The sequence below is a fragment of the Myxine glutinosa genome, chromosome 11 (assembly GCF_964187855.1).
Source record: "Myxine glutinosa chromosome 11, kmMyxGlut1.1, whole genome shotgun sequence".
Taxonomy (NCBI): domain Eukaryota; kingdom Metazoa; phylum Chordata; class Myxini; order Myxiniformes; family Myxinidae; genus Myxine; species Myxine glutinosa.
This window is the reverse complement of record NC_136271.1, coordinates 99895499-99967587: the sequence shown is the minus strand read 5'-3', so window position 1 is coordinate 99967587 and position 72089 is coordinate 99895499.

Here is a 72089-nt window from a genome sequence, read left to right as displayed (position 1 = left end):
TTCCGGCGTCTCCGAGGTTTCTCGTTGGTTTCTTTGGGTCTCTGTTTTGACAGAAGATGCAGAGGGTCCAGTCAGTACTTGTGTCAGAACTCCGCTTTTGGCTCTGGCATTTTACCTTGGATTCCATGTTGAAGCTCAACTCAGTTCACCACATCCTGCAAACATCATAAATTGCATAATATGATAGCCAGTTTCTGCCGGCATTTTTACGTGGCGTCCCGACCGTGCCGTCCCATTACTGCCGTAATGTCGAATCCTATAAAAAATTGAAATTTGTGCAGCCCGACTTCACGATAGCCGGACTGCGGGCTGTAGGTATCAAACTTTTCAATCAGCGTTTTCCCGTCGCAAAGATGTCCGTGTTCAAGCCAAAAAAGATCAATGCTGCACCTGTATAGCTGGTGAAAAGCTGAAGTTCATCTCAAACATCGGTCATCGGTCTGAACATCAGGCAACACTGACGCTGAACGGAAGCGGAAACACCGGAAGTGAAGCTGACCTGATAACGAGGCACTTCCGGCCGCGCCCAACATGGTGGATACGAACAGAAAATACGTGAATCTTTCCATAATGAGTTTCAAGTTTGTGAGAGGTTTAACGCCTAATGATTTGGTGAAATTATGTTTTAAACACATATGCTAAAATCACATTATGCTAAAATAATTTATTATATAATAAATGATTTTAACATGTGATTAAAACATAATATCTTTGCATCAATATATTTAGGACAATTCATATATTTAGAACAATTCATAGGTATCAATGAGATACAAATGCAACATTTCAGAACCATATTTTTGGTAAAGGTTAACATATTTTTCTTAATAGTCAAATCTGACTATTGTATATAAATATGCACATAACTTTATCAAATATGTATAGTTTGGCATGATATTTGCAGGACATCTTACTGGTATCACTGGAGTAAAATATACCAAACTACACAAACATACCCACAGTAAAAGTCAAGATAAGTCGCGTGATTTGAAAATTAACAGAGTTCAGCTTTGAGATTTTTTGTACATTTTTGTGACTGATCTGTATATAACTTTATCAATTCGTTATGGAATGGCCTAATACTTCTTGGACACTTTACTGGTATTGCTGCGATGATATATGTCAAATTTCAGAACCACAGCTTCAGTACAACTGAAGTTATCAGACATTTTCTAAGTTATACATTTTCTATTTGTCCGGCCATTTTGTTTTTGGTATAAAAAAATTAAAAAGGCCCAAATCAATGGGCATCCACCTGAAATATGTTCAGTATGGGTCATATTAACTAGCTGACATGGATGCCTGCTCCTAACATTCCGTACCCCCTGAAGTGGAATTTGAACATTTTTCCACCAGTCTAAATAGGGACAGTCACTAATACAAAAAAATAATAATCAAGAACTAGGGACAGTTTGGAGAAACTTTTTATCCCATGTTTTTTTTCATTGGCACCGTGGTTTATATTATGGGTGCATATTATGTGCATCCATCTGAGCTATCAATTTAGCAATAAGTTGGAAACTCAGGATTGTTTCTTGATTATTATTTTTTTGTATTAGTGACTGTCCCTGAATGAATGATCGTTTTAAGGCCATTTTCCCCGCTAGAGCGGGGGTTAGCCTTGCGGGCCCCATGACAATCATGGTTCCCTGTTTGCGGCAATGTTTTTATGGCCGGATGCCCTTCCTGACGCCAACCCTTGGTCGCCTCTTACGATGCGCAGGGATACGGTGTACCTATTCTAAATCGGGGTACACACCGTGATCATTCATCCCAGCAAGCTGGTACTCAATTTGCTGACCTCGGAAGGATGACAGCCTGAGTCAACCCCCCTGGCGTTAATTCAGCAATCGACCAGGATTCGAACCCAGGATCCTAGGATCCCAAGCCTGCACCCTAACCGCTAAGCCAACACCAGGCTCTCGTAAAACGGGGTGAATAGGGACAGCCATAAAAATCCTATTTATTCCTATTTAACCCATATATGGGGTTAATAGGGAGTATAAGTTGCTTTTTAAAAAAAAACAAGAGAACACTTTCAACCCAAATATCAACAAATATGTATGGTTACCAATTTTCAGTGAAAAAAGTTTCCGAACTTTTTTTCAGTTTGTGTCCCTATTCACCTTACTGTCCCTATTCCCCCCATTTTTACGGTATATATTGTAACGATTTTGAGAAGTGTGTAACGAATTTGAGAAGTGTAACGGTTTTTGAGAAGTGTAGCAATTTTGGAGGAAGTGTAACGAATGTGGAAACGTTACAATGTGAACGTTACAAAAGTATGGTAACATCCTCGTAATGTAAATAATGGTCGCAGCCGTCCTCCTAGTTAATTCCATGAAACTTACACGCAGGTCACGATATATCTTTTAAATAGTGTATTTCCTTATTCCATGTAGGCTAAATATGTGTTTCCCACTAGATTGACTTTGCATTGTATCAAACAAAATAAGTGTAGGCCCTTCCAATTTCCCCAAACATCTCCGCTCTCCAAAGTTCCTTTCAAAAGGGGAGTTGTTTTCAATCCCGCAGGCCGCCATTGCCCATGTGCTTTGAGTCGGAGAAGAAAGGCGTGTCTCCACCTCGTCATAAGGGGGGAGGAGTGAGCCAGCCCTAACAGCCAATCAGCACCGCGGTGAGCGACCCGGTAGGCGTGCCCTCGGAGCCGGCGGCTTGATTTCGCCCGAGGTGATAAAAGCGACTGTAAGGGACTGCTTTACCAGATGACTTGAGAGAGGCCTTGGGAGATGACCCTGGGAGATGAGCAAAGAGGCTGCAGAAGAGGAGCGGTGAGATGCGAAACGCTCCAAGCCAAAGAGGAGAGGTACTCGGCAAGGAAACCAGCTTTGGAGAGACGCGCTGAAAGGAGGGAGACGGCTCCACCCCAAGAAGAGGAGCAGGTGTGCCGAACCAGCGCGTGACGTCTACCGCAGCGGATACACGACGGAGGGTTTCCCACCAAAACCGCGAGGAATTGCGAGCGGCCTCCCGACTTTGCCTCCCTCTCAAGCAATCCACCTCAAGCCCTACCTGCCTGCATTATCCCCTGTGTAAGTGTGAACGTCCTGTCCTGCTCGTTGTCTTGGGGTTAAGTAAAAATGAATAGTGTAAGTTAACGATTCGCTGTGTTACTGCTTCTTCCATCCATTGCTGTGTGTGTATAATAAATCTGTTCTTCCTCCGTATTCTTCTTCTTCTTCTTTTTCATTCTCTTTCGGTCGCTTTAGAGATTTCCCGATTGAATATCTGTGGGGCGATCTGGTCAACGTCGGGTGGAATCGGGTTCTAATCGGGGAGTAACTGTTCGGACGCGGTTAAATACACCACCGCTCGGTCAATATAACATCTAAAGCCGCGTCTGTAACAATATATATATATATATATATATATATATATATATATATATATATATATATATATATATATATATATATATATATATATATATAAAACGCCTACTTGAGGTTGTTTTTGCCAAAGGGGGCAATACCACCTATTAGAGCCAGGGGTGTACTTACTTTTTCCACATGCGAAATTTGCATTTATGTTTATTTAAATTATACAATGGACTACAAAATGTAAATGTTTCATGATATTTGTTGCATTATATCACCTTTATTCATCAATATTGTTGAAATGAAGATCAAATAGCTGTGTTGAAATATGTTGAAAAAGTCAAAACTTTACATGGGGTGTAATTACTTTTTCACATGACTGTATATATATATTATATATATATATATATATATAACATATGTATACACAGACCCACCAATACATTACCCTACTTCCCTACGCATCTTACTCATCCATATCGTTTTCCTGATTCAAATTGCTTGTCTAATTACATTAACACCCATTCACGGTACTTACATATCTGATGTTTTGTGATCCTAGATGTCAGAATTTAAACTTAACTGTTGAAAATCCATAACTGGTATATTATATCTATCGTAACAAAATAAACTTTTGAAAAAAAATTGCATAATTATTATGATAAATCAACTATGATGCATTGCATTATCTTGGTAGCCTCTATGCTCTATATTTGAATGTAACGACTATCGTCTACATGAATATTTATTCGTCATGCAAATATATTTTGTTGACACTGAAATAATAAGAGCATACAACAATGTAGTTAGACGTGTGGGGTTATGGACATGGAGGGGTGGTGCAGGGGACACGAGATATACACTACTCACAATAAGTTAGGGATATTGGCAGGTTCTTCGGTGTGGTTGATTTTGTGTATTAATTATGTTGAAAAAAGTTGTTGGTCCTAATTCTATGGTTATTAATGAGTGTGAAAAAACACAGCATTCTTGATTTCAATGCCCGAACCCTAACCCCGATAAAAAAAATAAACTCACTCCCACAATATCCCTAACTTATTGTGAGTAGTGTACATGGGCTGCCATTTTGAAGGCCTGCAGGGAAGTGTGGTATTAGATGGACAAAGGGAAACATTTCCAGAGGGAACGCATGAGCAAAGGTGAGCATTTAGCCGTGACTTACTCAAACCAATAACATGAGTTGTTCGAGGAATTTTATGCAATCTCTGGGGGCGAGGGAGGGCAAGGAGTGGAGGTTATGGGAGATGCCAGACCAACTGAGATGAAGTTGAATATTGATAGGTCGACAACTGGAGAGGAATCTCTGTCTCCTGTCAGGATATGCCTTGGGTACTCATTGACATGCATTCCATTGTTTCTCAGACAGCCCAGATGGGATTCTGAAGCCCCAGCATGCCACAATAGGAAGCAGTACTCCATTGCACTGTGAACATTCACCTCGTATGTTGTGAGGAGCTGAGAGGTGCTCATGAAGGAAGTAGCTGGGCTTATGGCACCCCATTAGTCTCTGACTTTTTCGGCCAGGTTTTCCCAAATAAAATATGAGGATTGATTGTGTGGATCAAGTAATTAAGAAATCGCAGTTTCAGGCTTGCACACACACACACACACACACACACACACACACACACACACACACACACACACACACACACACACACACACACACACACACACACACACACACACGAACCTCACTGAGATTTTGAAAATCATCCCCGGGAATATTACCACAAATGAACTGCAACTGGAGGCAATCCGGGGTTCGTTGACGATCCTGAAAAGAACCCTTGGAACAAAACTCTGAAAAAGTTGAACAATTTGGTCCATGAACCGTGATCCCTTATGGAAGAGGAGGTGGATACTTTGGGTCCTCAGAGGACCCTGGTCGACCTCCTGAAACCCGCAAATGGAGATAACAACCAACGACACACACACAAAAAATATAAAAGAGGATAGGCATTGGGCACCCAAATTGAGTGTACAAACTTTATTTGAAACTTGCTTCAAAAGTCATTTTTCCAGATGGAAGAGCTGGTCCTGATGTAATGTGTGTCCATTGGGGAAATCCACTGAGTGAGGTTTGCATTCCAGTGGGATATGGAACCATTTAACTTCGCAAGTGAAATTTGTTTTTAAAATTAATTATTTTTTAAAAATTAATTATATATATATTTTTATCTCTTAAATAAATAAATAAAAATTAAAAAAATTTTTTTTTTTAGTTTGTTTTTAAAATTGCTTTACCAGAAATGAAATGTACTCTTTGTTTAAGTGAGAGTGTACATTGATATAACATGTTGTAATGGCCTCAGCTCACATTCAATTTACGTACAATGTCTCCTTGCCTGCCTTGGCGTGCTGTGTGTCCATTGGGCGAATGCGTTGAGGTTTGTCTTCCAGTGGGCTATGGAACCATTTCACTTTGCAAGTGAAATTTTTTTTTTTAAATAAAAAAGAAAATTTTCAAATTAAAGAATTTTTTTTTTTTATCTCTTAAATAATAATAAAATATATATATATATTGTTGCGGATTTCTCGAGACCGTCGACGTACAGAGGGGGGTTAAACCCTTTTCCCCCTCGAGCTTCAAGTCCACGAGGCCGAGCCGCCACTCCCGTAGCGAGCGTGCGGAAGGGTATCTGGTCGATTCCCTAAGTACCTTCGGTACACACGCCGCCACGAGAACGGGTACTGGACCTCGCACGAGCCACACTAATCAGATACGCCGAGCGGTTTGCGTGTCACGTGACCCGTGCCGTCAATCCTTATTGAACCCAATTGAGCGGTCTTATTCGTACAATGCGAAGCCAATGGTGCGAAAATGACATGAACGACCAAATGGAAGGAAGAACACAGGATTATTTACAATTTATACAGTGATCAGGGTAAAGAGACACAGAGCAGATACTTAATCAGTCTTACTTAATCCCCGGACAAGGGCCCACTCACTCACGCAGGGAAAAGAAGGAAGGAAAAGTACGCCCTCCAAACGCGTCCTTGGCGCCGTTCACCCCGGTCAGCCCGCCGGGCGTGTCTCTCGAGGTGTTCTCGGCACGTGTGCATGGCACTCATTGGCATCTGTGGCCCTGGCAGAGATCGTCCACGCAAGCGCTACCAATAGGCAGCAGAGCGCAGAGCACAGGGATAGTTCATGCTATTTCTCGAGACTCTCGAAACACCTCGCTACGACAGAAGGAGCTTAGTACGGAGGGGATCGTTTGGGGGCAGCGAGCAAGAGAGGCCGTTCACAGAGAGGGCTGGGGGCAGAGAGCGTTCGTTCACAGACCTCTTCGACAGACAACTCTGACTCTCACACTGACTGGGTCATTGGGGCACTCGGAGACTCGCTCACTCTCGTTCTCTCTCAGCTCTCCCTCTGTCCGACTCCGTTCTCTCTCAGCTCTCCAACTCTCAACCACACCTCTCACTCCGCTCAGCTCTCACTGGGGCGGGGGGCCCGGGGCAGGGTTTTATAGCCCCGCCCCAGAGTCTTACCCGAATGTTCCAAGCCCCTCCTCTGGCTGCTGTTGTTAGCCACTCGCCTGTAGCTCCTCCCTTGGGCCTTCCAGACTTGATCCAGGCCTTGCACATGGCATTCCAGCCCAAAAGAACACAGGGCATTCCAGCCCAAAAGAACAACGAAACCTACACTTACTGGCCTGCTCAACGCATACTAACACAGGAAAGGAGACTATGCTTAACATGTAATAAGAAATAACTGAACTAAGCGAGGCTACATGTTGTGGTGCAACTACCTACGAGGGGGGTTATCCTGTATTCTCAAAACTGCAACACTATATATATATATTTTAGTTTTAAAATTGTTTTACCAGAAATGAAATGTACTCTTTGTTTAAGTGAGAGTGTACATTGATATAACACATGTTGTAATGGCCTCGGCTATATTCGATTTACCTACAATGTCTCTTTGCCTGCCTTGGCCTGCTGTACATAGTTTAGAGGTTGAGATGCCCACCCAGCCCCATCAATTCTCTATGATCAAGAAACATTGATGTGCCCAAGCCGATCGCTAATACAAAGGAGAACAATTTCAATAACAGTACCGCACAGTTGCCAGAACACTGAGTTCCGGAGTCAACTTGTGTGTTAATTGCTTTTCAGAATATGCTGCATTAAAATTGCTTTCTTGATTCAAACACGAATGCAAATTAAGCAAGGGCCCTTTTTATCGTGCGAATGTTGTCTTACTACTCTATGTTTCTCTTATGATTATAATGTTTTTTTTTGGTTTGTTTCTTCCACAATTATCTCATGTTTTGCTTGTTCTTCTTCCCTTCTGTGCATACTTCAGCAGTCAAAATGTCATCAAGATGACTACTTGTGCAATTATTTTGTTGAATCGCTCATGAAGTACATGGTGTTTCAAAAGGAACTTTACAGCAGAAACTTAACACCTCTTGTGCAAAAAGAAAAGTACTTATTGTCAAATACAACAAAGACATTTGGAGGTAATAGTACATTTAATTTTTAAAATTTTCAACAGATGCAGCAAGTTTTTGTTGTTTGTTGTAAAGCCCCGGTCAGTTCTCTCAAACAAGCCCGTGGCACCGAGATAGCCGGTCGATCTCGAAGGAGTGACCCAGAGATTCCCCACATCCAAGATGGTGTACCCCTGCCTTCACGAAGTCGTGTACACGACAGAGTTTTAAGAGAGAGGGAGAAAATTATGATCTTCAAAAAGGTATTGTTCGTTTGTAAGCAGCACAAGGCTGCGGGGTAGCATCATTGGCTGATGGCACGGCTGTGCTGCTGACGCTGTGCTATCAGCACCTACAAAAACTGCAGCGACTGCATGCATCGTTGCATGTGCTGTGTGTGCTGCTGCACCATCTTGCTGGAACCATCCATCTCATCTCTCCTCATTTCTCCATTGAAAATCTGTTGGGGAATGTCATTACTGTCCCATTTGGAATTTACGGTATCTTCAAAAACAAAAATTCTCCAATAACACACCTTCTGCAAATGGCACGTCACGCAGCAATTTTTACCTCCGCCACCAAAGGTGGATGGAGGTTATGTTTTCACCCCTGTCTGTCTGTCCGTTTGTCTGCCCGTCTGTCCGTTTGTGAACAAAATATCTCAAAACGTTGTGGACGGATTTGGACGAAATTTGGCAAAGATGTAGCGCTTGCGACACCGACGAAATTACTACATTTTAGTGAAGATTAGGATTCGGATCCGGCTATGAGAATTTTTTAAGTGATTCTTCACCATTGGGAGATAGGGCCAAAAACGATACATAGCAGGATATCTCAAAAAGTGGTGGACGGATTTGGAGGAAATGTGGTGGACACGTTGGGTGTGTGACCAGGACAAATAGATTCGATTTTGGTGAAGCTCTGAATATGGATTCGGATATGAGAATTATTTAATTATTAAATGATTCTTCACCATTGGGAGATCGGGCCAAAAACGATACATAGCAGGATATCTCAAAAAGTTGTGGACGGATTTGGACAAAACTTGGTGGACTGGTTGGGTGTCTGACAAGGAAAAACAGATCCGATTTTGGTGAAGATCTGAATATGGATTCGGATATGAGATTTATTTAATTTTTAAATGATTCTTCACCATTGGGAGATCGGGCCAAAACCAACATATAGCAGGATATCTCAAAATTTATGGATGGATTTGGACGAAAAACTTGTTGGACAGGTTATTTTTGAGACAAGGAAGAATCGATTCAATTTTGGTGAAGATCAGGATCCGGCTAGTATAATTTTTTAAAAGTGATTCTTCACCATTGGGAGATAGGGACAAAAATGATACAAAGCAGGATTTCTCAAAAAGTTGTGGACGGATGATTTTGATGAAATGTGATTCTGTATCGTGATTTTCTAGTCTACTCTGGGATACGAAACGTAAACTGTTCACCTGGCGGGGGTATGCTCTCTGAGTGCCACTCTAGTTTGACCATGCAATTGTTTTCGAAGATTGCATGGCAATTCCTGGTGTTCTGGGCAATAATTTAACCAGACATGTGGGACCCTGCCTCATCCGTAAAGAAGGTGCAGTCTAAATCCAGATCCCCATTTCCTGCTATGAAATTTTGGAGCCATTGGCTGAAGTTTCCATTCTTTTCTGTATGGACCGATTTTGTTTCTGTGTATGTATGGACATTTGGGTGGTCCAGAATAATATGAGAAAAAAATTGTAACACCTTTTTAATGTTCTCACCATCCATGATTGTTCCTTTGGTCATAGAAACACTGAATGTGAAGTTTTCGGGATCTATTTTAATATTTAGAGGTAGCTCAACTAACCTGAAATTTCAGTATATTGTTACAGACGCGGTTGTGGATGTTGGTTTACCGAGCGGTTTGGTATGACCGCGTCTGCACAGTTTACCCGATTATACTCGAACGTTGGCCGAGTCGCGCTACGCTAAATCAATTGAGGAAAGGACACAACGGCTGGGTTAAAATGACACGACACCAAGGGTACAGTTCTCAAGACCTCCGGAGGAGGTTATAATAGTACGGAACGTTAGATTACAAGGACAAGAGAGACAGCATAGAAAGATAGGCACTTAATCACGTCTTATAGTAACCCCGACAGACGACAGATAAACAGGACAAAACTGACTCACACGGGGATTGATGGCAAGGAAGGGCAGGTAGTCGGTGGACAGCACAAGGTGCACTCTTGGCTCAGGGACAGGATCCACACGGTCCGAAAGATGCAGGGAGGTCTCTCAGCGCTCGGAGGTCGCGACTGGTTCTTCTTCAAGCTCGGGGCGCATCTGACGTCACGTCCGGTAAGTGGCTGCGTATATCCGGCGGGGAGTGACACGCCCTCGGCTCGTTAGCTCCGCCCCAGATGGAATCGGCCCGTTGCTTCTTATTGGGTGCGGGGGTTACCGGGCTCCGCACTTGACGAGGAGCTGACAGCCAGCCCCTTCGTGGTAACCCCGTGGGCGCACATGGCAATGGCGGCTAACCAAGCCGGTGTGAGGACGCACACTCCCCGCACCGCGGCCGCGCCGCCCCCGCTGTGGTTGTAGTTGTTGTTGTTGTTATTGTTTCATGAGGAAGATGGGAGGAGGTATGGGGAGGTCCTAAACTCACTACTGGTGCCATACAATCACATTCTGGTGCAACGAAGAGTCAGAATTAATGGAAACGAGTCCTTAACTGACATAGACTAAGAATAACTAGCAAGAGGTCCGAAAGTTGTCTACGTGAGATGCGGTGGACCTGGGCATGACATTTAATGGGGGAAGAAGGGGAAGGTCGGTTCTACAGAGTGTTGTTTACAGACAATGGGACTAGGGAATGGGGGATTGGGGATAGTTGAGGAGTATTGGGGAAATAGGGGAATATTTACAAGCGGATATGGAGGCCAAGTCCCATATCCGCAACAATATATAGTCTATACGCAGGTGAAATTGGTATATAACGCAATACACTCACCATCCATCATTGTTCCTTTGGTCATAAAAACACTGAATGTGAAGTTTTCGGGATCTATTTTAATATTTAGAGGTAGCTCAACTAACCTGAAATTTCATTATATATAGTCTATACACAGGTGAAATTGGTATATAACGCAATACACAAATTACACATACAGTACATACAAATTCTAAACACATCTACCAGCTGGTTATTCAGTCTTTTCCAGTCAGGGTCTTCTTGTTGCTGTCAGGGAATGTTTTCCTGTGTTCCTGCACAACCTGCAGCAGGAACTGAAGTTGATCTTCATCATGTGTCAGCAGTCCACTGAACTCCTGAATTAGTGCAACTCCTCGTTCCGCATGGTCATTTACCACTTTCATGGCCTTCACAGTCTCACACGCTGCTTTAAAATCGTCTCGGTCTTCCCAAGTCTCTGGGTCTGCTTCCAGAAAACTGTCAGGAAGGTCCATCTTTTCAAAAAGCATGCGGGATTTCTGTGTAACAAAGTCTTCCAAACCATTTTCCTGAATATTTCCCAGATCAACTTGGATGCGCTTTGGAGGATCTTCTTGTCCTTTATTCTCCAGTGCGAGTATCATTTGTTGTTTCACTGCTGCAGGCACATTCTTGTCAAAAAATGCAAGACCAATCAGGTCCTCTGATAAGTACCACAGATGACCATCCCAAAAGTGTCAGTGATCTTGATCAGCAACAGACTTGGTCTAACTTGTCCTGGTCAGAGGTAGGTGATTTTATGGAAGGCCGAAATGTTTAAAAAAGTCAAATTTTGAGATACTTGAATGTCAACAAATTTTCAGGATAAATTTGAAACCTTACCTCTACAGGGTACAATGCATACTGCATAGACCCCCCAAAAAATATTTTCCTTCATAAAACATCAACAAGGCATGCAGGGTATTCATAACTCAACTTAAAATTCCTGTAAAAGTATGCGACAATCAGAAACTTTCAGTATCCATGGTATTGTAAGACGTTAGTGTAAGACCATATGGGGAAACCTTTATGACCATGAGCTACCCATAAATAGCATTCAATTTCATTTTTATTTCTCCAGCAGTGTTTCCTTAAGTATTGGAACAGTTCTGGAGGGTGAGAACATGACATTAAAAAAATAATAATTGTGGACCACCCTAATGGACATGCGGACACGTGGACCGATTTTGTTCAAATTTGGCACAAGCACAATACATGATGGCATACCCATGCTCCTCACTTTATTTTGCGATCTCATCAAAGATGGCCGAGTGGTAGACTGGCGGGCGGCCATTTTAGTTATAAAAAACCCCGGTATTGACCACGTCCTCAATCATTTATCGGAGATGCGTTTACCGATCTTGTTCAAACTTGGCACAAAGACAATATATCAGAGTATACATATACAGACAATTGTGGGGTGGGGTGGGAGGGGAGGGGTACATGGTATAAGATTAACAAACACAGGTAACACAAGTATTCTGTTCAGTGCACCATTACTTTTGAAACACCCTGTAGAATGCAAGGGGTGCCCAGTTCACAGAAGGGAACAAAAGGGATGATGTGCCTTAAAAATGGGATGATGTGCCAATTCAAAATCGACAGCACCCTTCATGGACAATACTGAAGAAAACCTAACCAAATGCATTTGTACCTGTTCAAAAAGGGAGCAGAACGAACCAAACACAATGTCTAAGGCCTTAACATCGGTCAATACCTTACAGATGTGACATTATTCATGCACACCTCATTCCACACAATACAGTCCCTACATTGGAAGGATACTTGTAACACCTGGCACATATTTGCAGTCCCTTGGTGGTCGAAATGTCAGACCTGAGCCTTACCCGCTGGACATCTTCGTTCTTGGTGGTTCCTCAACCTCTAAAATCTGGATGATTGTATGCTTACACCTGTTTAGGGCACTACATTGATGTCGGTAACCACAGTGACATGTTCAGGGTCTGTGTGAGTTAAGTAAGGTGTGCGTGCATGTGTCCGTCCCTCTCGAAGAAACATTCCAGCCTCATGTGAGCAGCACAAGATTGACTAGCACGTCAGAGTCATGTGGAACTGTGTATGTCTTGGAAAGTAATTTGCATGGAAAAGCAAAGAATATGGAGGAAAGTTTTGCCCTTGGCAAACCTGCCATTTTTGCCTTCTCCTTTGTTTGTTTTTAACAGCAGGCCATTTTCGGCACAGCTTTGATGGTAGTTTTGATGAAGCTTGTTTTTCTTACACCAGAATGACACATATAATTCCCCACAGAAACTAGAAGGATGTCTCAATAGAAATTCCTGGCAAAATACACAGCATGTAATCTCAGTATGAGACTTCATGTCTCCGTCACTACTGCACGGGATTCTGCGAAGTTTTATTGCTACAATCTTTCAACCTCATGCATTTTAATTAAACCGGAGCTTTACACCAATAACGATAGAGATCAATGAAGGTCGCAACGTTCCCATCTCATTGGTATGATCACACACACACACACACACACACACACACACACACACATATATATATATATATATATATATATATATATATATATATATATATATATATATATATATATATATATATATATATGTATATATATATATATATATATACACACACACACACATACACACATAGACACACATATATATATATATATATATATATATATATATACACACACACACATACACACATAGACACACACACACACACATATATATATATATATATACACACACACACACACACATATATATATATATTGTTGCGGTTTTGATAACCCTCACTTGTGTAAATAAATTTAACATCATTAAAGGTTAAAGGTAGCACCCCTAGTTAGTCCACAAGCAATACGTAGGCCACCATAGAATTCCAGTTATTTCATTAGTATGTGTTTTAGATAAGGCCGTGTTTCCAATAGTTGAATCTGCATTTTGTCTATCAAATAAGAGTAGGTCCCCATTCCGTTCAGTTTGCAACCTCCCTCTCCAAGCGACGCCATTACGCGCCCTCCAGTCTGCCCATGGCCCCTCCCAAATTGTTACGTGCCTCTGCCAGCAGCGTTCGCAGCCTCGCTGGGCTTCCGTCCAAACGCCGCCATAAGCCACACGGTGAGGCCCGAGAAAGGGGGCGGAACGCCAAGAAGAAGGTGTGGCCACGTCATCCAGCCGTCAAAGGCGGAGCCGGTAAGCCCTCACCAGCCAACCAGGGCTGAAGGGACATCGCCGACAGGCGTGGCTTTGGGCTGGCGGAGCGATCGCTTGGTTGGCTTATATAAGCGAGCGCAAAGCCCTTTCACAGGACTACTTGTCGGAGGTGTGCTTTTGAAGGGGACTTGTTGGAGGCGCGCGCGTTGTAACAGGACTCACTCGCTGGTGCTGTTAAGGGACTTACGCGGAGAAGGATTGGTGCGCAGAACCGGGCTGGGTCAGGAGAGTGCGCTGATCAAAGAACTTGCCAGCGAGCGCATTGCATTGGCTTGAAGGAGAGATACGGCAGCGCTTGTTAAGGACTCACTGGGAAATGCGCGTTGCATTGGACAATTGGGAGAGCGCACCTTTATCAAAGGAGGACTTTGGAGAGAGGGCGTTTGGCACAAGTGTGCACATATTACGTACGCAGGACACCAGCTTCCCCCCGCTATATAAAACTGTCCGGTCGCGCTCAACTACACGTGGAGCTGCCTGCCGGGTTTCGCCGCTGGACCGGCGGCCTGGACCCCATCGCCGGACCCTCTACCTGTTCCATCAACCATCTACAATCCCCGTGTGAGTGTTTATGTTTGTCCGGGGTATTAAGAATAATACTGTTTAAGACTGCCCTGTGTTCTGCTTCTTCCTCTTCCTATCCTGTACATTCTTTTGTTTCCTCTGCTTTCTGTATATTTGTAATAAATTGCCTTGTTCTTTCTTGGTTTCCTCTTATCCGATCGCATCCGTCTTTTCTTCCATTGGGTAACCGTGGCATGATCGGAACCGCTATATTCGGGTCTAGTCACATTGTTAATGGCCCGAGTCGCGGCTCGCTTCGCTTGGCGTATCCACTAACGCTGTGGCTCGGGTGGGAGGTTATCTCCTTGCTTCACGGTCGGTGTTGGTAATTAGGTAAGAGGACCAAATTGACCAGCAACCCTACCTAATACCGACCTGAAGGAACGGGGTAACTTCAGGATCATGTCGGTCAGTAACAGACAAGGGGATAAACCCCCTCTTGGTAAGGGGAAAAGGCCAACGTTTGAGATCCGTAACAATTGGTGTCGGGGAGCGGGATTTGGACCCGAACCAAATTTTTTATATATCTGAAAAATGTTGGTCAAAATTACGAGTGGCCGAAATTTTCATTACCATCTAAATTGAATCGTGCCATGGATAACCAAGGCGATCGGATGCCGGTGGGGGAAATAGAAGAGGGGTTGGAATTAACCCAGGACCCCAGGGAAGAACAATTGGGAGAGATGGAGGAGGAAAGGAATGAGGGTGCGGCAGTGGGGGTTGCAGGCGCACAAAATGGCGGCGCCCTGCACATGGCCGCGGCAGCCGAGCCTGAGATGCCAGAGTACATGCGGGTCTTTATGATCCAGATGATGGCAAAGTTGGACGCCCAAAGTGATAAATCCACCCAGGAGCGAAGAGAAATGGGTGGCCAGATGAAAGACGGGTTAAACAATTTGAGGAAAGAGATGGGAGAAATGAGGGCCGATAGTGAGGGAATGGAAAATAGATTGGGGGAGCAATTGGGAAGTCAAATTGGGGGGTTAGGAAGTAAATTAAGGGGACTAGAGAACAAATTAAGGGGGAAATTGAAGGACGTGGGTGACCAGGCCAGAGAAATGAACAAGGGAATAACGGGATTGGAAAACAGGATAGCCACCCGAGAAAATCAAATGAAAAGAATGAAGGACGGGTTAATGGGGTTTGAGGACAGAGTGGGTGGCCAGATAAAAGCATTGGGGAGGGACATTGACCGCAGGTCAAGTGGGAAAAGCACACAGGTATGCGACGAGGTAGCGCGACTAGAGGAGCGCCGGTTGAGTGAAGTTGAGCAAAGGTCAGCCGGGTGGACCGGGATAGAAATCGCGACTCGGGGTATAGGGAAGCCGACGACCGCAGAATTAGAAAATTTTATTTTATTAGCGCCAGCGGTCGTCGAGCTTAATAAAGAAAAAGAATTAATTCAAATTGAAAAAGAAATAACCGAAATTGGGATTGGAGAGACGACAGGCATAGAGGCATTATCGGAGATGGAGATGGAATGCGCGCAAAGTTTGGATTCGCATCATGATGCCGTACTTCTTAACCAAAAGGAAAGTTTGCAGGTGGTGGAGGAGCGAAGAAGAGGAAGCGCCAAGGTGAGTAGGGTGGGGTATGGCGCGAAAAGGTTTGGCGCTAAAGGATTTTCCGCGTGCTTGGGATCCAGACGTCACCCGGGCGCTTGTGGAAGGTCCGTGGAGAGGTGTATGAAAGGGAATGGCGCGCGTGTGCGGACGGCGCCGGAGCGCGAGTGTATTACAGAGTGCGAGGAAGGATGCACGACAGAGTGTGATAGTGAGAGTGAGTGTGATACAGAGAGTGAAATGGATGGAGAGAGTGTGCGAGGATGCACACCGAAGATGGATGAGGAGCGTGTGCGGGGATGCACACCGGAGCGCGTGATTGGGTGTGCGACAGGAGATTGCACACCCGTGGGTAGGTGTGCGCTGAGTGGGTGGATGCAAGAGTGCACACCCGGGGTGGTTATGGAGTACGTAACGGGGGAGAGTGCATGGGAGGAGTGCGTGGAAGAAATGTGTGTAACGGAGTGTGCGAGTAGAATGAGTGCGCAAGAATGTGCGCGAGAGTGTGTAGTAACGGAGTGTATGGGATTTGTGAGTATGGGAAGAGTCGCATGTGGATGTGAGAAGGTGACTCGAGCATCGATCCTGACTGGGGCAGCGCTTAGGCTGACGGATAGCCGACGCGAGCTCTCGGGGTGCGGTGTTCTTTGTGTTCTGCGGGGGCGGCGGGGATCATTGCCGCAGCGCTTCTGCAAGGAGCGCCATGCACGATTCGTGCGGGCTCCGCCCTGTATGGTCGGTGCCGCGCCGTAGCGGCGAACGGCACGATTCCGGGGGAGAAAGGCCAGGTCGGACCTTCGCCCCCTGGCGGGGGCGGTGCTCCGACCGGGGGAGGTTGGGTCATCGGGCCGGAGGCCGCAAGGGTCTGCGCCGGGATGGTGTCTAGAGCCTTGGCCCGAGTATGCCTCCTCCCCAGAATCAAAAATGCCGGACGGACCCAACCTACAGGAGACTGACCATCCGCACGCATTGCCGGTTTTCATATACCATATATATTATATATTGTTGTGGATATGAGAATGTTTTTTTCTTTTATTGTTGTGGTAAAATGTTGTTGTAAAAGGTTGTTGTAAAATATCACCCCTCCTCCCTCCGTTTGTGGTTGTATAAAGGTCAAAGGGCGTTCCCGTAGTTAGTCCATAAAACATACATGCAGGACACGATATATCTCTTTTTTGACAGTTATATCCTTATTATGTGTATTAGTGTAAGGCTGTGTCTTCCATTAATTGAAATACTCCATTGCACCAGTGAAAGAGAATAGATCCCCTTTCCTTCCCATCCCCAAAATCTCCCTTTCCTTCCCATTCCCAAAACCTCCCTTCCAATTGCCTTCCGCATTTTGGGCGGTTTTCTTCAACCACCATTGGCCACGAGGTAGGGTTGGGGAAGAAAGGCGTGTCTCCACCTCGTCATAGAGGGGAGGAGTGAGCCAGCCCCACTCGACCAACCATGAGCCAGGGGTTTGGCTAGAGAGGGCGGAGGAAGAGCGATCGGGGAGGTTCGCAAAGGTTGAGGGGCGGGGGCCTATATAACCCAAGGCAGGGCGTGTCCAGGGAGAGATGCGTTTTTACAGAGGAGAGCAGAAGACAGAAAGCCCTGGAGTTGGTCACAAGGAGTTGGTCTGAGTTGGTCTGAGTCGGTTGCCTGAGGAGGGTCAGTGGTTGCGTTGGTAAGGAGTCGGTGGTCAGTTGGTTGCGGTGAGGAGTCGGTGGTGAGGAGTGAGAGAAACAAGAAAGAGTTGAGGGTTTGGACCAGACGAGTGGGACAAGGCCTGGCAAAGCACGCGACGAAAACAGCAGCCAAAACAGCAGCCAAAACAGCAGCGTGGGGCCTGGCCTGAACGGCGGCTGCTAAACGCGCCGGTTGTGCTGCGGGACCCCCTTGGACCTCCCTCTCCCTCCAGCCATCCACCTTCATTCCATTCCATCCTTCTTGTATACGTGAGTTTGTTTTGTTTGTTCTGTCCTGGGAATAAGTTAAGTCTGTAGGTAAGCTAAAATTTGCACTGTGTCACCTGCGTCTTATGTGTTGTAAATAAAACTTGATTGCTCCTTTTTGCTTGTGTGTGTAAATAATAAACCCCATTACTCGTCTGTACGTCTTCTCGTTTTATTCCTTTTTCCTCTTGCATTGCGTCGCCTTTGTCTTTTCCCTATTGGGCAGCTGTGGTGCGATACGGCCAAGGTTCTGGGTGAATCGGGTGAGTCAGGGATCCTGTTAGGTCGCGGTTAAATACACCACCGCTCGGTCATCATAACATCTAAACCGCGATCTGTAACAATATGTTTATATTTATATCTATATTATAAAACAGGAGTCTGTCTGTCCGTCCACAAACTACCCACTCAGTTTTGGGCCTAGCCCTGCCAAACCTCCTGTGGAACGTTTTGGGGTCCCAGCGGATGTTGTAAGGTAGGTAGGAGGTTTCATAAATTCCTCAGTAATATTATGAATTTGAAATTAACTCGATACAAACCTGCCGTGAATCCGGAAGTGAACTCATGATGATAATGAGCTGGTTTGATAATATCTCATTACAATCATCATTTCACACAGTACGGTATGTTGTTTCGTATCAATTTATGATCGGGATGATGCTATTTGGAATTGAGTGAATACAATAATGATTTAGAATTTCCAATCGTACGGAATTGCTCCATATCCGGATGTAACATCAATACCGGTACGGATTTAAATATTTGTTTATGTCACGAATGTTGGTAAAAGTTTATTTTTTATATCAATAATAGCCGGCGAAGCCGGTGTTGGCAATAAACGAGTACGTATTATGTTGAAAACCTGATTATGCCTTGGCTCGAGAATTCCGAACGCAGTGGATGCAGCCATGTTGCGGATGCGGAAGTATGCATAACAAATTTAAAACGTTCATTAGGAGTTTCTTTCACCCGTCATCATTTGATTCACAATCTTATGCACCTCCAATGTATTAATAAAATAATTTAAGACCAACATCTGCCCGCACGGGCCTGGTTATCTTCAACAAAACGCGTCACCAAACACCGGACCCAATGAGAGTCGAGCATTTGCAAAAATATTTCTAAAATGAAATCGCTCAATGGTGGCCGCCATCGACCGGATGCGGAAGTTTGCATAAAACAATTGCGAAAAAGTTCAATAGGAGGTTGTTTCACCCGTCGTTCTTTGATTCACAATCGAATGAACCTCTAATTAGTAATTAAAATACGTTAAGACCAACCTCGTTATCTTCAACGAAAATCGTCATCAAACACCAGAACCAATGAGATTCGAGCAATTGAAAAAATATTTTTTTACAAGCTTATTACGCATTTCGGACAGTGAAAACGGCGTCAAATATTCTAACATTGACGAAGAATTATTTTTTAGAAATCTCGCGGCGGTATGGGATAGTTTTTCACGGCCAGAAATACGGTATAAGCGGTTTACATATTTAGTTTAGAAATACGGATAGTTTTTCACGGCCGGAAATATCCGAAGTTGAGACGGAATTCACCGAATTAATCACTGCAAGCTAACGTCTTCTGTCGGTACTAGTAGCCATAGTGATGCCGGTAGTGTCGGTAGTGCGAAGACTACACACATACTGTGAAAACGTATGTTAAGCCCAGTTAAAATTTCTTTAAATAGGCCCTAAGCTAGCACATCGTATAGTTACTTCCTTAAGCTTCTTGTGACATTTATTGTATGCAGGTATTGCCATTGGGGAGGACTGTCTGCTCTTCTCTTTTACCAAGTCTTACCAGGTACGGTACCTACTACACCGACGGTACCTACTACACCTACCTACTACCAACTACCTAACCTACTGATGCCATAGTGATGGGTAAAATAGTGGCAAGAGGCTTTGGCTTCGCCGGCTCATTGCGGCTTTGCAGTCGGTACTAGTATTTAATTTGTGATTGGAGGTAGCCTGTTTGGAATGAAATAGAGATATTGAGTTGAAATGAATGAGGAAATGACGTGAAGGTTTCTCCCTTCTAACCGCGACATTCACGGATTCATCATGTGCAGATTCTCTCTCAACTCCCAACATCCTCAGCAATCTAACTTAATATTCATTGAAGAGAGAGAAGGAATTTCAGACTTGGTGACATTGTGAAAGCTTCCAGAGCAAAATTGAAAAAGAAAAGCATCAAGAAATCCTCTCGCTTTTCAGCATGCTCATTAAATACTCCAAAATGCATCCGAGTGACTCCCACTCAAGACACGTGATCAGGTCCATTGTTGACATGACCTTTGCTAAACGACAAAGGCTTCTCTTAATTACGCTCAACTGGACTCCTTTCACAATGAATTCATCTATAATTTCACATCCACTTTCGTTCTTGCAATGGCTTCTTTGCTGTGACCTGCGATATCATACAAGCACCCTCTGCTTGATGGAGGGTGATAGATGAAAGAAGCTATAATTTGCATGTATAATGTATTTTGTGTGACGATATTGGAATTACATTTAACAAGTGAGGTGTGGCGACCTCTATATTTTAGAGCCTTCTGTTCCTGCAAGAAAATGTAGAGTTGGCTGGACTAACAGTTGGCCTTGTAAGAGTAATTTGTTGAAGCCTGTTGTTCAATAAATGAGGTGACTGCCATGATCGCCCATCTGCTCATGCTCATGCAGGCAGCTCTTCACTTGCTATTGGCTACTGTGATGTGACAGTTATAAACCTGGAGTGACCTTAGGGAAGCCTTTTGTAGGTCAGCCCTATGCTTCAACCAAAGTGAGAATTAGCTATGGTACTTCACCCAAGAATATTCTCCAGTGAAAGATACCATGATATCTACAATGAAAATGGGACAGCCAGCTTAAAGGTCTTCGCAAACGACAGCGTGTGCTCAATGGTGCAACAGGTAATGCTTCAATTGGCAATTATGTTCCAGATGAAACGACAACTGGAGGGTTCAAAACCCTGAAATGTCCATGACTTTCATGTTCATGGTTTATGCCTTACTGGTAATACGTCCGTCAAATGTGACGGGGTGGAACAGTTTATTTGACGGTGCAGCCTCGTGAGCGTGCCAAAGAGTGAAGCCTTGGCCTCGTGTCAGGTGTGCTTATATCTTTGTTTATTAGACACCCTGTGGACATAAATGAACACTGGTTTTTCTCGGCATAACATTGCACGCCATGTGCAGTGAATTTCACCTCCCTGTGCCTTGTATTTATTATTTAAAAAAAAAAACTTTTCTGTACACCGCCCTTGAAGCTCGGTTTGCAAGCCACCGTCTACAATTCCAATAGAAGAGATACAATTGGTCTTTTATGAAAAATGTTTTTCCAGTTTGTTTTATTCTCAAAAATAGACTACAGTGAACACTTTGAAGATTGGCCTTGAAAAGATTGGCCTTTAAAACCTACCCTCATGAAGGCGGACAGATATCTGCCCAAACACACAAACTGACATTGTGTTTTAAATTGTAGATTACCTCTACCGCCGAAGGTAGATGGAGGTTATATTTTCACCCCTGTATGTTTGTTACTTGTGAAAATCGAAGATTTTTCAAGTACTGCATATTGGTTCGTCTTGTACATTATTACTTGCCGGAATAGATTCCAGCAAGTATGTTGGTTGGTTGGTTTGTCTGTTTGTGCGCAGTACTATGTCTGCATCGTTGCACATAGCATTGCCATACTTTACACACATATTTGCCTTGCCCTGGAATAGACTGTGCCCAATTTTTAACTCTCTAGGCCCAATGTCAAGCTCAAGGTCACCCAAAACGATGGTCACCCAATCATTTGCGCCTCCCAATTGAAGCCCCACCCTTAGGGCGGGTACCATTGCTAGTAATATATAATGGCGATACAACAATTTTTACCGCTTTGCTTTGAAGAACGGGAATGAAGGGGGAGGAGCATGTTAATATGTCTGGTTGAAGGCTTTGGGTGGTGAGGGGGGTTGAAGCCAGATTTTAATCTTACAGCTGCCATGTTGGTGCTCGCCATCACTGTGATTCGAAGCGAAAGACGCCTCAGAGCTGTCACATTCACAATCGCTATGTCATATGTACTCCTGATACGTGTTTCCTTCATTGTAAAAACTACCAAGTCAACAGGTAAAAGGATTTTGAGCTGATAGGTGTTACGGCCTTGGCAAGATCGATGGAAACAGCGATCTGTTAGCGTATTCACCGCCCAAATAGCTATGTGGAATTCTCTCATGTGGAGATTAAACCCACGCCGTTTGAACTTTGGCAGAGGTCATTATTTACTTTTAATGATCCAAAATGGCCGATAAAAAGTACATTCCAGCAGGTCCTCAGTCTCTGACCGATTTTTCATTCTGTCTGTCTGTCTGTCTGTCTGTTTGTCTGTCTGCATGTCAGTCTCCTACAGGTCACAATTTTCAACCGATCTTCACTAAACTTCACAAAATTGTGGAGTTGGTCATAAGCAAGAAGCCTATTGCTTTGGGGTCAAAAGGTCAATAGGTCAACATAAGCCAAAGGTCACCAACTTTGTCAAATTTCTAAAGTCCTCAGTTTTCATCCGAATGACTTGAAATTTGAAGAGGATTTGCATATCTAGACACTGAATTCAACCAAGTATTTTTGAGGTCAACATAGGCCAAAAGCCAACATAGATCACATATTACACACATATTTGTCTTGCCCTGGAATAGACTGTGCCCAATTTTTAACTCTCTCGGCCCAAGGCCTCCATTATGACGTCATAATTTGATAATTCGACAAGTACAAAACTTCATCCAATCAAGATGCAATTTCTTGAGTGCCATGTCGGCATAAACTGGTGGAGAAAAAAAATAATAATGATGACATCATCGGTCACGTAGTTTGGGCGCCATCTTGGAAAAACGGAAAAACTTTGCACCTCTATATCTCCGAAAATGCTGAATAGAAAAAATTGAGACATGGCTCATTGTAAAGAACTCTCCATGGGGAATAAAATATGTTAATGATGATGTCATAGGTGCCTCCATTAAGACGTCATAATTCGACAAGTACAAAACTTCATCCGATTAAGATGCAATTTCTTGAGTGCCATGTCGGCATAAACTGGTGGAGAAAAAAAAATAATGATGACATCATCGGTCACGTAGTTCGGGCGCCATCTTGGAAAAACGGAAAAACTTTGCACCTCTATATCTCCGAAAGTGCTGAATAGAAAAAATTGAGACATGGCTCATTGTAAAGAACTCTCCATGGGGAATAAAATATGTTAATGATGATGTCATAGGTGCCTCCATTAAGACGTCATAATTCGACAAGTCCAAAACTTCATCCGATTAAGATGAAATTTCTTGAGCATCAGCAAGGAATAAATTAGTTTAGAAAACAAATAATGATGACGTCATCGGTCGCGTGGTTCGGCCACCATATTTGTCCAAAATGGCCGATAAAAAAGTATATTCCGGCAAGTCCTCGGTCTCTGACCGATTTTTCATTTTTTTGTCTGTTTGTTTGTTTGTGAACAAGATATCTCAAAAAGTTGAGGACATATTCAAACGAAACTTGGTGGATCGGTTGGGTGTGTGACGAGGAAGCATTAATTCAATTTTCCTGAAGATTTGAATGGAGATCTGGATATGATAATTTGACATCTGGATCTGATCGACACGTAATCACGTCATTACGAAATATCTGTCCTACAATTATAACCCTTGCAATCCTCCAGCCTATCATGGGCGATCTCCATATTACAGAATGCATAACCTTGTCTGTTTGAAAATTCACAAGACAACGAGATAAGATAAGACATTTACCCATCCAGCAGCCGCGTAATTACTAATGCGGACTTATTTACTGTGCAGAGGTGATTAGTAATTACGAAAGATGTTAAACCGGATGGAAAAAGTTTGTAAACTTGAACATGACACATTGACATGTAGCACAGAGTTTAAAATGTAAAACGTGGTTCTGAAAGTGACACCTCGTGCTGTCATGAGTCCGTTGTATTCTAGTTTATATACAGTACAACCAGATAGAGCATGAAAACGTGTTTTGGGGGGCATCATTTGGCGTCGCATCCACTTCGTACTCGGGGTGGTGGCCCCGTCCCCTTCCCCTCTCCCTCTCATCACTACGCATATGCCACCACCTTCACGCTCCCTCCACTCTCCCCCTACCCCCCCCCCTCCCCCACCCCGCACCAGCCCACCTTACCCCCAATTTTAAGCTATGTCAGCGACGGTGGAAATTCCATGTAATGTAAAATGCGACTTCAAGACCTCAGCAATACCACCTTCCCTCCCCCCTCAACTCCCAGCCCTTGCTCTCCCCCACTCTCGCCTCTCCACCCACTTTCTCTCCCTCCACTCTCCCCCTTCCCAATTTCCAAGGGGTCGTCTTTAGTATTATAAAAAGCTATCAAAGTAATTACCATGAAACTACCCCGTTTCCTCTCCCGTCTCCCTCCTATTCATACCTCCTTTGCCTACGGCCAGGAAGAGCTTTCAAAGAGCTCCTATATCGTAAGCATCTCACGAAACAGCAGCAGGGACCCGTTCATTTCCTCTGAGATTTTTTTAAACGTTCATTTTTCCCCAGGTTTTAAAAAACGTTCTTTTTCCTTAGATTACTCCCAATTCCAATGAGAACACCTTGAGGAACCACTAAAAATGCAAACACATCGAATATACCTTTTGAATAAGCAAACCCGTCAGTCCGAAAGCCACACATCGTTTTATTTATTTATAATGCATGGTTTGTCTCAAACCGTCTAATCTTGTTTGATTTTCTCGGTGTTTTTTTTAGTTGAGTCTTAAACTATGTCAGCGACAGTCAAAATTATATCATAAGATTAAATCGTAGGATAGGTGAGGGCGAGACTACCGGAAGTAAGCTGTAACACGTGCCCTTTTGTGGGTTTTTTCAACGTATCCAATCACATGACTTGTCGCGAAGGGTGCACTAACCGGAAGTTACGTCGTTCCGCGGGCGGTGATACAAACATTTCGTATTATTTTTCATAAAACTTTATATTGTTAGAAAGAGAATTACTTCTAGCTTGTCGGAAAGTTAAAATTTTAAAGATCAGTCGAGAATTAAGCGAGTTATGATCAAATAACCTACACCGTTTCCATAATTTCCGGCTGTAACACGTGCCCTTTTGTGGTTTGTTTTCAACGTATCCAATCACGTGACTGTTGTCGCGAAGGGTGCACTAACCGGAAGTTACGTAGTTCCGCTGAAGCTGAAAGGGTTTATAAGCTTTGTTAGGCCTCAGAGCACGGGGAGTTTTATATATTAATAAAATCAAAACCTGATAACCCACAAAACACGGCATTTAAATTAGTCTTCTTAGGAAACACCTGTCTCCTCAAATGGTCACAGGTACACCCTCTCACTTTATTATTTAATGATAGAATATGCTTCAAATATACACCAGAGGCCTATGGGACGTCAGGGCTATGCCCAGCGAACAAAATGGCGGCGGCACGCTAATGGGCGGTGCTTGTGATGCCAGGGCAAGCGGGAAGGAGGGGGGTGGGGCGTGGCCTGTATAATGGGCGGTGCTATCACAGACAAGAACTGACCTTCATATATCTACATATATATCTGTGCAGTGTCTGTGTTGTCACTGAACTACTCCCTCAAACGTTTGTGAAATCCTACCAAACTTCTGGTACTTTTTAAAACTTGTTTTCAACTTCAATTGTTTATAAAATGTAATATCACGTATATTACAAATACATTTGTGCATTATGATTGTTTGAATTATGATTGGTGTAAACCATGACAAAACAGCAACTCAGGTACAGTCATTTATCTATATAGCTACACATCTGGGCAGTGTCTGTTGTCACTGAACTACTCCCTGAAACTCTGGTTTCCGTGGTTGTGAAGTGTTTTTAACAACGTGGTGGTGGTTTTGAATCACGTGGGGGTGAGGCATTTTGAATTATATGGTGGTGAGGTGTTTTTAAATCATGTGGTGGTGAGGTGTTTTGAATTACTTGGTGGTGAGGTGTTTTGAATTACGTGATGGTGAGGTGTTTTGAATTACTTGGTGGTGAGGTGTTTTTAATTATGTGGTGGTGAGGTGTTTTGAATTACGTGATGGTGAGGTGTTTTGAATTACTTGGTGGTGAGGTGTTTTTAATTATGTGGTGGTGAGGTGTTTTGAATTACTTGGTGGTGAGGTGTTTTTAATTATGTGGTGGTGAGGTGTTTTGAATTATGTGATGGTAAGGTGTTTTGAATTCCTTGGTGGTGAGGTGTTTTTAATTATGTGGTGGTGAGGTGTTTTGAATTAGTTAGTGGTGAGGTGTTTTTAATTATGTGGTGGTGAGGTGTTTTGAATTAGTTGGTGATGAGGTGTTTTGAATTACTTGGTGGTGAGGTGTTTTGAATTACTTGGTGGTGAGGTGTTTTTAATTATGTGGTGGTGAGGTGTTTTGAATCGGTTGGTGATGAGGTGTTTTGAATTACTTGGTGGTGAGGTGTTTTGAATCGGTTGGTGATGAGGTGTTTTGAATTACTTGGTGGTGAGGTGTTTTGAATTACTTGGTGGTGAGGTGTTTTGAATTACTTGGTGATGAGGTGTTTTGAATAACTTGGTGGTGAGGTGTTTTGAATTACTTGGTGGTGAGGTGTTTTGAATTACTTGGTGGTGAGGTGTTTTGAATTACTTGGTGGTGAGTTGTTTTGAATTACGTGGAGGTGAGGTGTTTTGAATTACGTGGTGGTGAGGTGTTTTGAATAACTTGGTGGTGAGGTGTTTTGAATTACTTGGTGCTGGGGTGTTTTGAATTACGTGGTGGTGAGGCGTTTTGAATTACTTGGTGGTGAGGTGTTTTGAATTACTTGGTGGTGAGGTGTTTTCAATTATGTGGTGGTGAGGTGTTTTGAATTACTTAGTGCTGAGGTGTTTTGAATTACTTGGTGGTGAGGTGTTTTGAATTACTTGGTGGTGAGGTGTTTTGAATTACTTGGTGGTGAGGTGTTTTCAATTATGTGGTGCTGAGGTGTTTTTAATTACTTGGTGGTGAGTTGTTTTGAATTATGTGGAGGTGAGGTGTTTTGAATTATGTGGTGGTGAGGTGTTTTGAATTACTTGGTGGTGAGGTGTTTTGAATTACTTGGTGGTGAGGTGTTTTGAATTACTTGGTGGTGAGGTGTTTTGAATTAAGTGGTGGTGAGGTGTTTTGAATTACTTGGTGGTGAGTTGTTTTGAATTACGTGGAGGTGAGGTGTTTTGAATTACGTGGTGGTTAGGTGTTTTGAATTACTTGGTGGTGAGGTGTTTTGAATTACTTGGTGGTGAGGTGTTTTGAATTACTTGGTGGTGAGGTGTTTTGAATTACTTGTTGGTGAGGTGTTTTGAATTACTTGGAGGTGGTGTTTTCAATTATGTGGTGGTGAGGTGTTTTGAATTACTTGGAGGTGGTGTTTTCAATTATGTGGTGGTGAGGTGTTTTGAATTACTTGGTGGTGAGGTGTTTTGAATTACTTGGTGGTGAGGTGTTTTGAATTACATGGTGGTGAGGTGTTTTGAATTACTTGGTGGTGAGGTATTTTGAATTACGTGGTGGTGGGGTGTTTTGAATTACATAGTGGAAAGGTGTTTTGAATTACGTGGTGGTGAGGTGTTTTAAATTATGTGGTGGTGGGGTGTTTTGAATTAAGTGGTGGTGAGGTGTTTTAAATTATGTGGTGGTGAGGTGTTTTGAATTACGTGGTGGTGAGGCGTTTTGATTTACATGAAGGTGAGGTGTTTTGGATTACGTGGTGGTGAGGTGTTTTGAATTATGTGGTGGTGAGGTGTTTTGAATTACTTGGTGGTGAGATGTTTTGAATTACGTGGTGGTGAGGTGTTTTGATTTACATGGTGGTGAGATGTTTTGAATTACTCCGCCCCCTGAAGGGCTCCTCCGCTCCAAACTCCTCCGCCCCCTGAACACCACCACCCAGTCATTCACAGTAGACAACTGCATCTCCTTCCTCTCTTTCTTCCAACGCAAAATTGACAACATCTACAACAGCTTGACCACCGCCACACCCGCTCCCCCTCCAACCACCTGCCCCCCCCTTGTCCTGCCATCCCCTGTCTCGGTTCTCCCCAATCTCCCCTACTGACCTCTCTGAACTCCTCATAGGAATGAAAACTGCTACCTGCACTCTTGACCCCATCCCCTCCAGCTTTGTCAAGGCCTCCCTCCCTGCTCTCTCTCCAGTTATCATTGCAACAATAAACTCCTCCCTGTCTGCAGGCATCGTCCCATCTTCCCTCAAAATTGCTGCTGTTACCCCCATTCTGAAAAAACCTGGTCTAAACCCTGACACCCTAAATAACTTCAGACCCATCTCCAACCTACCCTTTCTGTCAAAAGTTTTGGAATGCGCTGTAGCCACTCAACTCAAACATCATCTCTCTGCCAATAACCTGTATGAAACATTCCAATCCGGATTCCGCTCCAACCACAGTACTGAAACTGCTCTCCTCAAAATCACCAACGACCTTCTCCTCTCCTCTGACACTGGCAACCTCAACATTCTCGTCCTCCTCGACCTCAGCGCCGCCTTTGACACCATCGATCACACCATCCTCCTCACCCGACTTGAATCCACCTTTAACGTTACCGGCACTGCCCTCTCTTGGATTAAATCATACCTCTCTGACAGATGCCAGTTCATCTCCATCAATAACTGCAAATCCCCCACTGCTCCCCTCCCCCAAGGTGTCCCCCAAGGTTCAGTTATTGGCCCCCTCCTCTTCATCCTTTACCTGTCCCCCCTCGGTCACTTAATCCGCCGTCATGGTCTCCAATTCCACTGCTTCGCCAATGACATCCAGCTTTTCATCTCCACCAAGTCCGTCTCCACCGCCACCCACTCTATCCTGACAAACTGCATCACTGAAATAAAATCCTGGCTTCAAATCAACTTCCTCAAGCTTAACTGTGATAAATCTGAAATAATCATCATTGGCCCAAAAACACTCACAAAATCCACCCATAACTTTGCCCTCAACATCGACGGTATCCCAGTATCCACCTCCCCTCACATCCGGAATCTTGGCGTCATCTTTGACCAAACCCTCTCCTTCGACAAATACACTAAACAGATCACAAAGTCAGCCTTCTTTCACCTGAAAAACATTGCCCGTCTCCGCTCATCCCTCTCCTCCACGGCTGCAGAAACCCTCATCCACGCCTTCATCACCTCCCGTCTGGACTACTGCAATAGCCTCCTCTATGGTTCACCCTAAAAAATCACCAATAAACTCCAATACATTCAGAACTCCGCTGCCCGTCTACTCACCCATTCCCGGACCCGTGACCACATCACCCCCGTCCTTTACAAGCTTCACTGGCTCCCCATCCCCCAGAGAATCCAGTACAAAATCCTCCTCTTGACATACAAAGCCCTCCATAACCTGGCCCCATCCTACCTGGCTGACCTCCTCTCCAGACATACTCCCACCCTCAACCTCCGCTCTGCTGGTACCAACCTCCTGACCCCCTCCATCCGGACCAAATTCAGATCCTGGGGGGACAGGGCCTTTCTCCATCGCTGCTCCCACCCTCTGGAACTCACTACCTCACACCATCAGAGACTCCTCCTCACTCACCACATTCAAAACATCACTCAAGACCCACCTGTTCAACACTGCATTCAACATTCAACCCACAGCATTTAACCCCTGACTATCTCTTCTCCTTCTCCCTCCTTTTGCTTTAAATATTTCCCTATTGATTCTTGTCTTTTTGCAATTGTTGTTTTCATGTATTGTTATGCATTATGTTTTCCACTCTGTCAAAGCGCCTTTGGGCTTCTTGAAAAGCGCTATACAAAATAAATGAATTATTATTATTATTATTATTACATGGAGGTGAGGTGTTTTGGATTACGTGGTGGTGAGGTGTTTTAAATTTGGTGGGGGTGAGGTTTTAAATCACATGGGGGTGAGGTGTTTTATATTACTTGGTGATGTGTTTTAAATTAGGTGGGGTGAGGTGTTTTAAAGTACGTGGGGGTGAGGTATTTTAAATTACATGGGGGTGAGGTATTTTAAATTACATGGGGGTGAGGTGTTTTGAATTACATGGTGGTGAGTTGTTTTGAATTACTTGGTGGTGAGGTGACAAAATCACAGACTGGGCAAACAAATGGAACATGTCTTTCAATCCTGATAAATCTCACACTCTTACGATGTCTCTCCGAAAAGACCGACTGGAAAACCCTCCCATCCACTTTCTGAATAATCCTCTCCAAGAAGTTCTGTCACTCAAGCTTTTGGGTCTCACTATTTGCCATGATCTTTCCTGGGAAAACCACATTTCAAATCTGGCCTCCAAAGCCAGTCGCCGACTGGGCATCCTCCATCGTGCGAAGTCCTTCCTTGGCACACCTGAGCTCCTCACCACATACAAGGCTTTCATCTGCAGCTCTATGGAATACTGCTCTCCCCTCTGGCCTGGTGCTCCTGCCTCACACCTAGCTCGTCTTCACGCTGCTGAAACCAAATCGTTCAGAATCATTGGAATCTCCTGCGATGAAGCTAACTCCAAGGGCCTTTCACTCACTCACCGCAGGCAGGTTGGTGGTCTTTCCGTCTTCTACCGACTCCTCTCTGGCCTTGCCCCCCCAGCTCTCTCTGGGCTCTGTCCCCCAAATATTCCTACAGGTCGCACAAGATCTGCCTGCAACCCTCTTATGGTTAAACTGCCAAAATCAAGACTTTCTGCTCACCTTCACTCCTTCATTCCTCTTTTCTCCCGCCTCTGGAACAAACTCCCTCACTCTCTTCAATCCCACTCCACCCTCCAGGTCTTTAAAACAGCTGTTCACCACCATCTCTTATCCTCCCCCATCCAAAACCTTGATCTTTTCTGCCCCCGCTAATTTCGGTCCCCTTCTGTTTTATACCTCTCCCCCCCCCCACCCCCCTTCCCACGGCTCCTGCCCTCAAGCCCTCTCCCTCCCACACTTCTCCCTGCTCTCAAATGTTGTGGTTGTGTGCTTCCCCTTCTCTCCCCATCTTGTCTTCCGCTCCCTCTTTTTGTATATTTTGTTTGTCTGGTTGATTTGTTTGTGAAATAAATGTTAGCTTTTTCACGAGCCTCGATTCAGTATACAAAAAAGAAAAAGAAAAAAAAAAGGTGTTTTGAATTACTTGGTGGTGAGGTGTTTTAAATTACTTGGTGGTGAGGTGTTTTAAATTACTTGGTGGTGAGGTGTTTTAAATTATGTGGTGGTGAGGTATTTTAAATTATGTGGTGGTGAGGTGTTTTGAATTACTTGGTCGTGAGGTGTTTTGAATTACTTGGTGGTGAGGTGTTTTTAATTATGTGGTGGTAAGGTGTTTTGAATTACTTGGTCATGAGGTGTTTTGAATTACTTGGTGGTGAGGTGTTTTGAATTATGTGGTGGTGAGGTGTTTTGAATTACTTGGTCGTGAGGTGTTTTGAATTACTTGGTGGTGAGGTGTCTTAAATTACTTGGGGGTGAGATGTTTTGAATTACGTGGTGGTGAGGTGTAATCATCCCAAACTTCCAGTCTGCACCTACCCCTCCCGTATGTTTGTGCTGAGGGGTTCCTTTTTGAATTTTATATATTTTTTCAATGTAAATCTTCAACCTAAATTGCCGATAAAAATGTAATATCACAAACACTACAAATAAATTTGTGTAAAATAATTGTTTGTATTATGATTGCTGTCAATCATGACAACACAGCAACTCAGGTACAGTCATTATCCTCAGCTAAAATAAGCCCGTTCCTCAGTAATGATGCATGGTGAGGCGAGCGTGGCGAGCCGAGCCAAGCTAGTATATATACAGTCACGTGAAAAAGTAAGTACACCCCATGTAAAGTTTTGACTTTTTCAACATATTTCAACATACATCTATTTGATCTTCATTTCAACAACATTGATGGATAAATGTGGATATAATATAACAAATATCATGAAACATTTATATTTTGTAGTCCATTGTATAATTTAAATAAACATAAATGCAAATTTCGCATGTGGAAAAAGCAAGTACACCCTTGGCTCCAATAGGTGGTATTGCCCTCTTTGGCAGAAACAACCTCAAGTAGGCATTTCTTATAACTGTCTCCCAGTCTCTGACATCGACTGGGAGAAATTTTTGCCCACTCCTCCATGCAGAATTCTTTCAGCTGTGCGATGTTTGAGGGGTTTCTTGCATGCACAGCTCACTTCAAATCCCCCCACAACATCTCGATGGGATTTAGATCCGGGCCTTGACTTGGCCATTCGAGAGCCCTCCATTTATTTCTTTTCAGCCATTCATTGGTGGATTTACTGGTATGTTTAGGGTCATTGTTATGTTGCAAGGTCCACCTTCGGTTGAACTTCAACTTCTCTGACAGATGGCCTCACATTATCCTCAAGCACCCTCTGGTACAATGAAGAATTCATAGTGGATTCTATGATGGTGAGCTGCCCAGGCCCTGATGCAGCAAAGCTGCCCCAAACCATAATATTTCCACCACCATGCTTTACAGTTGGCATCAGTTTCTTGTGATCAAATGCTGTCTTTGGTTTTCGCCAAACATGTCTTCTGGCACTGTGGCCAAGTAGCTCTACCTTTGACTCATCTGTCCAGAGCACATTGTTCCAGAAGTGCTGGTCTTTGCCTGGGTGTTCATTGGCAAACTTTAGTCTTGCCCTGATGTTCTTTCTGGACAGCAAAGGTTTCCTCCTGGCACACCTCCCATGCAGATCAAATTTGTGCAGCCTCTTTCTAATGGTAGACTCGTGCACTTTGACATCAACAGTGGCAAGAGCTACCTGTAGGTCCCGTGATGACATTCTGGGGTTTTTAGAGACTTCTTTCAGCATCGCCCGGTCTGCTCTCGGGTTGAACTTGCTGGGGCGGCCTGGCCTGAACAAGATGGCAGTTGTTTGGAATCTTCTCCACCTGTAGATGATCTTCCGAACAGGCGAATGATTGATTTCAAATTGTTTGGAGATCTTTTTAAATCCCTTCCCAGACTCGTAGGCATCTATAACCTTCTTTCTGAAGGCCTCAGAGAGCTCTTTTGATCTCGGCATGGTGACGCCGCACACTTCATCAACAAAGAGCAAACCAAACTAAATGTCTGAGGTTTAAATAAGACAGGTTCCTCCAAGATCCTCTAACGAAGTTCTAATCATTTGCACCTGAGCTGGTGCACCTGATTCTAATTTTAAGTATTTGAAGCAGTGATAAATGTGGGGGTGTACTAACTTTTTCCACAGGCAAAATTTGCATTCATGTTTATTTAAATTATACAATGGACTACAAAATGTAAATGTTTCATGATATTTGTTGTATTACATCACCTTTATCTTTCAATATTGTTTAAATGAAGATCAAATAGCTGCATGTTGAAATATGTTGAAAAAGTCAAAACTTTACATGGGGTGTACTTACTTTTTCACGTGAATGTATATACGTATACGCACTGTATTATGAAAACTCAGATGAGGATTGAAACAGCAAAGGACTTGCTTTGTGTTGCTTTATTGGTTGCTTTATGCAGGCTTCTTCTGCTGGAAGAGCATGGCGGTTATTTTATTTGATAATCCTAGCCACTTGTGGTAATTGATTAGGTGAGGGCTGATTGGTCATTCCTGCCAATTACGGGTGAGAGACCTGATTGGGTCTTGTAACTTATATGTTGACTGATATCGACATTGCACATGGTACTTGCTTGCGATGCTTGGTGCAGCATGTTTCTGTCTCTGCCATCACTGATGATTTGACACCAACTGATGAAACTGGTGTGGTGGCTGAGTGGGTGTGTCGCATTGGAATTCTCATGTACTGTACGTGTAGTGGAAATCAATCAGTTCCACGACATTGTCCTGTAGGTAGGTTTAATGTCAATTCGATCTCTGGCAATATCCTATAGAGATACAATCATGCAATATATCAGGATCATGGAATCATAAAGAAAGTTCAGTAATATCAATCAATGCAAGCAAGCCTAGATTTATCTACGTATACGCACCATCCGAGTCTACACATCTTAGATTAAATGTTACAGGAGTGTGCCGGAGCAGCAGTCGTCCGATTTGTTATAGACGCCTCTCTATGGTTAGCGAGAGCATCACACCTGGGTTCAACTTAGGAACAATTTCATTACATTCTCCCCGCCGTTAGATCTCCACTTCCGCTAGGCAGGAATCAAGCACGCAGTAGCATTAGTAGAGTAGCGATATCAGTCCATGTCAGTCGGTCCATCCGTAGCGATCAGGGCGGCGGATTTCCCTGCCAGCACGGGTCCGGAAACTGCCGGGTACTACATCCCCAAGCCCGGAGTCCCCCGCGTCAGAGTAGCCGCCTGAGGCAGGCGACAGAGGGGGCACCACAGTGCCTACAGGCAGAGGGGTATTTTGCAACGGGAGGGACGGCAGATTTTCCATAGGCAGAGCCACGGAAGAGTCCATAGATTCGTAAATTGGTTCGTCGATGTCCCCGCAAGGGTCGATGGCCCCGCAAGGGGCCAGGTGATGTATGGAGACAGTGGACTCGCGTCCATCGGCCATCAATACGCGAGCATGCTCGGGATTAGCCTGGAGTACCTGCACCTTATCCACTAGTGGATCATACTTACTCGTGCGACCCGCATGTTTGAGGTAGGCCGGCCCGGGCTCAGCGAACCAACTAGGTAAAGATCGGATACCCCCCGAGCTCCTCGGGTGATGAAACATCCGTTCGTGTGGAGTCTGGTTGGTGGCCATACATAATAAAGCCCTGATTGAGTTCAGCGCCGCAGGTAACGACCAAGCCCATTTATCTAGGCCCCGGCCGAGGGACCTAAGACTTAGCGTGACGGCCCTCCATATAATCCCATTGAAGCGTTCGACCTGCCCATTCGCCTGTGGTCTATACGGGGTGGTATAGCTAGAAGCGACATTATGCTGAAGTAAGAACCCCTCACTTCCTGGGACAGGAAAACCGCACCTCGATCAGTATGCACATAGGCCGGATTCCCAAACATAGAAAACAAGTTCTGCAGACACCGTATAACTGTGGCGGCCGTCATATCTGCGCATGTGAAAGCGAAAGGGAATCGCGAGTACTCATCAACGATAGTGAGCAGATAACGAGAGTTACCCGACACCGGCAGCGGCCCTTTAAAATCCATCGCCAATCGCTCCCACGGTCTAGTAGCCCTGACCAGCGTCCCCATGGGAGGGTTGTAAAAACGTGGTTTGAGTTCTGCACATACAGCACAGTCGCGACAGACCTGGCGAATGTCCTCAACTGAGCATGGCAGATTACGACAACGCACAAAATGAGTGAAACGCGCCACCCCAGGATGACACAGAGTGTCGTGCAAAGCGTGCAGACCCTCCAAAGATGTGAGGCCCGCACACGTTGCCGGCCCCGACAAAGCGTCGGCAACCGCACACGTTGCCGGCCGCGATAAAGCGTCGGCAACCAGGTTATCCCTCCTCGGGCGATATTTGATGGTGTAGCAGAAATCGGCGAGTTCGATACGCCAGCGAGTGATTTTCTCATTCTTAATGCGTTGAGCATGCAGAGTGTCATACATAAACTCAACGCTCTGTTGGTCCGTGATGATTTGGAAGCATCATTCAAGCAAATAGGGACGCCATCACCTAATCGACTCGAAGATCGCATACGCTTCCTTTTCGACAGACGAATGTCTCCGCTCAGCGGAGGTGAGAGTTCGCGAAAAGAAAGCCACAGGGCGCCCCCCTTGGGAGAGTGTTGCTGCTATCGCATGATCCGAGGCATCACTTTCCAAAACGAAAGATTTATCATCGTCAATCGTCGCCACAGTGGCCCCAGCGATGTCGGACTTAAGGCCATGAAAGGCAGCCTTGGCTTCAAGGCTCATGGGGAACGCTTCGCAGTCCACAAGCGGGTGGAGTTTCGCGGAGAAATTTTGCACCCACTTGGAATAATGGGCGAACAGCCCGAGAGCCCGCTTCAGTGAAGCACGATCGCAGGGCGGTGCCATGTCGAGCAAGGGTCGCAGACGCTCCTTATCCGGAGCAACAGAGCCGTGGGTCACGGTGTACCCCAGAAGATCTATCGTGCGCGCGGAGTAATGACATTTAGCCTCATTCATAGTTAAGCGATACCTCTGCGCGACCTCGAGGAAGCGCTTCAGATTTGCATCATGATGTTCCTGGTCATGCCTGCAAACCGTAAGATTGTCCAGATATACAAATACGTCGGTCAAGTGCTCCTTAGCGATGAGGTCGTCCATAGCCCTCTGAAAACACGCGACCCCATTCATGACCCCAAAAGGTAGCCTGGTGAACTGGTATAACCTTTGACCCGATTCAAACGCGGTATAGATACGGTCGGCCTCGGAGATGGGGATTTGATGATACGCACTACGCAGATCGAGAGTGCGGTAGACCGAGTACTGGGCCACCTGTCGAACCAGGGAGTCCATCCCCGGAAGGGGGTAGGCGTCCAGCTGTGTAAATCGATTAATCGTCTGCAAATAGTCGATTACCATGCGTTTGCGATGCGCTTCACTGCGTACCACCAGGACCTGGGCCCGCCACGGCGACCGACTAGGTTCTATGATACCTTCCTTTAAGAGCTGGGCCGTTTCCTCTGCAATGAATTGCACGTCAGCTCGTGAGTAGCGTCGCGATTTTACCACTACAGGTGTGCAGTCCGTGGTCATATTGGGGAACAGCGACAGCGGCTCAATTTCCATCCCTGCAAGAGCGCACACAGCAAGCGTATCAGTGCCACCAAATTCCATTTCCAACCGTCCATGTCGCTTAAGAAAATCATGTCCGAGCAAAACATCTGCACATAATGCTGGTAAGACCATGAGATGCACATCTGGGAATATTCGTCCCTTAATCACTCGCTTCAATCGACATTTCCCTTTTGTGCTGAGCCTAAGCCCTTGGGAGGCCATAAAGATCCGACGTCTTGTCCCAAGGATCGGCCTTCCATGTTTTTGCACCAGGCAATAATCAACATAACTATCCGTAGACCCTGTATCGATTAAAGCCCGAGCAAAAATTCCTTCGATCATAAGTGGGATAATAGCCTGAGCCAGGCCAGGTGGTCCTGCAGGTAACGAGCCATCCAGGCGAGTCGGTCGCGCCTCGCGTGTGGATCCCACGCCAGCTAAAGTTTTCCATGCCGCCGAAGCTTGTAGTTCGTTCGGGCAGCCTCAGGATGGCGCTCGTGTCACACGCAAAGTTTCAAAGCCAGCTGGAGTTTTCTGTGTCGAAGCAGGAGCTTGTAGTTTGTACGAGCAGCCTCCGGATGGCACTCGTGTCACACGCGGAGTTTCATTGCCAACATGAGACGTTGGGATGCCGGCCAAGGACGATCGCTCCGCGTTCTGTCGTGTTTGCGCCACTTGTTTTGATGGCGCGATAAATCCCACCAAGGTCGAGCGCGCAGCCAAGGGCCCACGAGGAGGTGCGATTCTCATCAAAGTTGGGCGAGGCGCCCCACTCTTTGCTCGGCCCACTGGCTCGGCGATAAGCACATTCATTGTCGAGCGCATCCGTTTGCCCCGCGCAGCCTTTCGGCAAACCTTTGCAAAATGCCCTTTAGTTGTGCACAAATGGCAAATCGCATCACGAGCCGGGCAAACCGACCTGGGATGTTGTCGATTTCCGCAGAAGTAACACATAGCGTTACGTCCGGGCTAGGGTCCCGCAGCTGCGGCGGCCTTCAAGCCCGGATCTGGTCTTCCCCGGGAGCGGCCGGGGACTCCAGCAGAGATACCGTGTCTGCATCCGCGTCTTCGGCGGTAGCTCTCTCCGGTCGAGCTTGTCGAGACGTCCCCGCTATGACGTATGAGTGTTCATACGTGTCAGATTGTTCCCTAGCCTGGGTGTAGATGTGAGCTAGCCGTAATGCTTCAGCGAGCGTCAAGTCCTCAGCTTCAAGAAGTCTTTGTCTGACGGTTGAGGAGCTAAGACCTGAGACGAAAGAATCGCGTACAAGATCATCTTGTACTTGCGCATGTGTACATACCACCGGAGCACTGTCGGCAAGCAGACGTCGTAGTTCTTGAGCGAACTGATCCAGGGTCTCCGTGGGCTGTTGTTTCCGTATTGCAAGCAGGTGCTGGGAATAAACCGCACTTCGTTTCTTGATGTAAATTCGTTTTAGCTCTGTCACTGCGGCATCGAACGTCACACACTGTTCGATCGCCCGGTCAACGTTATGATGCACTTTTGTCTGGAGCACCTTTAATTTCGTTTCATCAGAGACAGCGGTTTCCTGGGCCTTAAATTGATTATCCAAGGTCTTCAGCCAATGCGTCAGCTCCGAGCCCGAATCTGCTGCTTGCGCATCAGCGGCGAATAGCGGCACCTGAATCTTTCTGTGTCCCGCCATATCGCTCTCGTTCGCCTCTTGTTCTCGATTGGACAGCGAGATGAATTGTCATTAATTGTAGTGGAAATCAATCGGTTCCACGACATTGTCCTGAAGGTAGGTTTAATGACAATTCGATCTCTGGCAATATCCTGTAGAGATACAATCATGCAATATATCAGGATCATAAAGAAAGTTCAGTAATATCAATCAATGCAAGCAAGCCTAGATTATCTACGTATACGCACCATCCGAGTCTACACGTCTTAGATTAAATGTTACAGGAGTGTGCCGGAGCAGCAGTCGTCCGATTTGTTATAGACGCCTCTCTATGGTTAGCGAGAGCATCACACCTGGGTTCAACTTAGGAACAATTTCATTACAGTACGTACTACTTGTAAGTGTCTGCAGCTCTTAATGTTTCAAGTTGTCCATTACCTCTGTTTTTGTAAACTTGCATAAAACTACATTGTCTCTTGATGTCCTTGTCTTTCGCTCAACCACGATAATTATACAGTATCGCAATAAAAATATAATCCATCGTCGTTGTCTATCACCTAAAAGCTATTATCTAACAGTGGACATTCACACAAATAATGATTTCATAAAAATTATATAAAATAAGAAAGAAATAGTGAAAATAACTTATTAATGTCATCACTCATGATGCCGGAGGACATCCCAACTTTCTATTTGTAATTAACAACAGTGTTTGGAGGATATTACTAACCTCTCCGCATCACAACATAGACCTACCAGCAGGTGCATAACGAGAGCCCAAAATTCTCCATGCTGAACAATTATGGAAAGCGTTTCGGTTACCGTGACCTTTCCGTTCCAGGCATTTTGCCTAAGGAAAATAGAGGAATGCATTTTTGAGAGTCATCTGAGAATGGGAGCTGTGAGGTGACTAGAGTCTAGATCCAGTGATTATTGACCAATATCTGTCTTCATTCACTTACCTATGCTGTTTGAGGATCACAAAACAAGTGGAAAAAAAAATAATGGCAAAAGCATGACGTCATGTGCTTGCAGATGTCTCAGCTCTCCTGCCTTTTTGCATATTATAATTCGGTAGCCAAGCATAAGTAATTATGTGCATATGAAAGTCTTCAGGCACAATGTACAGGGTTTACCACCGAGATAGACAGTTGTATTAAAGCAGTTTATGCCTCGGTACTTTTTAGCATCTCCTTTACACTGTAATATGCTTACCTTGAGATGGAATGCTGCACTGCCATATGGAATTTGATATATTGTGGTTAGAATAAGCTTTTAATGTCAATGAGATGGTCAAAATGCTATTTGATTTAAAGCCATGTACCACAGTGCATTCAGAAAGTATTCGGACCCCTTCACTTTTTTCACATTTTGTTACGTTACAGCCTTATGCTGAAATCGTTTAAATTCATTTTTTCCCTCATCAATCTACACTCAATACCCCATAATGACAAAGAGAAAACAGGATTTTAGAAAGTTTTACAAATTTATTAAAAAGAAAAAACTGAAATATCACATTGACATATTATTCATACCATTTGCTTTGCATCTCAAAGATGATCAAGAGAAATGGGAGGCACCTGAGCTAAATTTCAAGTATCATAGCAAAGGGTCTGAATACTTATGTAAATGTGATATTTCAGTTTTTTCTTTTTAATAAATTTGCAAAACTTTCTAAAATCCTGTTTTCTCTTTGTCATTATGGGGTATTGAGTGTAGATTGATGAGGGAAATAATGAATTTAAACGATTTCAGCATAAGGCTGCAACATAACAAAATGTGAAAAAGTAAAGGGGTCTGAATACTTTCTGAATGCACTGTATTTCTCAACTAATTTTAGCATGGGATAAAAGTTTATACAAGGTCATGTGCAAAGAGGCAGGACAAGTAGAAAGAAACTTTTATAGTTTAACTTTTTGCATACACCAAGTGCACACCATGCAGTTACATGTACGCTTTTCGAATTTCACAAGGACAAAGGTTTGGCCTATTTTTAGTTCTCCAAAATTGCCCGGTTTGAAAATGCAAAGCTGTTTGAAGAAAAGTTTTTGTTTCAGAGCAGATTTAAATTTCGTCAATTCACTATATAAACAAATAAGGAATTATAAAATTTGTTTTTAATGTGTTTGTTTATGATGCACATTTACACAGAGACCCAGTTAGTGTGTGGTGGGCTTGATGCCACCTTGAAAAGAAACATTTTTATTGTCACATTGGCATATTTTGATGAAAGAATTTTTTGGGAGGGTGGAGGTGGGGGGATACAAGATCGAGGCTCATGTAAAAGCTAACATTGATCACAAAAAACAAACTGACACATATAACATAAGATAAAGGGAGCGGGAGACAAGATGTGGAGAGAGAGGGAAGCACACAAGTTCAACATTTGAGAGCAGGGACATTGGGAGATCTGTGGGAGGGAGAGGGCTTGGGGGGAGCAGGCATGGGAAGGGGGAGGGGGTTCGGAGAGGTATAAAACACGGACAATGCTAGGACTTCCACGAAAGAAGTCGGAATTTCAAAAAAGTGGATCTGGGGTGAATTAACGGGATTAGAAAAGATGAAGGTTTTGGATGGGGGAAGATAAGAGATGGTGGTGAACAGCTGTTTTAAAGACCTGGAGGGAGGAGTGGGATTGAAGAGAGTGCGGGAGTTTGTTCCAGAGGCGGGAGAAAAGAAGAATGAAAGAGTGAAGGTGAGCAGAGAGTCTTGATTGTGGCAATTTCACCATAAGAGGATTGCAGGCAGATCTTGTGCGACCTGTACGAATATGTGGGGGACAGAGCACAGACAGAGCTGGGGGAGCAAGGCCGGAGAGGAGTCGGTAGAAGACAGAAAGACCACCGACCTGCCTGCGGTGAGTGAGCGAAAGGCCCTTGGAGTTATCTTCATCACTGGAGTTTCCAATGATTCTGAAAACTTTGGTTCAAAATTAAAATTTAAAATTTAATTAACCAAAGGTTATTATAATTACTCAACATCATCATCACAGGATACCATGTACTATACAGATAGGTGTAGTGTAGCAGCATAGCAAACCTGTTGTGCATTTTGTGAGGAAAGCAACAAATTCGGCACACTAGTAGACTATCATATTATGGAAAGATCTGGATATTGGGCCATCTCAGATTCAGAGATTTGATTTTTGCAAGATTTCGATTCGATTGGGATCGAAGAGAACACCTTCTTCGTCTTCTGTACAGTGAAGTTGCCAGCCCTGAATTCTCTGGCTACATCTGGGTGCTTCATTGGGAGTGCAACCGTGTCCCTCAGGTGAACAGGGACCCACCTGGCATAGTGTGTGTGGTCTAAGGCATGGAACCATGGGACCAGTTCCGTCAGGGCATCAAGGTACGTCGTGAATGAAGCCTGCCGCAGAGAACGCACGTAGACCAGTACCAACATCTCTAGTTCCAGCACAGTTGCCCAGTACTGAAAGTTGGGAATGTCTTCTCCTCTCTGGTGACACCAGTCTTCGAACTCAGGCAGGTCTTCTGCATCATCAGCATATGTCATACAGTGGCGTTCATACGCATGGTGTTGCAGGATGTGCAGTGCCGCTGCAGTGATTTGATGAGCTCTTCTTGTGCGGGTGACGTGGGCAGCTCGTAGGAAGGAGTCGGCCGTCCGTGGCGTTGCAATCTCAGCTTGCAAAATCTGCAAATCTTGCAAAAATCAAATCTCTGAATCTGAGATGGCCCAATATCCAGATCTTTTCATAATATGATAGTCTACTAGTGTGCCAAATTTGGTGCTTGTATCACAAAATGCACAATTCTTTTGAATATTTGGGCTAAGCCGCCCCACTAGTGGTGCTGCTGTAGCAGGTACTTCGTACAATCCTGATCGGGTCTCTACTCAAGCTTAGGAAGTCATGGCAGGAATTTGTAATGTTTTCATCGCGGTGCCGATGATAATTCGCCTACTCTTCGCGAAAGACACCGTAGGATCTCATCCACCAACGAATGCCAGCAGACAGGACGCCCAGTTTACCACACATTGATGAATCATCCTGGCAGTGAAACACCAGGGTGACAGTTTATAGCTGGGTCGGGAATCGAACCCAGAATAGAGAACTTGGAGGCGAGTGTGCGTACATCGATACCCTCCTGCCAGCCTCTGTTATAATGATTGTTTTATTAACGAAACTAAAATCAATTGTATTTGACAACATGAATGCATGAAACGTCATTATTTTGTGTGTATAAGTTATTTAAAATCTCGTGTTTCCACGACGTAAACATTAAGGAACTCTTACGTGGACGTTGTGGAAACCTGAGAACTTCAATCATATTTCCATGAGGATAATTACGCGTGCTGAAAAGTAATTCCTCCCATTCTTTTTCTCCAAAACAGGTAAAGATAGATATTCGAATGAAACAAATACAGATACAAGCATCAATCTTTATTCTGCCATGGTTCATACTTCCTTATCATAATCAACACCCTCGGCCAAGATCTTATCATAATGCATGCCGCATTGCTTTACAGCGGAAAGTGAAAGTGTCAAAATTACAAAGCTCAATGGGTTATTACCTCCGCCACTGAAGGTGGATGGAGGTTATCATTTCACCTCTGTCTGTTTTTGTCCCCCGCCGCACCGCGGAGCGAAAGGGGGATGATGGTTTTCCCCTCCGTCCGTGTGTGCGTCCGTCCGTGCGTGCGTCCGTCCGTGCGTGCGTGCGTAAGCGAAGGACCAAATGCCGCCACCATGTATGTCTGAACCTTGTGAGCGGAATATCTTGAAAAATAAGCGAAGTACCAACTTCTAATCTGGTGTGTGGGTGTATCGAGGCATAAGGAAGAAGGCTATTGAAAATTGGGTCGCCACGTCAAAATCCAAGATGGCCGCCACCATATATATGTCTGGAGCTTGTGAGCGAAATATCTTGAAAAATAAACGAACTACTAACTTCTAATCTGGTGTGTGGGTGTATCTACGCATAAGGGAGAACGCTATTGAAAATTGGGTCGCCACGTCAAAATCCAAGATGGCCGCCTTGCATCTTCCACTTTGTCAACTCACATGACTTCACCGACGGGGGACCTAGGCGTAACGCTTGTTTATTTTGGTGAAGATCCGGATGCGGATCTGAGGAATTTAAAAAAATGATTCTTCACCTTTGAGAGACAGAGCAAAAAAACCATATATAGTGCGATATCTCGAAAAGTCGCTGATGGATTCGGCCCGAACTTGGTGGATCAGTTGGGTTTGTGACAAGGAAGAATCACTTCGATTTTGGTGAAAATCCGAATGCGGATCTGGATACGAGAATTTTTTTTAAAGTTTAAGCGATTCTTCACCATTGAGTGACAAGACCAAAAACGATATATAGCACGATATGTCAAAGGTTGTGGACGAACTTGCAAGAAAACTTGGTGGAAGAGTTGGGTAAATGACTCGGACAAGCCGATTAGATTTTGGTTCAGGTGCGAATTCAGATCTGGCCTATCGGTGGGACACAAAAGGTAAACTGTTCAGCCTGGCGGAGGTATGCACTCCACCGAGCGTGTTCCAGTTTATCATGTAGAAGTACGCTGGTGTATTCAAATATAGATTATAAGACCCGTCGCTTCGCTGACGGAAATACCAATCTTTGCTGCGATGGCTAATCTATGGGGCTAGAAAAAAAAAAGGATTCCTGGGCGATACTGCTCTCCGTGCATGGATAACCGACGTCACGTGTTGGCATTTGCAGTTTTGACACGAGTGTCCATGTACCCATAAAAAAGTTTTTTAATGTTTTTTTTTTGGATCACAAACACTCCCGGGAGTTACCCAAATCCACCGTAGATTGATTTATTGAAATCCGTTAATCCGTTCTCAAGTTATAACACGACAAACAAACAGACAGACAGACACGGCTCCTTTTATAATCTCGTATCACCACTAGCCCTGCCCCTCCCATAGCAAAAACTTCCGCAGTGAAAACAGTCCCAAAGCCAAAACTTCCGCAGTGAAAACAGTTCCTCTCAACCTCTCCAATCTCTCAACCTTACTTGGTCATTCCAAGCTCTCCGGACAATCTTTTTACAAACAAGTGACTGTATCAAGCTTGCAGTGGTACAAACGGGTTCATTGACAATTATCAGGGACGCCTCTTCGTGGTGGTTGTAACCCCAAATGCAAGTCGAGGGCCAAATGTTCCCCATTCTTCCCTGCTGCCCGGATTTGTCAGGGCAGCGCAGTCACAGTCAGAGTGCCGATCAGGGCCGGCCCTTTTCCCTCTCGTCTCTGTCTCTCTCTTGTGCACCCCCTGCTGGCTGTTGGTGTGTTTGGGTGTGGCAAGATGGTGGCTGTGCTTGCATGGTGAGGTACAGTCACGTGAAAAAGTAAGTACACCCCATGTAAAGTTTTGACTTTTTCAACATATTTCAACATACAGCTATTTGATCTTCATTTCAACAATATTGATAGAGAAAGGTGATATAATAGAACAAATATCATGAAACATTTACATTTTGTAGTCCATTGTATAATTCAAATAAACATAAATGCAAATTTTGCATGTGGAAACAGTAAGTACACCCCTATATTTATCACTACTTCAAATATCTAAAATTAGAATCAGGTGCACCAGCTCAGGTGCAAATGATAAGAACATCGTTAGAGAGGATCTTGGAGGAACCTGGCTTATTTAAACCTCAGATATTTAGTTTGGTTTGCTCATTGTTGTTGAAGTGTGCGGCGTCACCATGCCTAGATCAAAAGAGCTCTCTGAGGCCTTCAGAAAGAAGGTTATAGATGCCTACGAGTCTGGGAAGGGATTTAAAAAGATCTCCAAACAATTTGAAATCAATCTTTCGACTGTCCGGAAGATCATATACAAGTGGAGAAGACTCCAAACAACTGCCAACTTGTTCAGGCCAGGCCGTCCCAGCAAGTTCAGCCCAAGAGCAGACCGCAAGATGCTGAAAGAAGTCTCTAAGAACCCCAGAATGTCATCACGGGACCTACAGGTAGCTCTTGCCACGGTTGATGTCAAAGTGCACGAGTCTACCATTAGAAAGAGGCTGCACAAATTTGATCTACATGGGAGGTGTGCCAGGAGGAAACCTTTGCTGTCCAGAAAGAACGCAGGCAAGACTAAAGTTTGCCAATGAACACCTAGGCAAAGACCAGCATTTCTGGAACAATGTGCTCTGGACAGATGAGTAAAAGGTAGAGCTATTTGGCCACAGTACCAGAAGACATGTTTGGCGACAACCTAAGACAGCATTTGACCACAAGAACCTGATACCAACTGCAAAGCATGGTGGGGGAAATATTATGGTTTGGGGCAGCTTTGCTGCATCATGGCCTGGGCAGCTCACCATCATATAATCCACTATGAATTCTTCATTGTACCAGAGGGTGCTTGAGGATAATGTGAGGCCATCTGTCGGAAAGTTGAAGCTCAACCGAAGGTGGACCTTGCAACATGACAATGACCCTAAACATACCAGTAAATCCACCAAGGAATAGCTGAAAAGAAAGAAATGGAGGGTTCTGGAATGGCCAAGTCAAAGCGCGGATCAAAATCCCATCGAGATGTTGTGGGGGGATTTGAAACGAGCTGTGCATGCAAGAAACCCCTCAAACATCGCACAGCTGAAAGAATTCTGCATGGAGGAGTGGGCAAAAATTTCTCCCAGTCGATGTCAGACTGGTAAACAGTTATAAGAAATGCCTACTTGAGGTTGTTTCTGCCATCGGGGGAAATACCACCTATTAGAGCCAAGGGTGTACTTGCTTTTTCCACATGCGAAATTTGCATTTATGTTTATTTAAATTATACATTGGACTACAAAATGTAAATGTTTCATGATATTTGTTATATTATATCACCTTTATCTGTCAATATTGTTGAAATGAAGATCAAATAGCTGTATGTTGAAATATGTTGGAAAAGTCAAAACTTTACATGGGGTGTACTTACTTTTTCACGTGACTGTACGAGCTGCTCTGACCTTTGATCTTTCTACCCCCTTTTCTCGTCGTTTTCACCTTTTCTTTCCCATTTTTTGTTTATCTGCACAATGTTTGCTCTCCATCTGCCCTCCAACAAACACTCCCTTGCATCAGACCCGACACCACACCCTTCCCGCTTCCTTTCCCGGTGAGGATCGGTTGTCGGCTGTATCCATGCCGCGTCTTGTACGAGAGAACTGTCCGGGGCTATACAACAACAACAACAACAACGGGTTCATTGCACATTCAGATAATGACAAATCATATACTGAGTCTTTAATGGATACACAGTTGAAGTTTTTGTTGACAATGTATCATGCAAGAAAACGTTTTGTTTAAAAATAAATATTTATTTATGATCAAATATACACAGAATTCAATTTAACAAGAACTTTTGCATTTTCAAATGAATAAAACAACATCTAAAAGAGCCATTAGATTTCGCTCTCAAAGGCAAATGGCTTTTCCCTCGCACCATTTTGTCCTACAACTTGATCATAACTTGTGGAAATTAAACTTTACAAGCAGAAAGAGCAATACAATTAACCTGAGTTTGGTTTTAATATGATAGCATCGACAGTAAAACGTTAAAACATTCGCTCTTTTTAGAAACGTGCAATATTATGCATTTTATACTCATTGAAGTCTTGTTCATGATTCTGTGATCTTAGCATGACAAAACGAATCATGTATTATTCATGTTTAATGACGATGTTTCATTAAATGCATTCATCATGCTGACCCGTGACTCTATATTTACCTCTATGTATCTTTATCTCTGTCTGTGGCAGTTTTAGCCTCATCTATAAATAAGTCGAGATAAGCTGTTAAAGCCCTAACGATGTCCTTCCATCATTCGGTCAAGCTGTGGGTCCATTAGCATGGCTTGTGTTTTCCCTACTCCTCCGAGGCAGCTCAACGGATCATTTTGAAACTCGGCACGATGATTCGAGACATCAATGCACAAAAACTAATGGAGCCCTTTTTTTTAAATTTCCATCCAGGTTGTGGGATAATTAGCTAATCAACTCAAAAATGTAATCTACGTAGTATGTTTGTATGTCCATCACATATCGCGAGATTCCATCTCACAAGATGTTTCATTGCTGTTTCCTTTTGACCTATTAATGCTGTTAATGCCCTCTAGCATTGCTATCAGGCCTTTCAGCCCCCACGTGCCATCATTTTTCATTGAATCAAACTGAAAATTAACTTGATCACCAAATGCACTACAACTACGACCACCCTCCATCGGGAGATAAGCATCTGTCCCATTTGGGACTGTTCATTTTATTTTATTTTTCCGGGAGTAAGCACAGTGTTTTGTGTTTCAGCAGTGAGGTGCAGTGGTTCAACGGATCGGGCGGGGTTTCATCTTTTGCCTGTGGACATGCTCGACACGCAATGAGGTGCAGTTGTTTGGCCAATTGGGCCGAATTTCATCTTTTTGCCTGTGGACATCGCTTGAGATGCGGTGAGGTGCAGTGGTTCAACGGATCGGGCAGGGTTTCATATTTGTGCCTGTGGACATGCTTGACATGCTCTGAGGTGCAGTGGTTTGGCTGGGCTGGCTGCGCTTTGCCCTTAGGCCTGTGGACTTGGCTCGGTTTTCCTTTATGGGTTGGCCCTGCATGGTGGGGAACTGGCGGACTGAGTTTGAGGCTTTGCAGAAATTCTGAACAAGGAGGATTGTGGGAGAGACGAGGAGGATTGCGCGAGGGACACGAGGAGGATTGATTACGCGAGGGAGTCAAGGATCGAACTGAGTGATGTGAATTGGGTGGGAACAGCAGTAACTGTGTTTACTTTGAAATGTTACTTTGAAAAATGTCCCACTTTTTTACTTTGGTGAGAAAGAAGTGAGGCAGGTGAGGGAGAACTGAGGTGGGTTGGGGAAGGGAGTCGAGTATTGAGGGTGAAAATGGGAACAAGGCGGGAGCGAGAGGTGAGTGGTGAAAGAGGTGTGTGTGTGTGTGCACACAGGATGGGGACAGCAGGCTAGTGTAGTTGGTCCAGCAGGTCAGCCAGGGCAGCACTGCTGATTGATGACCTGAGCTTACCAAATTATTCAATACGGCACTGGCTCTGCCAGGCGGGTAGCGATTCAGAAGCAAGGTATGGCTAGGTAGTTTGAATGTGGGATCAATTGGGGGCAAGGGGATGGGGAGAGGTCAAGGTGGTGGAGATGATGCTGATTAGGAGGTTGGAAGTGTTGTGTGTGCAGGCGACCAGATTGAAAGAAGACAGGGCAAGGAGGTTGATAGGAGGAAACAAGCTGTTGCACATAGGTGGAGATGGAAAGAGTAATGGAGTGGGAATAATAGTATTGGAAGAGATCAGCAAGTAGGTGGTCAGCGTGGAAATATGGGAGGGATGGATAGTTGTGGCATGGGTGGTGAAACAAAGCCAAATGGTGTGTATTATATCGGTATATGGGCCACAAACGGGAAGGACTTTGGTGGAGAAGCAGGAATTCAGGGACGCACTGGAATGGATGATGGGAGTGGTTGAGCTGGATATGATGCTGTGCATTGTGGGGGAGTTTATCGTCGCGCATGTGGGATTAGTGGAGCCGGGCGAAGAGGAATGTGTTGGTAAATTTGGTTGGGAAAAGAGGAATAGAGAGGGTCAAGAGCTGGCAGAGCTGATGGCAAGGAATGGGATGGCCAAAGCTGGTTCATTCTTTCAAAAGTGGGAAAGCCACAAGATTACCTGTAGGATTGGACAGCAGAGAACAGAATTGGATTTGGTGTTGTTGAGGAAGTTACAGTTGCTGAGGGTTAAGGGCTGCAAGGCAGTATCGAAAGAGCTTTTTACCACCCAGCACAAGCTTGTGGTATTTGTCGTGAGGAAAAATAAAAGAATGGAGGTTTAGAGCAGGGGTCAGAAGGTTACTATGTGGGGGAAGTGTAGAAAAACGTCACCCAAGACTATAAGGGGAAGATAAGGGCCAGGTATGAGCAACTTAGCAAGAAGCGGAAGGTTTTGAATGGAAAAAGTACGGAGGCATTCAGGGGAATTGCAGAAGTTTTGTGTGGAAGGACCTCAGGAAATGGTGCATCGTCAAGGGATAAAAACCAGGTATGGTGGAAGGAGGAAATAATGAAGGCAGTTGGTGAAAAGGAGGTTTGGAAGAGGATAGAGAAGATCAAGGATAGAGGGATGCAGCCGGATGTGGGGTTGCTGCGCCTGAACGGTCAGAATAGGAAAACAGCAAGGAGGGTTGTGGATAAGGTGAGGAATTATATGGAAGAGATGTACAACAAGTTGGAAGGTGGACAATGATCTATAAATTGGCTCTTGAAACGGATGGAGATAGTAAGGATATGGGGGTGGGAGGGGGGGAGGTGATGGTGGAGTGAAGCTAGTGATAGAGATAGGGGCAGTATTGAAGGTGTGGGAAGGATATTTCAAAGAGCTGTTGAACCGGGAAGGAAGCAACGGCAAGATGGAGCTACCAAGGTATGTGGAGGTGGTGGAGATCATGGAAGAGGAAGTGAGGATGGCATTGAAGAGGATGAGGAAGGGAAGAATGCCAGGCAATGATGAAGTGTGTACGGAGATGATCATTGCAGCGGGAGAAGCCAGAGTCAGGTGGACGAACAGGTTATTGAATGTATTTATGAGAGAGGATTCAATTCCGGAGGATTTGAGGACAGGGTTCATATTGCCAATATGGAAGGGAGAGGGTGGTGTTCAACATCCGGGAAAGTACAGGGGCATTGTGCTCCTAAGTCATGCAATGAAGGTGCTGGAGAGGATTCTGGATGGGAGGATAAGGAAGAGTGTGGAGATGGAGATCGGAGATGAGCAGCAAGGGGTTTAGAAAGGGTAAGGGATGACGGATGGGATGTTCACACTGAGACAGCTTGTGGAGACGAGGTTGGAGGTACAAGCTGAGATGGCATTGGGATTTGTGGAACTGGTGTAGGCTTAGGACAGTGTCCTGTGAGAGATGGTGATTGTGACACTGATATGGTTGGGAGTGCAGGAAGCAGAAGTTAGATTGGTGGAAGAGAACAAAGGAAAGGGTTTTGGTTAGTCCTGCGATGTCAGAGGAGTTCATTGTGAACATCGGTTTGAGGCAGGGAAGCACTCTAGGTCCACTCGTGTTTATCATGGTGATGGAGCTGGTAAGAAGGAAGGTAAACATTAGGGGTATTCTCGGGAGGTTATTGTATGTGGACAATCTGGCTGTTGTGGTGGAGAGTGCGCAGGAGATGCAGGAAGTACTGGAGGAGTGGAAGGAGGTATTTGGGAAGCATGGGCTGAAAATGAGCATGGAGAAGATGGAGGTGATGTAGGTCGGACAGCAGAGGAAATAAATGAACATCAAGAAAGAGGGGAAGGAGATGAGACAAGGAAATAGGTTTTAGTATCTGGGGGCGAACAGTGACCGGGGCTGGCAAGTCTGAGGCAGAGGTGGGGAGAAGGAATCAGGTTGGCACGAATGCGTAGAGGAGGGGGAAGGGAGTAATGGCAGACAGAAAGATATCAAGGAGATCTACAGGGAAGGTTCTGATGTTGTGTGTAATGCCAGCATACCTTTACGGTCTGGAGACAGTACCACTGACAGAGAGACAACACCAGAGGCTGCAGGTTTGCGAGAACAACTGGATCAGGAGGATTGCAGGAGTGAAGAGGGTGAATCGAAGGAGAATGGATAAACTGAGAAAGGAGATTGGTGTGCAGAGGGGCGTGATGGGGAGATTGGTGAAATGCCGGCTAAGATGAGCTGGACACTTGTTGCAGATGGAGGAAGAAAGAATGGCAAAGGGATCGGATAGGTTGAAGGAGCAAGGTAGGAGGATAAGAGGTAAACCATGGTTGAGATTGGAGGATTGTGTGAGGAGGGATATAAGTAAGGTGAGGCCGGAGGTGCTTGGTGGGTGGAGAGTTGGCTGAGAACAGAGTGGAGTGGAGGAGTATCGTGGTCAAGGCAGGGCTTGGTGCCATTGGATCTCACCTCTGAAAAAGAGAAGGGTGAGGTCCAAAAGGAAACGGGACTTTTTACAAAAGAAAGGAGGCAATTAGAGGGAACCTGATCAAAATGTTTAAGATAATGAAGGGCATAGACAAAATAAGTGGACAAGAGTTTTCCAGAATATAATATAGAAGAGTTAATATGGTAATGAGACAGGATAATTTTCCTCAGAGAGCAAGTAAAGCATGGAATGGTCTCCCTGGCAAGGTAGTGGCAGAAGCGAAAGTAGATAGGTATAAACTGGAATTGGATATCTATCAAGAAGCCTTGAGGATAAATTGATATTGGATGTTGGCAAGACTCGCAGATGGCTTATGAGTTATGAGGTATAGATGGATGATTGTATACAGGTAAAGTGAATCTGATGTCTTTCAGGGGGTCTCATCAAAAGGTGATTTGCTGCGTTGTTTCTTCATTATCCAGCCCCCAAAAGAAAACAATAACTATTAACACACACAATATATATATACATATATTGTTGTGGATATGAGGATTGTGTTTTTTTAATTGTGTTTTTTATTATTAGTGCTTTATTCTGGACCCTCCTTACTCCAGTTATGTATAAAGGTCAAAGGGCGTCCCATAATTAGGTCATAAACAATCACGTCAGCCAATCATAGATTTCCCCCTTGTTGATAGTTATATCTTTATTATGTGTATTAGGGTAAGGCCTTGTCTTCCATTAAGATGACACTCCATTGCACCAAGTGAAACAAGATAGATTCCCTTTCATTCCCATTCCCAAAATCTCCATTTCCAGCTACATCTCCTCCAAGTCTCCATTGCCAACCGCACTGGGCAGTTTGCCAGGTTTGTTACAGCAGTGGGTTGCTGATTTCGCCCCAAAGCCGCCATTAAGCATGTGCTCAGCTCGGGGAAGAAGGGCGTGCCCGCCCATCGTCATCAAGGGCGGAGCCAGAGGGCCGTGCCGACCAATCGGGGCCGAGGCGGGCTGACCGATGGGCGTGTCCTGAAGGCCGGCGGCTTGATCGCCTGAGGCGCTATAAAAGCGCGCGCGCAAGAAGCAAGGAGTCGTTGTTGAGTTGAGTGGTTGGACCAGATGAGCTTTTACAGAAGTGGTTGGACCAGATGAGCTTTTACAGAAGTGGTTGGACCAGATGAGCTTTTACAGGAGCAGATGAGCTTTGGCAAGACGAGAGAGACGAGTCCTGAAAAGAGCACGCGACGTCCACACAGCCGCAGCAGCAGCAGCCACAGCAGCAACAACAGCAGCTTGGGGCCTGGACGGCAGTTTTGAGCAGGGCCGCGAAGGAACGGCGGCTGCTAAACGCGCCGATCGTGCTGCAGTATCCGTTGGACCTTCCTCTCCCTCCAGCCATCCACCTCCTGCCTTTCCATCCTTTTGTGTACGTGAGTTTGTTCTGTGTGTCTTGTCCCTGGGTTAATTAAGACTGTAGGTAAGCTAGCGTTGCACTGTGTCTCTGAATTCTTCTGTAAATTATTTTCTTATCTTTCCTTCTGCCTTGGTTTCTTTCAATCCTGTACATAGTAATAAATTATATTGGTATTCCTTACCCTTTGTCTTCCTTCTTCTTCACACCCTTCGCTTTAGTCTTTTCCCCATTGAATATCTGTGGCGCGATCCGGCCAACGTTCGGGAATCGGGTTAGTCGGGGCAACTGTTCGGCCACGGTGCCATCCGCTCGGCAAACACAACATCTTATCCGCGGTCCGTAACAATTGGTAGTCAGGAGTTGGGATTCGAACCTGGGACTAAATTTATTGAGCCCAAATTTTGGAACACCAATTGTACTATTGGCGGTAACAATTGGTGTCGGGAGCGGGGTCGGACCCAAAGCGCGCTTAACGCGCTCAAAATTACGAGCTGCCGAAATTTGTTTTGTTTGAAAGAAAAACCCGAATTTTGAAATCGCGCCATGGCTAGTCAAGGCAATCGGATGCCGGTGGGGGAACAAGAGGAGGGGTTAGCAGTAACCCAGGATCAGAGGGAGGAGAACAATGAGGAGGTGGTTGAGGAGGTTTCAGGTGCACAAAATGGCGCTCTCGCGCACGTGGTTACAGCGGCACCAAATTTTGCCGTGCCCGTGACCGTAGCAGCGGGCTTTGATGTGGGGGACTTCATGGCGCAATTCACCGCGATGCTGAGAATGACTGTGGGGAGCCAAATGGAGGCCCTTATGGCCAAGAATAGTGAGCAATTGGGAAACCAAATTGGAGCAATGAGGGACGAAGCGAGGGCTGATAAAAAAAAAAAGGAAAACAGAATCATGGGGGCAATGAGGGACGAAGTAAGGGGTACCAATGCCCAAATTAAGGGGTTAGACAAGAAATATGAGGGGTTAGACAATGGGATAGAAGGGGTGAAACATGGGTTAACGGGGGTGGAAAATAGAATGGCTGCCCAGGAGAATCAGATAGAGGGGGTGAAAAATGGGTTAAGGGGGCTAGAAGATAGGATGGAAGGCAAATTGCGGGAAGTAGGGGAGCAATCCGCCCGGGAAATCAAACGGATGGGGAACCAGATAGAGGAGGTGAAAATCGGGTTAGAAAGTAAATTGGATGCTCAGAGGGATGAATTGGGACAGATGAGGGTGGCATCTACTAAGGAGATGAAGGAGGAGATACGACGAGGTGTAAGCGAGGAGGTCTCGGGGGTACGCGAGGAGGTAAAGCGAGGTGAAAAGCGTATGGAGAAAGAGGTGAGAAATGGGACGGCAAAGTTACAAGGGGGCATAGAGGACCTGACGGAGGAGGTGGAACAGCTGATGGTGGGACAGACGGGAGTTAGTGGAGCAGGTACAAAAGAACACTGCGGTACTAGGAGGGTTAAAGGCGACACAAAAAGACATCAGAGACGACTTGATAGCGACGAAGAGGCAATGTCAGATGGTACGGGAGGGACTGACAATGAGGTTGGACGAGGTGACGGAAGTAATGGAGACGAAGGACCGGGAGGTGAGGACGCACATAGAAACGGTCAAGGTAGCCTTAGAGGACGAGATTGAGGAGACGCACCGGGAAATAAAAGAGGTGAAGCAAAAGTTAGAGGAAGTGGAAGAGGAGGTGAGTGAAATTAAGAAGAGACGGAGAGAAACTAAGAGAGAAATACAGGAGGAGGTGATGGAATATGTTCAAGGTCGGTGCTCAAATCGTGATGTTGTGCTCACTAACCAAATAAAGAGTTAGGAGGTGCGGAGACGAGGTGCCAAGGTGAGTGGTGATATACGTGGAAATGTATATGATGTGAGGGGAGCTTCAGTCGGCTTGGGGGTTGATTTGGATCCGGGTGTTCGTGAGAGGCCGTTGGTGATGTGTGCGACAGGTACGGTGTGTGAAGGAAGAGGTGTGCGAGAATGTCCGACCATGGGGTGTGTGAGCAAAAAGTGCGCGCCGAGGAGTGATTGTGCTGTCGAGAGTGAGTCGGTCATAGCGCGTGTGTGAGGGAGCACATGGAAGCGCGTAGTGAGGAGTGTTACAGAGGATGTAACGAGAGAGCGTACACCTGTGGTGAGTGTTACAGAGGGTGTAAAGGGAGAGTGTGCGCAAGAGGATGCGCGAGAAAGGTGTGTAACGGACGGGTGCATGGGGAAAGAGTGCGCTGTCAAGAATAAGGGAGAATGCACGCCTGTGGTGAGTGTTACAGAGGATGTAACGAGAGAGTGTACACCTGTGGTGAGTGTTACGGAGGGAGTAACAGGAGAGTGTGCGCAAGAGGATGCGCGAAAAAGGTGTGTAACGGACGGGTGCATGAGTAAAGAGTGCGCTGGCGAGAGTAAGGGTGAGTGCGTGACCGAGTGTGGTCGTAAAAGTAGTGAGAGTGACACGGAGCGTGAGTTGGTTGTGGCAGGTGAGAGAGGATGTACACCTGGAATGGAAGGATGCACACCTGGAATGGTAGAGCGTGTGTGGGAATGCACACTTGAGTTAGTAGTGAGGCACGTGGTTGGGTGTGCAAGTGAGAGCACACCTGTGGTTGTCACAGAGGAGGTGACCGAGGAGGGGCGCGAAGAGGTGTGTTGGTGAGGTGTGCGAACGACGAGTGTGTGCAAAGGTGTGCTGTGGTCAGGTGTGTGACCAAGTCTGTGAGCGAAAGAACGAGTGCAATAACGAAGTATGCGGGGTGTACGGGCGGCGTTGGAGCACCGAGCTCGGTGAGGGTGAAAGGGGTAGCGTATGCATGTGAGCATGCAGGTGAAGCATCGACGGTAACCGGGTTAGCGGTTAGAGCGACGTGTAGCCGAATCGGGCCCTCGGTGCGCGCCGGGCAGCTTCGCGTGCCGCGAGGACCAGCGGGGATCCGAACCACGGCGGTTTCAAAAGAACCGCCGTGCGAGATCCATGCCGGGCCGCGCTTTGAACAGCCGCGTCCGTGCTCCACTAAGCGGAGCGGGCAGCCCGATAGGAAGGGTCGTCATGGCGACCCCTTTTTGTTGAGGCATTCCGGCAGGTCGAGATTGGGCCATTGGATGGCTCCGTGCCGAGGTGGTGCGTGGGATCTCGGCCCGGGTAAACCTCCTTCCCTGCACCGAGTGCCGGACGTATCCAGCCGCCGGCACCAAACAACCCGCATTCATTGCTCGGCTTTACGAAGCCGAGCTTTGGAAACGAATTGGCGCACCGAGAGGCTCAAGTGAGTAGACTGTGATGATGAGGATAGTGTTTTGGCCCCGAAATTAGAAAAAACAAAATTTGATGATTGGCAAAGGATTGGCAGAGGATTAGTAGTGATTGGCATATTTTTAATTGGCTGGAATTTGGTGAGCAAATTTGATAGTAGAAGATACCCAATGTGGTGCGATGGCAACTCTGCCATCTCTCACAACGGGGGCAAAGGAGCACTAGATTTATGGGGTTTATGGCAGTGAAAACTAGCCCGGGAGGGTTAGGATATAATGATAGGGACCTAGAAGATGACCTTAGGTAATGTTAAGATTAGGTAGTGACAATGATACCTGTAGTGGGGACACAGGTAGATTAGGGTGGATGATAATGACGTGGTATGTGCTTAGTTTAAAGGGAAGACGGGGAGCACTAAGTTAGCAGGGCACCAGGTAGATTAGATGATGCCGTGTGTATGGTGAACAGGTGTGATTGCACAGGTGTGCAACAACAGGTGTATGGAGAATGGTCGTGTGAAATACATGGAGTGTGGAATACATGGAGTGTGGAATACATGGAGTATTGGAATGGATGGTCGTGGAGTGAGTATGGTGGAAACTATGGAGTGGAGTGGATGGTGCGAAGGTGTGAATGGGGGAAGGATGGACCCCCATCACGAATACCCAGGGAGGGTAGTGTAAGTGTTAGGTAGAGGGTATAGGTAAATTGTGGTTGGATATTGGCATCTGTGGTGCGGGTGAAAGAATGGTATTTGGATGGGTGCATTAGTGTTGTGGAAATGGCTGGGCGTGTAGCCTGTTAGTGTGTGTAGTTGGTTTGGGCACTCCACCACTGTGAGGATGTCGGCCAGGTGAGGCCGCAGGTGGGCTCTGGGAGCCGGTAGAGTTGTTGTGGATGGGGCCCGAGGATCCGGAGGACGGACCCGGGTAGCCCAGTGCCAGAGGGCACCGAGGGGTGACAGAGCCAGGAGGGGCCTTCCCCAGTTAGATAGGTTAGGTAAGGAGCAGGTAAGCTCGGAGGCAACTACAGTGGTGGAGGTGTGCAGGTGGGTAGGCCTGCTGGGAGAGCTACACGCCCCAGCCCAGAAATTGTGCAAGGGCACCGGGAGATGAATCGGGGGAGTAAGACCCAAAATTGAGAAGCACCACAGTTTGGTCAATGGGAATTTGGTTTTTAAAACCACATAGAGTAAGATTGCCAATGGTTTGGCAGGGAAAGACCCCGGGTAGTGTAAAGTGTGTTAAAGTCATTCAGAGGATAGTTAGGATTGAAGTCTCCTCACACCATCTGCATCCACTCACCTGAGATGACGTACCTCCACACCATGCCAGGTGGTTTTTGTTATTTTTATGATGCAAATGTTTTGGATTGTGAGACGCATCATGACTTGGGTGTGACATTGTGCTTGATGTTCCATCTCTCCCTCCTTATGAGGATTGATGATGAATTGGTGATGGCAAATTTTGGTTCGAGGGATTGTGGAGACGAATTTGGTATAGGGGAAATATGGGGAAGACGTGACATTAGCGACGAATTTGTAAATGTGGGGTAAGGGCAAGGGTAGAGTAGGTGACAGGGGGGGGTGACGTACGGTAGGGACGAGCTTTCTCACTTCGCTCTCCGTACGCACTTCGCCTTGCATTGCCTTGATTGATGTGTACCCTTGTGACCTTACCCCTCACTCATCTGTCTTTCCCCCCTTTGTCTCCCACATGAGGACCTGTGCGCCACTGGGCGCCGAGGGGAGCGTGCGTGAGTCCGCCATTGTGCGCCCGGAACTCCCAGAACCAGCTGTCTGCATCGATGCACCACATTATGGACCACGTCTGTGGCCGAGCACCACTTATGGACCCCGTGGGTTGGGGCATGGCCCCTCTGCTGGCACCGGCCATGAAGGCCCGAGATCTTGCTGGCGGACCTTGATCACAGGGCACCGATGCCCCACAGGTGAACCACACTAGTCGGCCCTGTGGGCCATAAATAAAATAAAAATGGACACGTTTTGTGCGAGTTGTAATACAAATAGGCCGCCAGCAAAAGAAAATGACAACATCTGGAAGAAAGCAAATAGCCAGCAGAGGGAGCCGAAGAGCAAGAGACCACCAGCAGGGTTAGGGGTTGTTGTTTTTATTTTTTATTGATGAACAGTGATGACTGTGCACCGATTGGTGCTTGAGGGTGCGTTGGTGCGTTTTGGGTGCTTTCATGGTGCGTCGATGCAGAGCAGACTGTCTCTCCCCCCCAAAAGAACAATCACAGGTCCTGGGTTAGTTTTGTAAATAAAAGCAGAGCCATTGTAAATAATGCTCCCCACCGTCAGTGTATAGTTTGAAGACCATTCCGCAATTTGGTTAGCTGTGGGCGTGAATCTGTGAGGCAGGGTGCAATGGAGCAGCGGGACATATTTATTTATGTTTTAAAACTGTCGCACTCAGGGTCAGGTTAAAAGTAGAGGGAACTACACCTACGTGTCACACTAAGTTAAAGTTATAGGCCAGGGACGTGCCTAAGAGGAGGAGGGTGCAGTGTTGTGGATATGAGGATTGTGTTTTTTTTATTGTGTTTTTTATTATTAGTGCTTTATTCTGGACCCTCCTTACTCCAGTTCTGTATAAAGGTCAAAGGGCGTCCCATAATTAGGTCATAAACAATCACGTCAGCCAATCATAGATTTCCCCCTTGTTGATAGTTATATCTTTATTATGTGTATTAGGGTAAGGCCTTGTCTTCCATTAAGATGACACTCCATTGCACCAAGTGAAACAAGATAGATTCCCTTTCATTCCCATTCCCAAAATCTCCATTTCCAGCTACATCCCCTCCAAGTCTCCATTGCCAACCGCACTGGGCAGTTTGCCAGGTTAGTTACAGCGGTGGGTTGCTGATTTCGCCCCAAAGCCGCCATTAAGCATGTGCTCAGCTCGGGGAAGAAGGGCGTGCCCGCCCATCGTCATCAAGGGCGGAGCCAGAGGGCCGTGCCGACCAATCAGGGCCGAGGCGAGCTGACCGTTGGGCGTGTCCTGAAGGCCGGCGGCTTGATCGCCTGAGGCGCTATAAAAGCGCGCGCGCAAGAAGCAAGGAGTCGTTGTTGAGTTGAGTGGTTGGACCAGATGAGCTTTTACAGAAGTGGTTGGACCAGATGAGCTTTTACAGAAGTGGTTGGACCAGATGAGCTTTTACAGAAGTGGTTGGACCAGATGAGCTTTTACAGGAGCAGATGAGCTTTGACAAGACGAGAGAGACGAGTCCTGAAAAGAGCACGCGACGTCCACACAGCCACGGCAGCAGCAGCCACAGCAGCAACAACAGCAGCTTGGGGCCTGGATGGCAGTTTTGAGCAGGGCCGCGAAGGAACGGCGGCTGCTAAATGCGCCGATCGTGCTGCAGTATCCGTTGGACCTTCCTCTCCCTCCAGCCATCCACCTCCTGCCTTTCCATCCTTTTGTGTACATGAGTTTGTTCTGTGTGTCTTGTCCCTGGGTTAATTAAGACTGTAGGTAAGCTAGCGTTGCACTGTGTCTCTGAATTCTTCTGTAAATTATTTTCTTATCTTTCCTTCTTCCTTGGTTTCTTTCAATCCTGTACATAGTAATAAATTATATTGGTATTCCTTACCCTTTGTCTTCCTTCTTCTTCACACCCTTCGCTGTAGTCTTTTCCCCATTGAATATCTGTGGCGCGATCCGGCCAACGTTTGGGAATCGGGTTAGTCGGGGCAACTGTTCGGCCACGGTGCCATCCGCTCGGCAAACACAACATCTTATCCGCGGTCCGTAACAATATATAAAAGTTATGGAATAATATATAAGTATTGCATAAGTTATGGAATATATATAATTATAATTATTATATATAAGTAATTATATATAAGTAATTATATATAAGTTATGGAATATATATAATTATAATTATTATATATAAGTAATTATATATAAGTTATGGAATATGGAATAACACCAGGGAAGGGAAGTGGTGTGAGAATGTTGTAGGGCAGGCAGGGACAAAAATACAAGTTTGTGTGGCAAGGGTGCCTGTAGGGCGTGAATGGTGTTGGTGTCCTATTTTCTGAGGAGTTTGTAGACAGTGTGGTGAGTGTGACTAGAGTGAGTGATAGGTCGATGATGGTGAAAATGATGATTGGAAAGCTCTTGATGAACGTCATCTCGGGATATGCTCCGCAGGTTGGTCGGAGCGATGAAGAGAAGGCCAACTTCTGGTGTGCGACAGAGAAGCTGATGGAAAACGTGAAAGATGAGGAAGTTGTTGTGGTAGGAGGAGACCTAAATGGACATGTGGGAAGGAGTATGGACGGTTTTGAGGGAGTTCATGGGGGTTACGGATATGGTGTGAGAAATAGAGAAGGTGAAAGGATTATGGAGTTTGCTGATGGAGCTGATTTGTTGATTTGTAATATTCAGTTCCAGAAAGAGGATAATAAGCTTGTTACATACACGTCAGGTGGGTCGACGACAACGGTTGACTACCTGCTGGTGCGTAGGCGAGATAGGGGGCACCTCCGGGACACAAAGGTGATCCCGGGGGAGAAGGCTGTTTCACAGCACCACTTGGTTGTCTGCGACATAAGGGTGAAAGGTGTGAGGAGAGCTCGGCGGGTGAAGTACCAACCGAGAATGAAGGTGTGGAGGTTGAAAGAGGTGACAGTGAGGGAGGCGTTAAAAGAGAGGCTCAGGAGGGTAGAGGATGATGTGGTTGAGCTTGAACGTGGTTGGATGTCAATGAAAGATAGTCTGTTGGGAGCCTTTTGTGAGGTATGTGGATGGACAAAAGGACCACTGATGCACTCGGAAACATGGTTGTGGGATGATGAAGTTGGAAAGAGGATTGACAAGAAGAAGAAGAAGAAGTTCAAGGAGTGGCAGAAGGCGAAGGGTACGGGGGCAGAAAAGGAAGAACATGAAAGTTATAAGGCAGCCAAGAAGGCTGCAAAGAAAGAGGTAGCAAAGGCGCAGGAGGCATGTCGGAAAATGTGCGGAGAACGCTTGGATTCGGAAGAGGGTCAGACAGCGGTATTCAGGATTGCAAAGCAGATCGCGAAAGAGAGGTGTGATGTGATGGGGGTGAGTTGCTTGAACGATGAAGTGGGACAAATCGTTGTGGACCCAGATAGAATTAAAGGAAGATGGAAAAGATATATGGAAATACTGTTGAATGCAGAAAATGAATGGGATGGCAACATAGACAGTAACCCAGTTTTAGGACCGGCAGAGAAGATAACTGAGAAGGAAGTCGAGGAAGCGATAAAAGCAATGAAGAGTAGAAAAGCAGGAGAGCCGACGGGAGTTGTGGGAGATATGTTGAAGGCAGCGGAAAGTTGGGAAATGAAGAGAATGACAGAGATCTGTAAGCTGGTGGTGAAAGAAGGCCGCATTCCAGTGGATTGGGAACTCAGTACCCTCGTCCCTCTATACAAGGGGAAAGGTGACCCTCTGGACTGTGGCTCGTATTGAGCGATAAAGTTATTGGAGCATGGAATGAAGGTTTTGGAAAGAGTGATGGAGAGGAGGATAAGGAAGAAAGTGAAGATCGACGAAATGCAGTTTAGATTTATGCCAGGAAGAGGAATGACAGACGTGCTTTTTATTGTAAGGCAGTTGCAGGAGAAGTACATGGAGAAGAGGAAGAAGTTGTTTCTTGAGTTTGTTGATCTGGAGAAAGCATTTGATAGGGTTCCACGCGAAGTACTGACATGGGCATTGAGGAAGTTAGGAGTGGAGGAATGGTTGATCAGAGTCGTGATAGCAATGTACGAGAGAGTGTGCACAGCTGTAAGGACGAAGGACGGGAACAGTGGTGAGTTTGAGGTGAAGGTGGGAGTGCATCAAGGGTCGATACTAATTCCACTACTATTTTTAGCTGTGATGGAGGTGCTGGCTCGGAATGTAAAGGAGGGTTTACCGTGGGAGTTGTTGTATGCAGATGATCTGGTGTTGATTGCGGGAAGTGTGGATGGATTGAAGGAGAAGATGAATAAGTGGAAGGAATGTATGGAGACAAAAGGTCTGAAGGTGATATATCGGAAAAACAAAGGTGATGGCAAGTCGTAAAGCATGTGGAGAGGTGGAAAGAACTGGGAAGTGGCCATGTGCTGTGTGCAGGAAGGGTGCCGGAGTGAACTCCATTCAATGTACAATGTGCGCTGAGTGGGTTCATCAAAAATGTAGTGGTCTCAGAGGGTCATTAATCAGTGTGGCATCTACATTCAAGTGTAAGGTGTGCATAGAGGGAGCTGCAGATGGAGGAAATGTTGAGTTGGATCTTGGAGACGGCGTGAAGCTGGAAGGTGTGAAATCATTTTGCTACCTAGGAAACATGCTGAATGGAGAAGGTGGATCAGACTCAGCAATGGTTGCTAGAGTGAGATGTGCATGGAAGAAGTTTTGGGAACTGAGTGGCGTGCTGACGAGGAGGGGAGTGTCGTTGAAGTTGAAGGAAAAGGTGTATGCTGCATGTGTGAGAAGTGTTATGATTTATGGGAGCGAGACATGGGTAATGAACTTAGAGCAGCAACGAAGGCTGGAAAGGGTGGAAATGCGAATGGTTCGGTGGATGTGCGGAGTATTGTTGAGAGAGAGGAGGACAAATGATGAATTGCAAAAGATGATGGGAATAGAGCCTGTGATGGATAATGTGAAGAGAAACAGGTTGAGATGGTTTGGTCATGTGTTGAGGAATGATGAAAGTGACTGGTTGAGAAGAGTGATGGAAATGAATGTAGAATGAAGTGGAGGACAGGTAAGACTGAGAAAGACTTGGCTAAAGGTGGTGGAAGAAGAAATGCGGGCAAGGGGGTTAACAAGGAGAGATGCAGAAAATAGGGCAAAATGGAGAAGATTGTCATGGGGACCGCAAGGCTAACCCCCGCTCTAGCAGGGAAAATGGCCTTAAAATGCCTGTTGTGTTGTGTTGTTGTATATATATATATATATATATATATATATATATATATATATATATATATATATATAATGCATTATACAGCGCATGAGTATTCGCTCTGTGTGCCCCTTTCTTTATACAGGGCATGATGCATTGTTTATATGCTCTCATACAGTTTATCAATGTATGGTTGCGGAATGTTGTTCCAAATGTCTTGTAGCAGTTTCCACAATTCATCCAAGGTCATTGGTTTCCCTCTGTCTCTCTTAATACCCAAATAACTCCACATAGCCTCATTGATGGTCATATCAGGACTTTGTGCAGGCCAAGGCATCTTTGCGAGTGTTCCCATTACCTCGTTATGTTCCAGGTCCTCTTTGCTTGGGGTCATTATCCTGCTGGAAGATGAATCCCCACCCAATGAGAAGCGTTCCTTGGGGGCGATGCCATGATGGATCAGCACCTGCCTGTAACCGTCGGCAGTCAGTGTATCCTCGATTTTATATCAATCAGCTACACCTTTGGCTGAGATGCAGTCCCACACTTGTATTGATCCACCCCAATGCCTCAATCTAGCTGTTCTACACTGACTGTTCTAACATTCCTTGATCAACCTTCGAACAAACCATCGTTGATTATTTCCAAAATGTTCAAACTTTGACTCACATGAGCACCTTCCTCCATGTTTGATCATCCCACTGTTTCAATTCTAATTGTTTATTTGAGCCTTTTTGTTTGGTTTCTTCTCACCAACAAAGGTGTTGGGGCAGCCACTCACCATTGAGACAACCTTGCATTAATGTGCATCTTTTTGTTCTTGAGGAAACTTAACACTCGTACTTTAAGCTAGGCCAATCACAATATCTACATTGGACAGTTGTGTATATATAATGAATTGAACATACCAAACATCATGCTCTGGAGTCCAGCACATACAGCTCTTGAAACGTGAAGTTAGGCTGCCATAAATCATGTGACATGGCCTTCACTAACTAGGACTTGGACTTCTATATGCTTGTCATGTGTTATTTCCTTCCAAGAAGCCAGGGGATTCATCACAGGACGTTGATATAAACACCTGTACATTTATAGTCTCTCTGCAGATTTGATACTCCCCCTATTGTTGGCATGACAACAAATCATAGTGTAATACTAGAACAGCATACCTCCGCCAAGTTGAACACTTTACGTTTTGTATCCACTGATCGGCCTGATCTACATCCGGACCTAAACCAAAATTGAATCGGCTTGTTCTTGTCACCTAACTAACTCATCCACCAAGTTTTGTCATGACTCATCCACAACTTTTTGAAATATCGTGCTATCTATCGTAGTTTTACCCCATCTCTCAATAGTGAAGGATGACTTAAAAATTAAAAAATTCTTGCATCCAGTCACGGATCCGGATCTTCCTCAAAAATCGAATCAATTCTTCCTTGTCACACACCCAACCTGGACAAGAAGTTAAATCCGAATCCGTCCATAACGTTTTGAGATACTGTGCTCACAAACAAACAAACAAACAAACAAGAATACGTCATGCGGAGCACGATACTTGAAAAATCCACCCCCTCCCCACACCCCCCCCCCCACCTCCCAAAAGGATGCCATTGATCCATCAAATTGTCCATTTCATCCAGATTAAAATTGACGATCCCCGCTTTGGGTGAACAGGATGAAAAGTGACGATTTTTCAAATGAAAATGGATGATTTTAGAAGTTTCACCTTGAGTTGACCTTTGACCTTTTGACCTCACAAATAGTTGGTTTCCCAATTCAGTGAGGCGCTATGCAAATGCTGTTCTATTTTCAAATCAATTGAATGAAAATTGATGATTTTGGAAGCGTGACCTAGAGTTGACCTTTGACCTTTTGACCTCAAAATAGTTGGTTTCCCTATTTAGTGACTCAATGTGCAAATGCTGTTCAATTTTCAAGTCAATAACATTAAAAATGGCGATTTTAGAAATTCGACCTCCATTTGACTTTTGACCTCAAAATCCATAGGCTTCTCAATTGTGACGACCTCTACAACTTGGTGAAGTTTCGTGATGATCGGTTTAGAATTGTGACCTGTAGGCCGGTGACAAACAGACAGACAGACAAACAAACAGACAATAACAAACGCAACCGACCAATATACTTTAAAAATCTTCGATTTTGCAAATAACAAGACAAGAAAGAAGTCGTGCGATACTTGCAAAGTCCAAATAAACAAGTTGCCATGGAAACAGCAATTTGGTAACTTTGAAAATTTGACCTCTCAAGTGTTTTACATGATGGAATGTTGTGCAAAACAAATTTGGTTGATATTTTTCCGAATTGCTGCACAATGTGTTTTAAATGTTTTGGATGACATTGACCTTGACCTTCAACTAATATTGACCAGATTTTATACACACCAGCACAATACCCTTATTGTGATTGCAACAACCCCGGGCCTTGACACACACACACACACACACACACACACACACACACACACACACACACACACACTCACACTCACACTCACACTCACACACACACACACACACACACACACACACTTACATTTTTACTGTAAATAAACTCACACATGCAGTTGTGATAACTCAACAAAAAAAACCTCCCCCTCCAAAATCTGTCCCATCTATACTCCCCCCTCGCCAACCCCAAGTCCTCACCATTCCACTCACAACCAACACACCCAAGCCTTCAAACCCCCACCCCCTAACTTCAAACCCCAAAAGTTTCAAACTCCAAACCCTTAAAACACCCATCTTCAAACCCCTAAGGCTGGGGTTCTTAACCTGGGGTATCCATACCCCTTGGGAGCATGGGACCAAAATCTGGGGGTATGGGACTCGTAATAAATTATAATAATAAATTGTGATAAATTCAATGAAATATCAACTTTAAATTTATAATAAATATATATTTACAGTGCATTCAGAAAGTATTCAGACCCCTTCACTTTTTTCACATTTTGTTATGTTGCAGCCTTATGCTGAAATCGTTTAAATTCATTTTTTCCCTCATCAATCTACACTCAATACCCCATAATGACAAAGAGAAAACAGGATTTTAGAAAGTTTAGCAAATTTTTTAAATTGAAAAAAACTGAAATATCACATTGACATAAGTATTCAGACCCTTTGCTATGACAATTGAAATTTATCTCAGGTGCCTCCCATTTCTCTTGATCATCTTTGATATGTTTCTGCACCTTGATTGGTGTCCACCTGTGGTAAATTCAATTGATTGGATATGATTTGGAAAGGCACACACCTGTCTATATAAGGTCTCACAGCTGACAATGCATATCAGAGCAAAAACCAAGCCATGAGGTCGAAGGAACTGCCTGCAGAGCTCAGAGACAGGATTGTGTCGAGGCACAGATCTGGGGAAGCCTACAAAAAATCTCTGCTGCATTGAAGGTTCCCAAGAGCACAGTGGCCTCCATAATTCTTAAATGGAAGAAGTTTGGAACAACCAGGACTCTTCCTCGAGCTGGCCACCTGGCCAAACTGAGCAATCGGGGGGGGGGGGGGGGGGGGGAGGGCCTTGGTAAGAGAGGTGACCAAGAACCCGATGGTCACTCTGGCTGATCTCCAGAGATCCTGTGTGGAGATGGGAGAAACTTCCAGAAGGACAACCATCACTGCAACACTCCACCGATCTGGGCTTTATGGCAGAGTGACCAGACGGAAGCCAAACAGTTCAATCTTGGTTTCATCAGACCACAGAATCTTGTTTCTCACAGTCTGAGAGTCCTTTAGGTGCTTTTTTGCAAACTCCAAGCGGGTTTTCATGTGTCTTTCACTGAGGAGAGGCTTCCGTGAAAAATTTGGCAGTGAAAAAGTAAGTACACCCCATGTAAAGTTTTGACTTTTTCAACATATTTCAACATATAGCTATAAGATCTTCCTTTCAACAATATTGACAGATAAAGGTGATATAATATAACAAATATCATGAAACATTTACATTTTGTTGTCCATTGTATAATTTAAATAAACATAAATGCAAATTTCGCATGTGGAAAAAGTAAGTACACCCCCACATTTATCACTACTTCAAATACCTAAAATTAGAATCAGGTGCACCAGCTCAGGTGCAAATGATTAGAACATCGTTGGAGAGGATCTTGGAGGAACCTGTCTTATTTAATTTAAACCTGAGACATTTAGTTTGGTTTGCTCTTTGTTGTTGAAGTGTGCGGCGTCACCATGCCTCGATCAAAAGAGCTCTCTGAGGCCTTCAGAAAGAAGGTTATAGATGCCTACGAGTCTGGGAAGGGATTTAATAAGATCTCCAAACAATTTGAAATCAATCATTCGACTGTCCGGAAGATCATCTACAAGTGGAGAAGATTCCAAACAACTGCCAACTTGTTCAGGCCAGGCCGCCCCAGCAAGTTCAGCCCGAGAGCAGACCGCAACATGCTGAAAGAAGTCTCCAAGAACCTCAGAATGTCATCACGGGACCTACAGGTGGCTCTTGCCACTGTTGATGTCAAAGTGCACGAGTCTACCATTAGAAAGAGGCTGCACAAATTTGATCTACATGGGAGGTGTTCCAGGAGGAAACCTTTGCTGTCCAGAAAGAACATCAGGGCAAGACTAAAGTTTGCCAATGAACACCTAGGCAAAGACCAGCACTTCTAGAACAATGTGCTCTGGACAGATGAGTCAAAGGTAGAGCTATTTGGCCACAGTACCAGAAGACATGTTTGGCAAAAACCAAAGACAGCATTTCACCACAAGAACCTGATAGCAACTGTAAAGCATGGTGGTGGAAATATTATGGTTTGGGGCAGCTTTGCTGCATCAGGGCCTGGGCAGCCTCCCATCATAGAATCCACTATGAATTCTTCATTGTACCAGAGGGTGCTTGAGGATAATGTGAGGCCATCTGTCAGAAAGTTGAAGCTCAACCGAAGGTGGACCTTGCAACATGACAATGACCCGAAACATACCCATAAATCCACCAAGGAATGGCTGAAAAGAAAGAAATGGAGGGTTCTGGAATGGCCAAGTCAAAGCCCAGATCTAAATCCCATCGAGATGTTGTGGGGGGATTTGAAACGAGCTGTGCATGCAATTGTGCATGCTGTGCATCAATTTTTTGTTGAATAAATTATTGCAAAGTCAATTTCCATTGTTTTTTGTTCAATTATATCACCTTTATCTATATATACTGTTTAAATGAAGATCAAATATTGATATGGCCACATATGTTAAAAAGATTTTAAAAATATCTCATGTGGTGTACTTACTTTTTCCACATGCGAAATTTGCATTTATGTTTATTTAAATTATACAATGGACTACAAAATGTAAATGTTTCATGATATTTGTTTTATTATATCACCTTTATCTACCAATATTGTTGAAATGAAGATCAAATAGCTGTATGTTGAAATATGTTGAAAAAGTCAAAACTTTACATGGGGTGTACTTACTTTTTCACGTGCCTGTAGATATATATAGAAAGATTTTCATTCTTTTCATACGTAATTGGAAGATAGTCTATAACAATATAAAAAACATGAAATAAACAACAAGTCTTACCTAAGGCGTTTTTGAAGTACGATTGCAGATTGCAGAACTGTAAGAAAAGATAACATTTATTTGACCGTGACATTCAAGACAAATGCGACACCATTGTGAGATGTTCCAATTGGCATCCTGCAAATAAGTAAGTTACAGATAGCATTTAGACACAATGCTACACAAATCAACTATAGGATAAACAACAAACACAAAACGTTTTCGAGAGATAAGAAGTACATTATGAAGTCTTTTTCTTTGCTATGCTTTGTGAGGTTATTTGGCAGATACAATCGATGTAATCAAATCAAATTCTTCTTCTTGATCAAATTGCCTGCAGGCGTAGGAACAAAGGCTGGATTACTTTAGGCTCACAGATGTTCACTGAAATGTTTGTCTGGGATTCCTCATATGCCAAATCCTTGTAAACAATAATTATCTTCCTGAAGCTGCGTTCGTAACTCATTCAATTTATTCCGGTTATATACCGTGACTTCGGAAAGTATTCACCCCCCCCCCCCCCTGACTTTTTTCACATATTCTGTTACAGCCTGAATTTAAAATGGATTCAATTGAGGTTTTTTTTGTCATTGAGCTACACACTGACCTCTAAGTCAGTGAACCATCATGTCAATGTGAATTTTTTTTTAATGTACATAAGCATATATACATATACAGTATATATATATATATTTTAAATATATATAAGGCCGAAAAAAATATATTGCTGGTCTCTGGTCAGACCAAAGTTCCAGAATTGATGCGGCGATGCGGTTTTTTTTTTGTTTTTTTTTTTGTTTTTTAAAGCATCGATTGCACATATAGTGGTTTGTGTCCTCATGCCTTGTGGTCCTCCTCATCTGCCGTGGCGCCATCCAGAGATAAATTAAAGACAGCCAATGGGACTTGTTGGCCTTTTTTTGTAAATAATGAACACAAGCTTAAGTTGTTTTAAGCTTGTGTTTAACACACAAGCTTAAGCTTAAGTTTTTAAAAGTTTTTAAGTTTAAGTTTAAGTTTAAGCTTAAGTTTAAGAACACAAGCTTAAGTTTTTAGCTCTTTCACGAGCCTCGATTCAGTATACAAAAAAAAAAGAAAAAAAAAAGTTATTTTAAAATGTATTTATTCTGAAAATCATTACGTTCTGAAATTAATCATTAATCATTAATCATTAATCATTAATCATTATATATATATATATATATATATATATATATATATATATATATATATATATATATATATATATATATATGTAGCGGCTACCGCTGGGTTTACACAATCGCCTTGCACCTACCAAGGACGCAGAGCGATCACCATGCCGGGCTCGTCCAGGACGTCCGGGCAGGCCCGCTCTCAACTTGCCAGGCCTCGTCCGGGACGCCCGGGCACGCCCGGCCATGCCCGCTCTCGACTTGCCAGGCCGCGTCCGGGACGCCCGGGCATGCCCGGGCATGCCCGCCCTCGACTTGCCAGGCCGCGTCCAGGACGCCCAGCCATGCCCCCTCTCGCCTTTCCCGGGCAAACGCTCCGGGATAATGTGTATATATATTGCTGCCCGATAAACGGGCTTTTTAGAGTACCCGAGTTGTTTTGTGACAATAAAGAAACTCGGACGAATTCCAGCTTTTTGTCGCGTCCATTCTTCCGATTTACGTGGGAGCACAGCTCCTACATTGGTGACCGACCGACATGGACACGGCAGTTGCCCTCAAACTGCCTACCTTCTGGGAGGCTCACGCGGCGGTTTGGTTCGCCCAGGCAGACTCCCTGTTCGCCCTGCGAGGCATCACGGCCGACGACACCCGCTTCCACCATGTGGTAGCAGCGCTCGGCTCAGCCACCGCGCCCCGCGCCCTGAGCCTCCTCGAGAGCCCGCCAGCCGCTGACAAATACGGCGTGATTAAAAAGCTCCTCCTCGACGCTTTCGCCCTCTCATCGGCAGAACGCGCACGGCGCCTGCTCGACCTGCCCGAGCTCAGCGACACGCGCCCGTCCGAGCGAATGGACTACATGCTTTCGCTGCTCGGCGAGCACTCTCCGGCATTCCTGTTCCGGGAGCTGTTCCTCCGTCAGCTGCCTAGCCCGGTACGCCTCGCCCTGGCAAGCACGACGATCACGGATCCCCGCGCCCTCGCCAGGGAAGCCGACAAGATCTCCGCGGCAGGCCAACGCATTGCAGCAGCGACCTGGGGCCCACCGCCGTCAGACGCAACGCCCATGGCGCCCGAGCACCCGGCACGGTCGAGGACCGAACTGCCGACGCAATTGGCGGCCGCTACGCCGAGCCGACCACCTCCAGCACGACGACCAGGGCCTCCACCTGACCAAGCGTGGTGTTACTATCATGCCAGGTTCGGACAGAAGGCCCGGACATGCCGACCCCTGTGCACCTTCGGCAGGCCGGGGAACGGCCGGGCCGGCGTTCATTACCAGCCATGAGCGCCGGCCACATGGGCAACTTACTTTTCATCATGGACAAAGCATCCGGACGGCGCTTCCTGTGCGACACCGGCGCCCAACTGAGTGTCATACCCGCCTCCGATCAGGACAGGCAGTCCGCGGTTTGCGGCCCCTCTTTGGTTGCGGCCAATGGATCGGCCATCCGCACCTTCGGCCCACGCAACGTCACCCTCTGCTTCGGCGGCCAACGCTTTACTTGGACTTTTGTAACCGCAAGCGTGCCCATGGCTCTGCTAGGCGCCGACTTCCTCTGCGCACACGGACTGCTAGTGGACGTCCAATGGCGTCGCCTCATCAACGCCGAGACCTTCAGCTCCCTGGTATACACATTGAGCAGCTCCGCTCCGACCGAGCTGGCATGCGCCGTCCCGGCGGCGAATGAGTTTGCTCGCCTGCTCACGGAGTTCCCGGCCCTCACGCGGCCGACGTTTTCGGCCGTCGCAGTACGACATGGGATCGAGCACCACATACCAACCACGGGCCCGCCGGTCTACGCCAGAGCCCGCCGCCTCGACCCAGCCAAGCTCGCCGTGGCCAAAGACGAGTTCGACGCTTTGGAACACCTCGGCATCGTGCGGCGCTCCAATAGCGCGTGGGCTTCGCCACCTCACATCGTCCCAAAACCAGGGGGCGGCTGGCGCCCATGTGGCGACTACCGCCGCCTTAACGACACTACCACCCCCGACAGGTATCCGATCCCGCACATCCAAGACTTCTCTGCCCGTCTGGCAGGACGGGTCATTTTTTCAAAAATCGATCTCATACGGGGATATCACCAGGTACCTGTCAGGGCGGCCGACGTCCCTACAATGGCCTTCATCACGCCGTTCGGCTTGTTCGAATTCCTGCGGATGCCGTTTGGCCTCAAGAACATGGCTCAGGCGTTCCAGCGCTTGATGGACGGCATGCTGCGTGACCTGCCGTTCCTCTTTGTTTACCTGGACGACATCCTCGTCGCCAGCACGTCCCGGGCCGAGCACCTCCTCCACCTCCGAACACTGTTCGGGCGCCTCAGCGAGCACGGCCTCATCGTCAACCCGGCCAAATGCCAATTCGGCACGACGGCCGTTGATTTTTTGGGCCACCACATCACCAAGAACGGGGCCGTGCCGCTGCCAACCAAGGTCGAGGCCATCACCACGTTTCCGCGTCCCCGCTCCATAAAGGCCCTGCAGGAATTCCTTGGAATGGTGAATTTCTATCACCGCTTCGTGCCCCGCGCTGCTCAACTCATGCGGCCCCTCTACGAAGCCCTCCGGGGCAAGCCGGCCAAGCAC